Raw genomic sequence first — 72,089 nt, forward strand, 5'->3', positions numbered from 1 at the left:
TTCTTTTGGCTGCCACTGTCGACAATGAATTGTAGCGGCGAACCCTTCACCCACATCTGTGAGTGGAAAAGACGCTCCCCCTCTTCTGGATCTTCGGGCTCATCTTTCTGGATCTTGGCAGTGGCAACAGTGGCGCTGGGATCCGCATCAATGATCTGCTTCCCTTTTCCATTACCCTTGTCGGGTTCTGGCTCAGGGTCAGAACATGCATCTGATTCGGAAGCCTTCAACTCAGCCACCAGCGACTGCTTGGTCCGACACTCACTTGTGTTATGAGTGGGACTCTTGTGGAACTCACACCACTTTCCTGTGTCCTTCTTCGGCTTCATGGTGTTGTTCTTTTCTTGCGGCTTCGACGGGTTGTCTTGGGTCACCCCGCCTTGGCTTTGTCCTTTGGGCTTCGGATTTGCAGATCCAAAGTCTCGCTTCTTCTGTTTGAACTTTTGCTCGATTTTGACAGCGTATCGGTATGCTGTGCCGAGTGAGGAGATGTTCAAGAACACCATCTCTTCCTGGATGTATCTGTGCAGGCAGCCACGGTATTTGAGTACCAGATGCAGCTCAGAATCTTTGATACCCAACTGTGTGCGAAGGGTATGAAAAATGTTTGTGAACTCCGGCACATCTTGGTCTCGTCCCTGCCGCAGTGTGGTCCATTTGATGTATTTGTCCTCATAGCTTCCGACAGGGTAGTACTGCTCCTTGATGGCATCCCGGAAGTCATTCCAAGTGGGTGCGGCTGAAAATAGTGAGCCTGTACTTTCATCCTTCTGCTCGCAGTAGGTTTCCCACCAGTCCTTGACGTGGGGGGCTGCTTTGAGAAGAGAAAAAAATAATCTTTTCCCGACTTGAAAATTCATGAACAGAAAAATACCCATCTAGCAGATTTAACCATTTATCTACGGCATCTGCGTCTATTTGACCCTCGAAGATGGGGATTTCAAAATTAACTTGTACCTTAAACGGCGTGGTGTTTCCAGAGTCGCTGTTGGAAGCCGATGCGTCGCCTCTGGGTAGCCGCTGAAGGATCTGCGCAAAGCTATCCATCATCGCGTTCCTTTGCCGCTCGAGCGCTTCTTCGAGCAAGATTTTGATAGGATCTCCTGCCCCCTCGTCTTTCTTCTCATCCGCCATGGGAGGCCGTCGGGATTTGCGAGGCTGGTCTTGCAAAGGTTCGACCAGTTCAAGCCCTAACTCCTTATATCCCGACCTCGTTGGGGACATGCAAAGAAAAACAGAGAAAAAGCAGACCGCTCTGATACCACTGATCCGGATTTAAACAGGAACGCAATAGATTACAGAGATAACCATAAATACAGAGATGCGATAACCATAAATACAAAGATGCAGCGGAAATAATACTTCATTTCATTACTGTAAAATACTGAAATATGCTTACAAACAGAAATGGAAAGAAACCAGCTAGGGCGATGGTAGCTATCTCTGAGAAGAGATGTGCGGCTACATGCCTCTGAACTGTTCCGAACTGTGTTACAATGAGGCTCGAAGGCCTATTTATTGTTGAGAAACAATGGAAAACCCTTCACATCCCGAAACCTAACCCTAGAAGATGAAACGCCAAATTGTGGGCCCCGTTTGGGTAAATTGGTACATCAATTTCCCGGGGTCGTAACTTTGGCATACAATCTCCGTTTGACGCGTACGATAGCTCGTTAGAAAGATCTATCCGAGAACTACCACTTTGGAAGGGCAACATCGGTCTATAGACCCATGTTGCCCCCAGATTAACAAAAAAAACGTCGTTTAGGGCCTCAAAACGGCTCCGGAAGTTCAGGACCCGAAAAACTGCTAAAAATAGTAAGTTGTGCTACAATTAAGGAAACTGAAAAGACTGAAAGAGACAGTTGTGGGGGTCCAAATGGGTTGGTGGGTGGCCACCAACATCCACCTGGATCATTCCTCCCCCCTTAGGAAGCAATGGTCCCCATTGCGTTGAGTTCCTCCATCTGCTGGACTTGTCCTGCAATCTCTGATGTGTCCAGTGATGGTGGGAAGCATGGTCGACGACGGTCCACATTGAACACTCGGTGCAAGCCAAGGAATGGAGGAATGCTGTGCTTCGAAGCATTGTTGCCCGTAGCCTTGGTATTGGTGTACGGACCATGTCGGAGTTGCCTGAGTTTCTGATGGGTTCTGGTAAGGCGTTCTCTCTGCAGATGTAACCAAACTTTGTCGCCCACATGAAACTTGTGTGGTACCCCTGTGGATGAGGAGAAGTTGTTCCTGTGTTCTGTCATGACCGTATCCCTTTGCTGCTGCTGCTGCGTGGAGGAACCCTTTGCAGGGGTCATGGATGTAGCAACGATCTTCCCCTTACTTTGGGAGTGAACCAGACAGATGAATTTCCTGGTCTGTGATATGAGCTTGCTGCCTTTCTTGGTAGTGATCAAGGATGTGGCAGTAGGTGGGGCTACCTCTGGTATCCTGTATAATGAATTATTCAAAGAAATAATGACAGCACGAGGCCTTGACTCATACACAGCATGTCGCCTCCACAAGTATGGTTGGCCTAATAATACATCACAAACATCCAGAGGTGTAACATCACACAATACCTCGTCTGTGAAGGGCTTGATGCTGTAGGGAAGGCGGCACTGCTGGCGAACTTTCAGATCTCGTCCTTCATGAAGCCACCCGATACTGTACGGCTGCGGGTGCGGTGTAGTCGGTAGGCCCAACCGCTTCACGACCTCTGCTGAAATGAGGTTCTTTTGGCTGCCACTGTCGACAATGAATTGTAGCGGCGAACCCTTCACCCACATCTGTGAGTGGAAAAGACGCTCCCCCTCCTCTGGATCTTTGGGCTCATTTTTCTGGATCTTGGCAGTGGCAACAGTGGCGCTGGGATCCGCATCAATGATCTGCTTCCCTTTTCCATTCCCCTTGTCGGGTTCTGGCTCAGGGTCAGAACATGCATCTGATTCGGAAGCCTTCAACTCAGCCACCAGCGACTGCTTGGTCCGACACTCACTTGTGTTATGAGTGGGACTCTTGTGGAACTCACACCACTTTCCTGTGTCCTTCTTCGGCTTCATGGTGTTGTTCTTTTCTTGCGGCTTCGACGGGTTGTCTTGGGTCACCCCGCCTTGGCTTTGTCCTTTGGGCTTCGGATTTGCAGATCCAAAGTCTCGCTTCTTCTGTTTGAACTTTTGCTCGATTTTGACAGCGTATCGGTATGCTGTGCCGAGTGAGGAGATGTTCAAGAACACCATCTCTTCCTGGATGTATCTGTGCAGGCAGCCACGGTATTTGAGTACCAGATGCAGCTCAGAATCTTTGATACCCAACTGTGTGCGAAGGGTATGAAAAATGTTTGTGAACTCCGGCACATCTTGGTCTCGTCCCTGCCGCAGTGTGGTCCATTTGATGTATTTGTCCTCATAGCTTCCGACAGGGTAGTACTGCTCCTTGATGGCATCCCGGAAGTCATTCCAAGTGGGTGCGGCTGAAAATAGTGAGCCTGTACTTTCATCCTTCTGCTCGCAGTAGGTTTCCCACCAGTCCTTGACGTGGGGGGCTGCTTTGAGAAGAGCAAAAACAATCTTTTCCCGACTTGAAAATTCATGAACAGAAAAATACCCATCTAGCAGATTTAACCATTTATCTACGGCATCTGCGTCTATTTTACCCTCGAAGATGGGGATTTCAAAATTAACTTGTACCTTAAACGGCGTGGTGTTTCCAGAGTCGCTGTTGGAAGCCGATGCGTCGCCTCTGGGTAGCCGCTGAAGGATCTGCGCAAAGCTATCCATCATCGCGTTCCTTTGCCGCTCGAGCGCTTCTTCGAGCAAGATTTTGATAGGATCTCCTGCCCCCTCGTCTTTCTTCTCATCCGCCATGGGAGGCCGTCGGGATTTGCGAGGCTGGTCTTGCAAAGGTTCGACCAGTTCAAGCCCTAACTCCTTATATCCCGACCTCGTTGGGGACATGCAAAGAAAAACAGAGAAAAAGCAGACCGCTCTGATACCACTGATCCGGATTTAAACAGGAACGCAATAGATTACAGAGATAACCATAAATACATAGATGCGATAACCATAAATACAGAGATGCAGCGGAAATAATACTTCATTTCATTACTGTAAAATGCTGAAATATGCTTACAAACAGAAATGGAAAGAAACCAGCTAGGGCGATGGTAGCTATCTCTGAGAAGAGATGTGCGGCTACATGCCTCTGAACTGTTCCGAACTGTGTTACAATGAGGCTCGAAGGCCTATTTATTGTTGAGAAACAATGGAAAACCCTTCACATCCCGAAACCTAACCCTAGAAGATGAAACGCCAAATTGTGGGCCCCGTTTGGGTAAATTGGTACATCAATTTCCCGGGGTCGTAACTTTGGCATACAATCTCCGTTTGACGCGTACGATAGCTCGTTAGAAAGATCTATCCGAGAACTACCACTTTGGGAAGGGCAACATCGGTGTATAGACCCATGTTGCCCCCAGATTCCCAAAAAAAACGTCGTTTAGGGCCTCAAAACGGCTCCGGAAGTTCAGGACCCGAAAAACTGCTAAAAATAGTAAGTTGTGCTACAATTAAGGAAACTGAAAAGACTGAAAGAGACAGTTGTGGGGGTCCAAATGGGTTGGTGGGTGGCCACCAACATCCACCTGGATCATTCCTCCCCCCTTAGGAAGCAATGGTCCCCATTGCGTTGAGTTCCTCCATCTGCTGAACTTGTCCTGCAATCTCTGATGTGTCCAGTGATGGTGGGAAGCATGGTCGACGACGGTCCACATTGAACACTCGGTGCAAGCCAAGGAATGGAGGAATGCTGTGCTTCGAAGCATTGTTGCCCGTAGCCTTGGTATTGGTGTAAGGACCATGTCGGAGTTGCCTGAGTTTCTGATGGGTTCTGGTAAGGCGTTCTCTCTGCAGATGTAACCAAACTTTGTCGCCCACATGAAACTTGTGTGGTACCCCTGTGGATGAGGAGAAGTTGTTCCTGTGTTCTGTCATGACCGTATCCCTTTGTTGCTGCTGCTGCGTGGAGGAACCCTTTGCAGGGGTCATGGATGTAGCAACGATCTTCCCCTTACTTTGGGAGTGAACCAGACAGATGAATTTCCTGGTCTGTGATATGAGCTTGCTGCCTTTCTTGGTAGTGATCAAGGATGTGGCAGTAGGTGGGGCTACCTCTGGTATCCTGTATAATGAATTATTCAAAGAAATAATGACAGCACGAGGCCTTGACTCATACACAGCATGTCGCCTCCACAAGTATGGTTGGCCTAATAATACATCACAAACATCCAGAGGTGTAACATCACACAATACCTCGTCTGTGAAGGGCTTGATGCTGTAGGGAAGGCGGCACTGCTGGCGAACTTTCAGATCTCGTCCTTCATGAAGCCACCCGATACTGTACGGCTGCGGGTGCGGTGTAGTCGGTAGGCCCAACCGCTTCACAACCTCTGCTGAAATGAGGTTCTTTTGGCTGCCACTGTCGACAATGAATTGTAGCGGCGAACCCTTCACCCACATCTGTGAGTGGAAAAGACGCTCCCCCTCTTCTGGATCTGTGGGCTCATCTTTCTGGATCTTGGCAGTGGCAACAGTGGCGCTGGGATCCGCATCAATGATCTGCTTCCCTTTTCCATTACCCTTGTCGGGTTCTGGCTCAGGGTCAGAACATGCATCTGATTCGGAAGCCTTCAACTCAGCCACCAGCGACTGCTTGGTCCGACACTCACTTGTGTTATGAGTGGGACTCTTGTGGAACTCACACCACTTTCCTGTGTCCTTCTTCGGCTTCATGGTGTTGTTCTTTTCTTGCGGCTTCGACGGGTTGTCTTGGGTCACCCCGCCTTGGCTTTGTCCTTTGGGCTTCGGATTTGCAGATCCAAAGTCTCGCTTCTTCTGTTTGAACTTTTGCTCGATTTTGACAGCGTATCGGTATGCTGTGCCGAGTGAGGAGATGTTCAAGAACACCATCTCTTCCTGGATGTATCTGTGCAGGCAGCCACGGTATTTGAGTACCAGATGCAGCTCAGAATCTTTGATACCCAACTGTGTGCGAAGGGTATGAAAAATGTTTGTGAACTCCGGCACATCTTGGTCTCGTCCCTGCCGCAGTGTGGTCCATTTGATGTATTTGTCCTCATAGCTTCCGACAGGGTAGTACTGCTCCTTGATGGCATCCCGGAAGTCATTCCAAGTGGGTGCGGCTGAAAATAGTGAGCCTGTACTTTCATCCTTCTGCTCGCAGTAGGTTTCCCACCAGTCCTTGACGTGGGGGGCTGCTTTGAGAAGAGCAAAAATAATCTTTTCCCGACTTGAAAATTCATGAACAGAAAAATACCCATCTAGCAGATTTAACCATTTATCTACGGCATCTGCGTCTATTTTACCCTCGAAGATGGGGATTTCAAAATTAACTTGTACCTTAAACGGCGTGGTGTTTCCAGAGTCGCTGTTGGAAGCCGATGCGTCGCCTCTGGGTAGCCGCTGAAGGATCTGCGCAAAGCTATCCATCATCGCGTTCCTTTGCCGCTCGAGCGCTTCTTCGAGCAAGATTTTGATAGGATCTCCTGCCCCCTCGTCTTTCTTCTCATCCGCCATGGGAGGCCGTCGGGATTTGCGAGGCTGGTCTTGCAAAGGTTCGACCAGTTCAAGCCCTAACTCCTTATATCCCGACCTCGTTGGGGACATGCAAAGAAAAACAGAGAAAAAGCAGACCGCTCTGATACCACTGATCCGGATTTAAACAGGAACGCAATAGATTACAGAGATAACCATAAATACAGAGATGCGATAACCATAAATACAGAGATGCAGCGGAAATAATACTTCATTTCATTACTGTAAAATGCTAAAATATGCTTACAAACAGAAATGGAAAGAAACCAGCTAGGGCGATGGTAGCTATCTCTGAGAAGAGATGTGCGGCTACATGCCTCTGAACTGTTCCGAACTGTGTTACAATGAGGCTCGAAGGCCTATTTATTGTTGAGAAACAATGGAAAACCCTTCACATCCCGAAACCTAACCCTAGAAGATGAAACGCCAAATTGTGGGCCCCGTTTGGGTAAATTGGTACATCAATTTCCCGGGGTCGTAACTTTGGCATACGATCTCCGTTTGACGCGTACGATAGCTCGTTAGAAAGATCTATCCGAGAACTACCACTTTGGGAAGGGCAACATCGGTCTATAGACCCATGTTGCCCCCAGATTCCCAAAAAAACGTCGTTTAGGGCCTCAAAACGGCTCCGGAAGTTCAGGACCCGAAAAACTGCTAAAAATAGTAAGTTGTGCTACAATTAAGGAAACTGAAAAGACTGAAAGAGACAGTTGTGGGGGTCCAAATGGGTTGGTGGGTGGCCACCAACATCCACCTGGATCATTCCTCCCCCCTTAGGAAGCAATGGTCCCCATTGCGTTGAGTTCCTCCATCTGCTGAACTTGTCCTGCAATCTCTGATGTGTCCAGTGATGGTGGGAAGCATGGTCGACGACGGTCCACATTGAACACTCGGTGCAAGCCAAGGAATGGAGGAATGCTGTGCTTCGAAGCATTGTTGCCCGTAGCCTTGGTATTGGTGTACGGATCATGTCGGAGTTGCCTGAGTTTCTGATGGGTTCTGGTAAGGCGTTCTCTCTGCAGATGTAACCAAACTTTGTCGCCCACATGAAACTTGTGTGGTACCCCTGTGGATGAGGAGAAGTTGTTCCTGTGTTCTGTCATGACCGTATCCCTTTGCTGCTGCTGCTGCGTGGAGGAACCCTTTGCAGGGGTCATGGATGTAGCAACGATCTTCCCCTTACTTTGGGAGTGAACCAGACAGATGAATTTCCTGGTCTGTGATATGAGCTTGCTGCCTTTCTTGGTAGTGATCAAGGATGTGGCAGTAGGTGGGGCTACCTCTGGTATCCTGTATAATGAATTATTCAAAGAAATAATGACAGCACGAGGCCTTGACTCATACACAGCATGTCGCCTCCACAAGTATGGTTGGCCTAATAATACATCACAAACATCCAGAGGTGTAACATCACACAATACCTCGTCTGTGAAGGGCTTGATGCTGTAGGGAAGGCGGCACTGCTGGCGAACTTTCAGATCTCGCCCTTCATGAAGCCACCCGATACTGTACGGCTGCGGGTGCGGTGTAGTCGGTAGGCCCAACCGCTTCACGACCTCTGCTGAAATGAGGTTCTTTTGGCTGCCACTGTCGACAATGAATTGTAGCGGCGAACCCTTCACCCACATCTGTGAGTGGAAAAGACGCTCCCCCTCTTCTGGATCTGTGGGCTCATCTTTCTGGATCTTGGCAGTGGCAACAGTGGCGCTGGGATCCGCATCAATGATCTGCTTCCCTTTTCCATTACCCTTGTCGGGTTCTGGCTCAGGGTCAGAACATGCATCTGATTCGGAAGCCTTCAACTCAGCCACCAGCGACTGCTTGGTCCGACACTCACTTGTGTTATGAGTGGGACTCTTGTGGAACTCACACCACTTTCCTGTGTCCTTCTTCGGCTTCATGGTGTTGTTCTTTTCTTGCGGCTTCGACGGGTTGTCTTGGGTCACCCCGCCTTGGCTTTGTCCTTTGGGCTTCGGATTTGCAGATCCAAAGTCTCGCTTCTTCTGTTTGAACTTTTGCTCGATTTTGACAGCGTATCGGTATGCTGTGCCGAGTGAGGAGATGTTCAAGAACACCATCTCTTCCTGGATGTATCTGTGCAGGCAGCCACGGTATTTGAGCACCAGATGCAGCTCAGAATCTTTGATACCCAACTGTGTGCGAAGGGTATGAAAAATGTTTGTGAACTCCGGCACATCTTGGTCTCGTCCCTGCCGCAGTGTGGTCCATTTGATGTATTTGTCCTCATAGCTTCCGACAGGGTAGTACTGCTCCTTGATGGCATCCCGGAAGTCATTCCAAGTGGGTGCGGCTGAAAACAGTGAGCCTGTACTTTCATCCTTCTGCTCGCAGTAGGTTTCCCACCAGTCCTTGACGTGGGGGGCTGCTTTGAGAAGAGCAAAAATAATCTTTTCCCGACTTGAAAATTCGTGAACAGAAAAATACCCTTCTAGCAGATTTAACCATTTATCTACGGCATCTGCGTCTATTTTACCCTCGAAGATGGGGATTTCAAAATTAACTTGTACCTTAAACGGCGTGGTGTTTCCAGAGTCGCTGTTGGAAGCCGATGCGTCGCCTCTGGGTAGCCGCTGAAGGATCTGCGCAAAGCTATCCATCATCGCGTTCCTTTGCCGCTCGAGCGCTTCTTCGAGCAAGATTTTGATAGGATCTCCTGCCCCCTCGTCTTTCTTCTCATCCGCCATGGGAGGCCGTCGGGATTTGCGAGGCTGGTCTTGCAAAGGTTCGACCAGTTCAAGCCCTAACTCCTTATATCCCGACCTCGTTGGGGACATGCAAAGAAAAACAGAGAAAAAGCAGACCGCTCTGATACCACTGATCCGGATTTAAACAGGAACGCAATAGATTACAGAGATAACCATAAATACATAGATGCGATAACCATAAATACAGAGATGCAGCGGAAATAATACTTCATTTCATTACTCTAAAATGCTAAAATATGCTTACAAACAGAAATGGAAAGAAACCAGCTAGGGCGATGGTAGCTATCTCTGAGAAGAGATGTGCGGCTACATGCCTCTGAACTGTTCCGAACTGTGTTACAATGAGGCTCGAAGGCCTATTTATTGTTGAGAAACAATGGAAAACCCTTCACATCCCGAAACCTAACCCAAGAAGATGAAACGCCAAATTGTGGGCCCCGTTTGGGTAAATTGGTACATCAATTTCCCGGGGTCGTAACTTTGGCATACAATCTCCGTTTGACGCGTACGATAGCTCGTTAGAAAGATCTATCCGAGAATTACCACTTTGGAAAGGGCAACATCGGTCTATAGACCCATGTTGCCCCCAGATTAACAAAAAAAACGTCGTTTAGGGCCTCAAAACGGCTCCGGAAGTTCAGGACCCGAAAAACTGCTAAAAATAGTAAGTTGTGCTACAATTAAGGAAACTGAAAAGACTGAAAGAGACAGTTGTGGGGGTCCAAATGGGTTGGTGGGTGGCCACCAACATCCACCTGGATCATTCCTCCCCCCTTAGGAAGCAATGGTCCCCATTGCGTTGAGTTCCTCCATCTGCTGGACTTGTCCTGCAATCTCTGATGTGTCCAGTGATGGTGGGAAGCATGGTCGACGACGGTCCACATTGAACACTCGGTGCAAGCCAAGGAATGGAGGAATGCTGTGCTTCGAAGCATTGTTGCCCGTAGCCTTGGTATTGGTGTACGGATCATGTCGGAGTTGCCTGAGTTTCTGATGGGTTCTGGTAAGGCGTTCTCTCTGCAGATGTAACCAAACTTTGTCGCCCACATGAAACTTGTGTGGTACCCCTGTGGATGAGGAGAAGTTGTTCCTGTGTTCTGTCATGACCGTATCCCTTTGCTGTTGCTGCTGCGTGGAGGAACCCTTTGCAGGGGTCATGGATGTAGCAACGATCTTCCCCTTACTTTGGGAGTGAACCAGACAGATGAATTTCCTGGTCTGTGATATGAGCTTGCTGCCTTTCTTGGTAGTGATCAAGGATGTGGCAGTAGGTGGGGCTACCTCTGGTATCCTGTATAATGAATTATTCAAAGAAATAATGACAGCACGAGGCCTTGACTCATACACAGCATGTCGCCTCCACAAGTATGGTTGGCCTAATAATACATCACAAACATCCAGAGGTGTAACATCACACAATACCTCGTCTGTGAAGGGCTTGATGCTGTAGGGAAGGCGGCACTGCTGGCGAACTTTCAGATCTCGCCCTTCATGAAGCCACCCGATACTGTACGGCTGCGGGTGCGGTGTAGTCGGTAGGCCCAACCGCTTCACGACCTCTGCTGAAATGAGGTTCTTTTGGCTGCCACTGTCGACAATGAATTGTAGCGGCGAACCCTTCACCCACATCTGTGAGTGGAAAAGACGCTCCCCCTCTTCTGGATCTGTGGGCTCATCTTTCTGGATCTTGGCAGTGGCAACAGTGGCGCTGGGATCCGCATCAATGATCTGCTTCCCTTTTCCATTACCCTTGTCGGGTTCTGGCTCAGGGTCAGAACATGCATCTGATTCGGAAGCCTTCAACTCAGCCACCAGCGACTGCTTGGTCCGACACTCACTTGTGTTATGAGTGGGACTCTTGTGGAACTCACACCACTTTCCTGTGTCCTTCTTCGGCTTCATGGTGTTGTTCTTTTCTTGCGGCTTCGACGGGTTGTCTTGGGTCACCCCGCCTTGGCTTTGTCCTTTGGGCTTCGGATTTGCAGATCCAAAGTCTCGCTTCTTCTGTTTGAACTTTTGCTCGATTCTGACAGCGTATCGGTATGCTGTGCCGAGTGAGGAGATGTTCAAGAACACCATCTCTTCCTGGATGTATCTGTGCAGGCAGCCACGGTATTTGAGCACCAGATGCAGCTCAGAATCTTTGATACCCAACTGTGTGCGAAGGGTATGAAAAATGTTTGTGAACTCCGGCACATCTTGGTCTCGTCCCTGCCGCAGTGTGGTCCATTTGATGTATTTGTCCTCATAGCTTCCGACAGGGTAGTACTGCTCCTTGATGGCATCCCGGAAGTCATTCCAAGTGGGTGCGGCTGAAAACAGTGAGCCTGTACTTTCATCCTTCTGCTCGCAGTAGGTTTCCCACCAGTCCTTGACGTGGGGGGCTGCTTTGAGAAGAGCAAAAATAATCTTTTCCCGACTTGAAAATTCGTGAACAGAAAAATACCCATCTAGCAGATTTAACCATTTATCTACGGCATCTGCGTCTATTTTACCCTCGAAGATGGGGATTTCAAAATTAACTTGTACCTTAAACGGCGTGGTGTTTCCAGAGTCGCTGTTGGAAGCCGATGCGTCGCCTCTGGGTAGCCGCTGAAGGATCTGCGCAAAGCTATCCATCATCGCGTTCCTTTGCCGCTCGAGCGCTTCTTCGAGCAAGATTTTGATAGGATCTCCTGCCCCCTCGTCTTTCTTCTCATCCGCCATGGGAGGCCGTCGGGATTTGCGAGGCTGGTCTTGCAAAGGTTCGACCAGTTCAAGCCCTAACTCCTTATATCCCGACCTCGTTGGGGACATGCAAAGAAAAACAGAGAAAAAGCAGACCGCTCTGATACCACTGATCCGGATTTAAACAGGAACGCAATAGATTACAGAGATAACCATAAATACATAGATGCGATAACCATAAATACAGAGATGCAGCGGAAATAATACTTCATTTCATTACTCTAAAATGCTAAAATATGCTTACAAACAGAAATGGAAAGAAACCAGCTAGGGCGATGGTAGCTATCTCTGAGAAGAGATGTGCGGCTACATGCCTCTGAACTGTTCCGAACTGTGTTACAATGAGGCTCGAAGGCCTATTTATTGTTGAGAAACAATGGAAAACCCTTCACATCCCGAAACCTAACCCAAGAAGATGAAACGCCAAATTGTGGGCCCCGTTTGGGTAAATTGGTACATCAATTTCCCGGGGTCGTAACTTTGGCATACGATCTCCGTTTGACGCGTACGATAGCTCGTTAGAAAGATCTATCCGAGAACTACCACTTTGGGAAGGGCAACATGGGTCTATAGACCCATGTTGCCCCCAGATTCCCAAAAAAAACGTCGTTTAGGGCCTCAAAACGGCTCCGGAAGTTCAGGACCCGAAAAACTGCTAAAAATAGTAAGTTGTGCTACAATTAAGGAAACTGAAAAGACTGAAAGAGACAGTTGTGGGGGTCCAAATGGGTTGGTGGGTGGCCACCAACATCCACCTGGATCAGGGACTCATCATTTCTCTCCTTCAACAGGTCACTTCTTGTTGTCTTTAGCTCATTATCTAGGAAGATGACTTAGAAAATTCGTTTTAATACCTTAGAGATTGCATGCCTTAATGGAAATTTTTTCACATCAGATGATAGGTCTTCATTATTGGCCTTCAATTGGATGATTCCACGAGTGTTCAACTTCAATTTCATTGTCACATTTATGGATTGTACTATCGTACCTTCAAAACCATTTTCATTATTGGTGGTTTCTCTTGTACCTGTTAATGGTCCACATCATTGGCTTGTAATTAGGTGGTTTTCTATCATGTTCGACTTCAGCACATTTGTTTGCATGCTAGAATTCATACTTTGATCGGGTTGGGATGGAGCGCAAGACCTTGAGTCTTGTCTGATATGACTCAGCCTCGATGGAGGTATATGTTATTCATGATTGTACACATGTTTATGTTATAAGGGTGGTTGTGACCATATTGTGGGACTCTACATCTATGATTATCCTTCTATATCAGATGGTTGTGACCATACCTTGGATCTTAGATTCACAGATGATCCTTCTCGTTTAGATGGTTGCATCCATATTGTGGGTTCATGTTTTGATATCATATATGTATATGTATATGCGTCCTTGATTTGTAGGTCTCCTGACAGTGTTTGTCCTTGTCCTTAGAAAAGCTTGTAAAGTATCTTAGGCATCACTCCTCGTTCTGCCTTCATGCTTTAAGGGGCACCTATTACACAATATTTTACGACACCTCCTGCACTTCCCTGTGATATACCCCAAAGTTCCAGAAACATGACCATTATGTAGTGTACTCATTGACATATGTAGTTCAGATCCTTCCTAAGACATTGATTGGAAAATTCCTTGATCTTTCCATGAAAGAATTAGCTCTAAAACCCTAACTTGAGAATCATCACGCTTATGAGACTAAAAACAATGATGATCGCCTGTTGCACTACACTTGACCCGTGATTTCATTGCTTTGTTCACTTGTATACCTGTGATGATCCCAAAAAGGAAATTTTCCCAAAGAGGATTAGAAGCTTTGTGATCTAGAAGCTTCCAAAGCGATGAGCTAGAGGTTGTTTGGCATAGATGAGGTCGAATTGTCCCAACTTGGCCTCTTGGTCTTATCCCTATGAGCTACCTCCTTGATATAAGGGCTTAATCCTATCTTTGGAGAGGTCCTAACTCCCTTTCTGAGCCTATATATTCATCCTCTCCCATTCCCAAATGGTTGGTCTATGCCTATTTGCACCTTATGCTAAGATTGTGCCTATATGCTACTCATTTGGCTTGGAGAAGGAGTGCTTGGAGAGCTTAGCTTGGACTTGGATATTCATTCAAGGAGAGCCTATCAACATAAGGGCTTGGTTGTATGCTTCCCCTTATTTTATATTAATATATAACTGCTGGTTCATTTTCCCTAAATGTGTATGCTCATGTACCATTTAGCTTAACTTTTCTTGGTTAGTTAAGTAGGTTTCTTTTGAATATTTTATTTGTATTTGCATGCCTTGTTGTGTCTTGATCTCTTGTGTAGGTGCATAAATGCTGAGAACGAGTGGAGTCTGCATCATATCACTTTGATGAGAATGTGCCACAAAGTATTTAGGTTGAACATAAAAAGGTAAAGAGAGACAACATTAGTGAGCATGGATTCTTATTGGACACATACATATTAGCTAAGGTGGCCTCACGGATACCTAGCATGAGTCATACACAAGGAAAACATAAATAATACATGCACATAGTTTATGTATTCTAATATGAAGACATTATTAACTCAAATTTTGTTGGACCATAATGAATCTTAGGAGGAGCTATTCTTAATGATAGATGAACTCCAAATTTATATGAATACCATGGTTATGTGAATGAAGCATATGAAGGACCATCTTGCCCTCCCACTCGACCCAGGTAGCTCCCCTTAATATTGAAAGGAACACATTATGGTGGAGCCTTCAGACACTTCCTAGCCTTATGCTCAATTTATGTTATAATTCTCTTTCCTTCTAGTTTATAGTATATAAATTAGATAGTTATGATTGGGTAGGTAACATCTTGCTCTGGATGAGAACATTTCAAATTTTTAGGTAAAATTTTGAATCTCAAACTCATATTGTTAGGGAAATCCAAAGCTCTAATGTATAGGCTTGTATGATAGATAAACATAATAACATGCATCATTTTTTAACAACATAAGGATGATCAATCTAGTGTGTGTGTACTAGATTGATCATGTTTTTAAAAAATGATATATATATATATATATATATATATATATATATATATATATATATATATATATATACATATACATATACATATATATATATAGATAGATATAAGTCCACCTATCCAAAATTTAAAGTGCAACAATATTACATTGCGTTTGTAGATAATTCCAAGAAATATTCTAGGGGAAATTTTTCACCAATTTGTTTTTAGGGAAAAAAGGTTAAATAAAAAATCCCATTTGGTTAAAAATTTGCTTACTTTTTACATAGATGTGATTAAATTAATAACATTTCCCAAAAATTTAACAATTTTTATAGTAAATTATGTGTTTTTTATTGATTATTTTCCTACATTCTATATGTATGATTTTTCAAATCTGAAAAGTTGCCTAGAATTATATACATAGGCATAATATTTGAATCCTTAAAAAATACCCTAGATAACAAATCATTAAATACAATTAGTGCCTTAGTATAAGTAGCTTCCTTGGTCAAAATGGGGTGTTACATGAAAGATAGAATATAAGTATTTATCACATGATATTTTCATGATATAGAATGCATGAAAATATCCTCTTCCATCTAGCAATGATCTTGACCTCATTGGACGTCTTGTTTAGGAACACAATTTTTCTGGAAGTTTGACCACAAAATAACACTCTCTTAATTTGGCTCAGAGTCAATCTCGTCAACACAAACCCATCTCAAGGAATCTAAAACTAGAACCCATATGGCAGATTTTATCCTAGAGATACACTTATATGCTAACCAATGAAACTGATTAATGGATATGTACTAGGGTTATAAAATCTAGAACTTTTATAACTATTTTTATCACAATTAATTCTAATTCTATTAACTTATAAAAAATATAAAAAAAGATCATTAAAAATTAACAACTTAATACTTTGTAAGCTTTTATAATGTTCCCTTTGGAAAATATGAGTAAATATGGTAAAACGAATACTAATAAGGTGAAAGGAGAGAGTAAAAAGTTTAAAATGTGAACTTTTGATAGTGAAAATGAATCAAAATAAAAGCACCATGCTTGAATTTACTTTTAAGGAGTTGACAACAATCTATTATCCCAATCAAAGCACAATACAAGTAAATGCCTATTTATCATAGTAAAATGAAGCATTGAGAGCTTCATATCCATTATAGATACTTAGTAAAGAGAAAGTTAAGCCTCTTTCTTATGGCTAAATAAACAATTTAATAGTTAATATCTTCATGAACCAATTAATAAAAGAAGTATGTGAAACTCTAGGCTATCCTTACAAGGGGATGTAGAGAGATAATTTTAGCTAATGAATCTTTTAAAGACACATTTTAACCCAAGGGGAGAGGTTTTAGAACAACAAGTTAATCACATTTTTAGATCCCTTGGAGATACTATTTTTATCACAATTAGTTCTAATTCTATTAACTTATTAAAAATATAAAAAAAAATCATTAAAAATTAACAACTTAATACTTTATAAGTTTTTATAATATTCCCTTTGGAAAATATGAGTAAATATGGTAAAACGAATACTAATAAGGTGAAAAGAGAGAGTAAAAAGGTTAAAAGGTGAACTTTTGATAGTAAAAATAAATCAAAATAAAAGCACCATGCTTGAATTTACTTTTAAGGAGTTGACAACAATCTATTATCCCAATCAAAGCACAAAACAAGTAAATGCCTATTTACAATTGTAAAATGAAGCATTGGGAGCTTCATATCCATTAAAAATACTTAATAAAGAGAAAGTTAAGTCTCTTTCTTATAGCTAAATAAACAATTTAATAGTTAATATCTTCATGAACCAATTAATAAAAGAAGTATGTGAAACTCTAGCATATCCTTACAAGGGGATGTATAGAGATAATTTTAGCTCATGAATCTTTCAAAGACACGTTTTAACTCGAGGGAGAGGTTTTAGAACAAGAAGTTAATCACATTTTTAGATCCCTTGGAGATAGGGATTGTAATTTTATTAATAGCTAAGAATTTGACTAAGAAGTTAAGTAGACAATTGAGTATGTAGTCGACTCAATTCACTGTGTAGTCAACTAATAGTCGTCCTAATCAAGTTAATTAGTGCAAAGGACGAGGTAGAAAAGCTAAATATCTAGGAATGCCTAAGGTAATCAAAGATGTCCATGTCTTCCTTATTTTATTTTATAAGAGTTAGATGTCCTTTGAATTATATTTAAATGATAATATGATCTTATCTATCAACATAAAGTTTATGTGTTTATTATTCTTTTTATATATTGAATTATACTCACTAATGCTTTAATATTATAATGCATCTCTCCACACCACCTCTCTCCTCTCTTTATAGTTAATTATTATTTACTTTTACCGTTCCTCACATCTCCAACGTCATCTAGATTAAGAATGGTAAAGTGATAAATAAACATAAAAACATGTTTTTTAAAGTGATAAATAAACATAAAACCTGTGAAATGAAATGAGGTTCATTTATAATATTACTTATGAATATGCCATTAACTCGATTATATTGATATATGATACATATATATTATTAGATTCCAACATATACTAATTTTTTCCAATATTAAATTATAAACCTGTGATTGTAAAGTAAGCTACTTATAATATACTAAATTTGCTCATAAAATCTTTGTCTCTTCTTTCTTATACCTCAATATTAATAATAAACATAGCATTAACTTTATTTTCAACATTTATAACATCATGTCGTCTTCCTAACTCATAAATAATATACTTAGTTGTCATAAAGTGGAGGCATATAGTTTTCTATTTAATACATTAATGGATACCTAAATCTTTATTGTCATATTCCAGAATAAATTTCAATATGCATTATTTAAGATGGTTGATAAAGTTTTGCATTTTTTAAAGGCACTAAATTGAACCGAAGTATGCATTGGAATCTATTTAGACATTACCAATATTTTAAGATTATTGTAATAAGAATAAATTTCAATATGCATTATTCAAGGTGATTGATAAAGTTTTGCATTTTTTAAAGGCACTAAATTGAACCGAAGCATGCATCAGAATCTGTTTAGACATGACCTATAATTTAAGATATTGTAATAATATAATATCTTATTAGGAGACTTGACTAATAACTTCTTGAGTATTGACTAGATACATTGATTATACCTTCCTAACCATTGACAATTTTAATAATATTATCGTACTGGAACCCTTATAACGATAGTCGCTACCATGGCCTCTATTAAATATATAATATTCCCAATTTTATTATTTGAACATAGAGCATGAGAATATAACATAAGAAAAGCTAAATCCATCATCTCAAATATATTATTTAACATATCCGCGTTAGCGAGATCCATTGTATTTCCTTAATAATTATACTTTCTCAAGTATCTTTACAATTCAATCTTATTTTTTATATCTAAAAACTATTATATAAGAAATTTAATAAGAGTTGACTTAAGCACACTTTTATAACGTGACAAAGTATATGGGGATATTAAATTAGGGTTGACATAATGTACACTTCTAGTGGGTATCTATTTGAGTTTTTATGTCTTGCAACTTTACCCATATTATTATTCAAGCCTTTAAAATATTTTAAAATTACTATATAAAATAAGAACAAATTTATCCTAGTGGGAATCTACGTGATTTAAATTTTTAATATCATACAAGTGTGTCCATCATAATGGTTTTAAACATTATATTTGGTATATAGCAAAAAATAGCTTAAGATACGAAAATTTGACCACTTTTAATTATTCTTTCACGTAATAAAGTTGTTGTGAATTATTAATATGAACTTAATCCATCCATCTAAATTTGAAATAACATAACATGAAATGTTTTGTTTAAAAAATTGAGATAGTTTAACTTATAAACGAAATAATATTTTTTAATTGAATTTATTAAAATTTGATAATAAAATTTTAAGTTTTTTTGTTATTTAAAATATATTTTTGAATGTATAAATAAATTTAACACTCTTAAAAATCTTTTGAACATTCTAATCATACAAATTAAACCATTTAAACTCAAAATTTTAAAATTTTTAATTAAAATTAACCAAAAAATAACCATAAAAAAATCATTTCTTATATATAAATTAAACTACACTTAAAAAAAATTAATATATCCGTACGTTGCACAATTAATCATTATTACATTGTGAAAAAGAATATGCACACTTTATATCATTGAGATATATATATATATATATATATGGGGACAAACGGAAACCCTCTACTGGATACATCAGCTAAAGCCGCATTGTGAACGTTTAAGAGATGCAATATATTATATTTATATGTGAAACCGGAAGTGAATTTATTATAATTTTTTATCACCGACCACCACTTGGGAAGTCTCTCTAGTTTAATTATCCACCGTTCAATATATACACCATGCGAAGCCGCATTGTGAACGTTTAAGGGATGCAATATATTATATTTTTCTGTGAAACCGAAAGTAAATGTATGATCATTTTTATCACCGACCTACGTTTGGGAAGTCTCTCTACTTTGATCATTTATTTTATAGGGTCGTGCATGCATTGGATTAAATTTGACTTTTTCTCTAACCATGTAGAATTGGAATTGGAATAGGATATTTTTTCATTAATATTATTTAAAAGAACTAATGATTGCAATTGGAATTGGAATAGGATATTTTTTCATTAATATTATTTAAAAGAACTAATGATTGCTTGAAATTATTTGATTGGGATCTTAACTCTATGATTAAATATATTGGAATATTATGAATTTTAAATTAAATTTTAATAATTTGTAAATAGCTTAATTTAATTAATAGATGGATTTATTTTAACTCTATGCTTAAATTATTGGAATATTATGAATTTTAAATTAAATTTTAATGATTTGTAAATAGCTTAATTTAATTAATGGATGGATTTATTTTTTTCTAAATATTTAGTAAATATTTTTAAAAATCATGAGTTTAAGTTTTTCAATCTACAAAGATCAAGTGTTTTATGGATTTTTTAGAGTGTTGAATTCATTAATGCATTCAAAAATATTTTTTAAATAATAAGAAAACGCAATCTTACTAAAAAGTGTATTGCCTATTTTAACAAATTAATCATTTAATCTATTAGTTAGACTAGGATCAAATTAATATTTAATATGAAATTCATGAATTAGTCTAGGCTAAGAGATTATGTAACATCTTGAAAGGGATCTTTATTCTAGGCTTACACATCTTTCCAACTAAGTTATAACTAATAACATATTTTATTGAGAATTTAAATCAAGATGAAGACAATACAAGACTTATTTTCCAAATCATTTAATTTATTACTTTTGATATATAGAGAGAGATGTGTAAGTTAACATTTACAGGAGATTTGAACTAATAGCCTATAACAAAGAATGTCTTAATAGTGCACTTATTCATAGTCAATCCAAAACCCTATGAAGCACCTTTCATCTATATCATTATAAATAATAATTATAATTTAAAAGATACTTTAATCAATTATTATAAATATTGAATGTTGAGACATATTTCGGTAAAAAACATATAAGGAAACTTTAAGTCAACCCGTTTCAAACCTTAGTGTGGTTCATTTTCTGGACAAGATTAAATAGATGAAGGGAGAAACTGAAAATTAGTAATAAGAAAATGAATAAATCAAATATAAATCAAATATAACTCAAAATAATGAATTAACTCAATTTTATTATTTAAATCTAAAAAATAAAATAATATGGTCAAAAAATAAAAGATAAATAAATAAGAAATAAAGGAATACCAACAATTCGATTAAAATAAATAAATAAATAATTAAATATTATAAAAACTTAAGAATACAAGGTAGGGATCCAACACCTGCTAATACTCCAACCATTGTCTCTATTTAGATTAATAAGTCTCTTTTCAATTTCCAAGGCCTCCCTAAACTTACGGTGATGAAAATAGTCAATCCTTGCAATGACTTAAAATTTTTATTAATTTTACATTAACTAATTTTTAATTTAAATTTTCTAAATAAAACATAATAATTTACATTAATTTCTTAAATTTTTTTATTATTTTTTCTTTAAAAAAGATAAAGTTGGATGACGTTACCATCTCAGCTCATTCAGTCATAAGCTTATTGAAAGTTTCCCTCTTACCCCCAGAATCTATGGTCTGCCAAAGATTCATAAGGAAGGGGCTCCTCTAAGACCCATTGTCAACACGATAGGAGGGCCAACTTATCTTCTTGTTAAATATTTAGCCTAGAAGCTTAAGCCCCTTGTTGGCCATATAGAATCCTTTGTCAAGGACTTTGCATCGTTTGTTAATGAGTTAAAGAGTTTCAAGCATGATCCAGATGACAAGCTTGTGAGCTTTGATGTTATCTCCCTCTACACTAATATCCCTATCAACGAGGCCATCAAAGTCATCAAGCGCATCACAGATCCTGATATGGCTTATTTAGTTGGAATTTGTCTTCCACTTTCTTTTCATTCAATGGGGAATTCAATGAGAAAACTTGCGGTGTCACCATGGGTTCCCCCCTCTCCTCTGTCGTAGCTAATCTATTCATGGAAGATTTTGAATCAAAGGCTGTAGCTTCTTCTCGTCTTCTGCCTAAGATGTGGAAGAGGTTTGTGGATGACACCTGTGTCATCTAGTCCCATGGGAAAGAAAAGTTGGAACTGTTTTTCCTCCATCTTAACAATCAATCTAGTTATATAAAGTTCACCATGGAATTTGAATATAATGGTAGTTTGCCCTTCCTTGACGTCCTCCTCTCAAGGAATGATGATGGATCTTTTTCTCATCAGGTATTTCATAAGAAAAATCATACGGAACACTATCTTCATGCTAATTCTCATCATTTCCTAGCACAAAAGCTTGGTGTTCTCAACACCTTAGTGACTAGAGCCTTAAGAGTTTCTGATGAAAACCATCTTAATGAAGAGAAAGCATATCTCCTAAGTGTTTTCTTTAATAATGGGTATAGTAGACACCAATGTACTAAGGCTTTCCTCAAAGCTAAAAAGGTCCTAGTGCTAAGAAAGATACCAAGGATCGATTTTTTGGTGTTCATCTTCCTTTTATCCAAGGGACCACTAACAAGATTGCAAGGATCCTAAGGAAGCATAAGGTGGCTTCAACCTTTAGGCCTTTAAATACCATCCGGATCCCCCTTAGATTTGTAAAAGACCCAGTGGACCCCAAGAATATGAAGGGTTTTTACGTTATCCCATGCTCTTGTGGGACTCCCTACATTGGTGAGATTGGTCGCTCGATTAATCAAAGGATTTGTGAGCATACTTCTAACATCAAGCATGGAAGGACTCGCTTCTCTTCTTTGGCAAAGCATGCAGATGAATCTAAGCATCACATCTGCATTGAGGAGGCCCAAGTCGTTTATAGGGTTAGTCATTTCCATCATCGTAAATTGAGGGAGGCCCTAGAAATTGAAAAAAGACCCAATAATTTGAATAGAGATGATGGTTGGAATATTAGTAGAAGTTGGGTCCCTATCCTGTCCTCCTAGTTTTTTAGGCTTCTTTTTGGGATTTATTTTGTTTGTTTGTTTATCTATGTAGGTATTGGCGTCCTTTTTATAGTATTTGTTGTTGATTTATTCTTTATTAGAGTTTATTTTCTTAATCCTTCATGTTTTTTTATGTATTTTATCATCCTATTCATTCTTAACTCCTTTTAGTATTTTTATTATTTGTTTATGGGCCTCAGCCCCATATTTTATTATTTACCCTATTTTATTTACTGATTACTTTTTTTTTGGATATATATATATATATATATATATATATATATATATATATATATATATATATATATATATATAGATATATATATTATTTATTTCTTTTTCCATTCATTATTTTTAATTTAATTTATTTTATTTCCATTAATTATTTTATTTATCAAATGATCTTGTATCAATTAGGGTCTTGACTCCTTTTTATAATTTTTGACTTTCCTCCTTCCTTAGAGTTTGACTCTTTTTTTTTAATAAATTAATAAACTAATATCATAATTTAAATATTAATTTTAAAAAACTAGCCATTTAATGTAGCCATTACTTATTAATATTTTTTAATAAATTAATAAACTAATATCATTATTTAAATATTATTTTTCAAAAACTAGTAATATTTCTTTTTTTGATCAGGTAAGAGTAGGACCTTCTATTGATCTAGTGAATAATACATAATTTACAAGTAGCCGCACCAGCCCCGTGAGAGTTCCACAGGTAGCTATGCAGACTAAGAACCGAACCACGCAACCAAAACCATGCGAAGCCCTAACAACAAATGCATGCAGTAGACCATCTAGTCATGCTCTCTAGCATCGAAAGAACCCAGGCTCTCAAAAAAATAGTTACAAGTGGGGGTCCACAAGACTACTAAAAAGACCAACTAGAAATTCTAGTATGCTTGAAGAGCCGCAAACCGTACATTCTGACTAGCCAGGATCCAATGAACACACACGGATTATGGGCTCACATTAGACCCACACCTTAACCTTACTTACGGACCTGAAAAAAACTTATGCCAGCCCTCTGCACCTTTTTCGGGTCCGAAACACCAAGCCACTTTGCACGATTAAACCTACACCATTGATCTCCCAACGAGGATCCAACGGTTTATGGTGATATCAGGTGGACAAGTTGCACAAGGGATAACCACCCGATGAGAGCGGTATTCTCTCACCTCTCTCTACTACGTGTCGATCGAAGAGTGGCATCGGAGCCTCCCTCAAAAAAACCAGATACCACTTAGCCCCCGTCTGATAAACCACTTGTGGTTTAAGAAAACAACGCCTTGCGGAATAACTAGTGCACTCTTTCTCCCAACAGTAGCTGTTGATCTCGTGCATCGGACAGTTCTTGTGCCGTCCTCCAAAAATCTCTGTCAAACCCAAAACACCATCAAAATTTCCACATAATTTTTTGTTCCATGGACAATCAAACCTGTGATACTTCCATCGTCGATCCTCTCGCCATGCATTCGAAGGAATATTGAGCTGTGGATTGCGGCCCATACCCAAAGAGGGAAGACAATTTACGATGCCCTGTCTACCCACCTGTCTCCTGAACCTCCTCAGTCTTTCCTCTGAATCCATAGCTCTATATCTTTGTCCGCCTGATAAAGACAGTCCTCCACCAATTTGCCTGGGGGTACCAGATCCCAATCATACCGGGAATCCCTATCCAAACTGGTGACTCCTTCATTTGCCAAGCGATCCGCTAACATGTTAGCTTTCCTCTTCACATGGACAAAGCTGATAGTTTTTAAGGTTTGCAGGTGGAAGTGGATATGATGAAAGACCTGCAAAAGCCTCCAATTCTTCGATACTTTATCTAGAGAAGTACCATTACATATTTTCTTGGTCGCTCTAATTATCAGTTCAGAGTCTGCTTCAATGATGACATTATGCGAATTTGAATCTAACAAAATTTCCAAGCATTGTTCTAGTGCCATGAGCTCCGCCATGTTGTTAGTGGCTTTACCCAAGTGGCCATGGAAGATCTTCTTTATTTGACCCTTTTCATCTCTTATAGCACCTCCAAAGCCGGCTAACCCTGGATTGCCTTTAGAAGCTCCGTCTATATTAACATTTAGAAAGCCATGAGGAGGAGGTTTCCAAATATTAATATTTGCATTTATTTGGCTTACTCCCTTGATTAAGCCCTGTGGGTTTATAGACTGGAGACCCAAATGCAGAATAATGCTCACCTCTTGGGGCAGAGGCGGATCCTTAGGAAGATTTCTCAACAGACTTCTTACTGTGTCTTTGAGCTGCCTCAAAATTTGGGCAATTATGTGTTGGGGCTCGCTTGCTCTGTTTTTGAAGATCCAATTGTTGCACTCTTTCCAGACATTCCAGATAACAAAGCCTGGAACCAGAATCTAGGCTTTATTAATAATTTCATTCCCTGAGAAGTTTACCTGCCAATTCTTCAAAGTATTGGAAATGCTGAGACTATCCCTATCAGTTTGCCTAAAGATTGAGGCCACCCAGTCCCAAACATTTGATGTGAAAGGACAGAGGTTGAGAAGGTGCTCCATCGTCTCCTCTTGAGAACCACAAAGGTAACATTGGGAGGGACCAATAAATCCTTTCTTTTTGAGATTCTCCCAGGTTAATATTTTCCTTTGATGCACTAGCTAGATGAATAACTTTATTTTCATCCAGTGGGGGCTTTGCCATAGTTTCTTCCAGACTTGATCAGGATTCAAATAGTTAAAACTTGTTACTTCCTGTTTAGCTTCTTTGAGGTTAAAGTTGCCTTCAGTTTGTTTTCCCCATCTTAATTGGTCAGATAAGGAGGATACCAGAATCCTTCTATGCTCTAGCTCCTGGGTGAGGGCTCTTGCCAGGACCTTCAAAGGGCTCTCATCACTGTAGCCTAGATCCTTCCAATTCCTCCATTTTCCAATATTCCTATCCTGGTCCCAGAAGTCTTTAACCATAATCAACCCTTTGTTATCTGTGTCTCTCTTGAGAGTTGCTAATTCATCCCTATATAGGTTGGGTTCCTGTTGCCAGTTGTCCTCCCAAAATCTTGCTAGATTCCCTGCTCGAATTTCCCAGAAGCTATGTTGTTGAACAATACTTTTATTCTCCCAGGCCAGATTCCAAATATGGGAGCCCCTGATTTTCCCTGACATTCTAATGTGGTCCTTCTCCTGCCAATACTTGGCATATTTTTGTTTCCAAAGCTTAGCCCAGGGAGCAGCCGACTCCTTAATCCATCTCCACCAAAGTTTGGCTCCCGAAACTCTACTGAGGGTTTCAGGGTCATGAAGCCCCAAGCCACCATGGCTTTTGGGCTTGCAAATATTTTCCTAGGCTACTAAAGCCCACTTATTTTTCTCTTCGCCTCTACCCCACAAAAAAATCCCTTTGTATACTTCTAATCTGTTGCATAATACCTTTAGGAGTAGGAAGAGTTGATAGCATGGAAATGGGAATTGCCTGCAAGACCACTTGTGTGAGCACAAGGTTCCCTGCCAAATTTAGAGATTTGTGTGTCCATTTCCTAACCTTGTCTTGAAGTTTGTTAATTATTGTCTCCCACACCCCCTTGCTCAAAGGTTTGTCAGTAAGAAGTATGCCTAGATACTTGGAAGGTAGCTGATCCCTTTGAAACCCAAGAATTCTGGTAATATTTCTCTGAATAGCAATGTTGGTGTTAAAGAAAAAAACTTTGGATTTGTTGAGGCTTACCTCTGTGCCTGCTGCCATAGCAAAGTCATTCAAGATGTGTTTGATCTCTCTGGCTTCCCTGACTGTGGGTATGCCCTGTAGCATAGTATCATCCACAAATTGTTGATGTGTGTTTGCCTCTCCATCTAAGGTGAGTTTGATACCCTGGATTAGTCCTTCTGCATTTTCCATTTTAAACGCTCTACCTAGCCCTTCCATCATGAGAACAAAGACGAAAGGTGAAAGCGGATCTCCCTGTCTGAGACCTCTGGAAGGTGTGAAGGTTCTTGATGGAACCCCATTGAGCAGTATAGAAAAACTGGTCGTGGTGACGAGTGCCATAACCCATCTTATCCAATTTTGGTCGAAGCCATAGGCCCTTAGAATTTCTCTTATATAAGACCAACTTAGCTTGTCATAGGCTTTCGCTGGGTCTAACTGTATGATCATACCAGATTGTTTGTTGCTTTTGAGAGTGTACCACCTCATGTGCTTGGATGATGTTGTTGAGGATTTGTCTTCCTTCCACATAGCCCGTTTGCTCCTCTGAGATGAGAGAAGGTAGAAGGGGCTTGAGTCTATTGGCTATCACTTTGGAAATGATTTTGTACACCACATTACATAAGGCTATGGGTCTGAAACCATCTGGAGTCATGGAATTTTCCTGTTTTGGGATCAAAGTTATGAAGGAAGTATTAAGAGCCTTCAGAACCTTTTTAGATTTTCTTGAGTCTTCCACAACCTCAAGAATATCATGTTTGATTGTTTCCCAGCAAGCTTTGAAAAAGTCTACATTGAACCCATCCGGGCCTGGGGCTTTTCCATTTTGCATTTCATTGATCACTCCATTGACCTCCTCTTCCTATACTGGCTTGTTAAGATTGTGGTTATCCTGTTTGGTGAACAACTGAGGGATATATTGAGTGAATTGTTCAATGAACCTAGATCTCTCCTCCAGAGGTTCCTCTGTTATATTACGGAAGTGTTGTACAAGGATTGATTCCATATCATTGCGAGAGACAAGCTTTATCCCTTGAGAATCTTTGAGCTTGGTGATTCTGTTGTGTGCCCTGTGAGCCATGGTGGATTTATGAAAAAAAATTGTATTCCTTTCTCCCTCCCTAATCCACTGTATCCTTGATTTCTGCCGCCAGAAAATTTCCTCTTGCAAGCATCGCTCTTCCCATTCTTCCTGCAAAGAGTCAGTAAGCTTTCGCCGCTCCTCGGTAAAGCCCTCTATGATGTTTATCTAGTTGATCTCTTGGAGCTTCTGCTCAACTTCTCTTTTGGCCTTGAAGATATCCCCAAATTCCTTTTTATTCCATTCTTTAAGTTTGGATTTGATGTATTTGAGTCTCTGATTGAGCATGAACATTTTAGTGCCTTGAATGTTCAAATCCTCTCTCCACCATTTTCCAATATTACTGGTGAATTCAGGATGAGATAGCCATGCATTTTCAAACCTGAAAGGTCTGTTTCTTGGTGTGCCCATAAAGGTGGCTTCCAGCTGTACAGGCCAGTGATCCGATCCTCCAAAGGGCAAAATAGAAGCTGTCATGGCTGGGCCTATGAGAAGGAGGTCCTCTGAAATAATAAATCTATCAAGTTTGGAGGCAACTTGAAAAGCCCCTCCCCTCTTGTTGTTCCAGGTGAAGGTTCCATTTATTGTTTTAGTGTCCACTAGCCCCATGTTCATTATAAAATTCTGGAAGGCAAAGGAATCTCTTCCTAACTGTCTAATACCCCCTTTTTTCTCTGAGAGGGATCTTATCATATTGAAGTCTCCTGCAACAATCCAGGGCATATTGGGGTGTCTTGCTCTGAGATTCTCAAGGGAGATGAGAAGCTTGAGTTTGTCTGCTTGCTTTTGTGGTCCATAAACATTTGTGATCATGTATACTTCCTTGTCACCTATAGGTTAACAAACCACAGAAAGATAGTTTCTGGATGCTTCAGCATCCAGGATCCCAAATTTCTGTGGATCCCACATCATGAGAATCCCCCCCGCCGAGTTGTTTGCCTTAACCTCTAGATACTCATATCTGATTAGCCACTTCTTATGAATTTCTCTAATCTTCTCCATTGAACATTTTGTCTCTTGAATAAAAATCATGTCTAGTTTTTCTTCTTTGATTCTATTACTGAGAGTCCTTTGTTTCCTTTTATTTCCTATGCCTCTAATATTCCAGGTTGTGAGCTTCATTAAGAAAGGTTAGTAAAGGAGTAACTGGTAAGATCTTTCATCTTACTTGAATTAATCAATAGTTTCCCACATTCGTTGAGCAACTCATTTTGTTTTTTCCTTCCTCTTTTCCTTCTTGAGTTCTTTGAAGATTGTACCTGTACATTTTCCATCATTACAACCCCACTATGCTCTTGACTTTCATGATTTCTTTTGACCCCAACTCCCTTTGTTTGTGATCTCCATAGAAAGAGTTGTTGTACCCTATCATAATCTTCTTTTGGCAGGGAGTCCACTCCTATGGTCGTCCCTTGTTCCAGAAATTTTTCTAGATCCAGATTTTCCTTATCCAGAATCTCCTGTAGTTCATAGTCCTCCGTTCCCACTTCACTTGGAGTCATCTCCTGGTCCCTACTTATCTCCATATAGCTTGGTGGCTCATCCTTTTGCTGGTTGTCTACCGTGATGCCCTCCATGTCAGCTTCCTTTTCCTTTTCATTGATTAAGTTTTCCTTATCCTGGACTGTTTCCTTGTTCCCCTCTTCTTCCTCTAAGATTTTGAATCGATTGTGTCTTGACTGTCTATCCTCATTCATCTTCTTTTGTGGACGTTTACCACCTTTCCCTTTGCTCCCAACCTTGGTGAAACCCTCATGATTCTTATCCTCAGCAGTTTTCGCCTTCCCTTCCATAGTGTTTTCTGGGCAGTCTCTGAATAAATGCCCATGTTCATGGCATTTTCGGCACCTAAATGGGATGTGCTCATAGTCCATAGTCTGAACCCATTCTTCATCATATACCTCTAAAATTATCGCTTCTGGAAGGGCTCTAGATAAGTCCATTTCCACACAGATTCAGGCAAAGGAGGTATATTTTCCTTTTAGAGTTGCCTCTAATATCTTTAGAAAATTCCCCATCTTGTTTCCTATTATTTTCAGAGATTCTAGTAGCCAATAATCTAGAGGAAGGGAGTAAAGTCTAATCCATACTGGTACCGATGTGAAAGTTTCATGCTCCGGGACAAAGTTCATTTTCCATGGCCACATGTAGAGTCCTACTGCTGCATAGAAATATGGACCTCCTTCGAACACTCTATCCTTATCCTCTAGGCTCGTGAACACCACTGTGAAGAAGCCCTTAGAGCCTAGATGTAGGTGTATTTCTCCCTTTGGCTTCCAATGACTCCTTATCCAGATGTGTAGCACCCTCTCCGTCAGCCATAACCCCATAAATTTGCATATGATCGCATGTTCTGTCATATGATCCCTATGAGCTTGAAGCACAGGATCGCTTAATATGACCCGGGGAATGGTGCTCGACTTGGGTTTGCAGACCCCCGTTGTCCTTGTGGAAGTATGTTTTCCATAGCTGCCCTCATTCTCCTTCTCCTTATTTGTTTCCAGCTGATCCCCTTCTTGTTCCTGAAGTCTGTTTCCTTCCAATGTTCCTTTGCCTCTTGCCTCTGCTACCTTCTCCAGAGGTTTTTTAAAATGTTGCTTTCCTGCTTCCTTATTTTTGCCTGTAACTGCCTGACTATAGGAGGGAGCAACACTCCCCCCTGCGCGTCCCGCCATGGTTCCCAATGTCAAAACCCTAGCGTCAACTTCAACCCTAGCTCCAGTTGCAGACCGAGTGCCCTCTCAATTTTTTCCTAATTCTTCACCTCATAAGTCATTAAAAAAACTAGTAATATTTCATTTTAGTAAATTAATTTAAATATTATTTTTCAAAAACTAGCCATTTAATATAGCCATTACCTATTAATATTTTCAATAAAATAATAAAATAATATCATTATTTAAATATTATTTTTCAAAAACTAGTCGTTTAATATAGCCATTACTTAATAATATTTGTTTTTAATATATTAATAAATTAATTTCATAATTTAAATATTATTGTTCAAATATAACTATTACTTGAAATTATGTCTCTACATTGCTCTCCATTTAAGCCTTTGTCATGGTCTGCCTCTTCATCTGATCCTGATGATGAACCACACTTGTTGGTTCAAAACATGTCGACCAAAATTTCACTTATGTGATTTCTACAGAAAGACTTTGATTAATTCATTATGGATCACAAAAGCTTGAATACAGAAATTACCACCATTCTTTTTTTTTCTTTCTTAGAGAAAGTTAATCTATACTATTGCATTGGAACTATTACAGTCCATAATTATAAAATACATAGAGACTACATAGTTAGTATATCTAAAGGAAACTCGACCTTCCTATAAATATTAAGATATGTGCTTCATATGCCTCTTTGATAATGAGGCTTACAAGAAGACAACAGACATATTGACCTGCCAATTGGGAGGATAGGCTACACTAGTCATTAAAACTATAGAAAATAAGTGAAAGTGTAAGAGAAAAATAAGCCAATCCACCATATAGGAAACAAACCCGCCTTATTCTGAGAAATGATAATGCAATTGTCACTAAAGACTAAGGTAGAATTGAGAAAAATATAGATAATGCCCATAGTTCAGAACTTGGAGTTAGGGGAGATCTTGGTTTTCTTTTGCATCACAAGAGGAAGGTATTACATAGGGTTGTCTTTCAAGCATATTGTGAATTTCAAGATGAAAAATCCACTATGTTTCCTTGGCATCCATGAGTACAGAGTAACCAAAAGTCATCTCTACTTCTCCAAAGTCTCCATCCATTTCCTTAATTCCTGATGATTTGACTCTTTGAGCAAGAAAAGCATGAGAAATAAGTATTTTTATGTGGAAATAGATCTTAATAGTTTGGAAATTTTTCATATCTCTTGTGGAATTAGTACTGAGATATCACAAAAATCCCTTTACCAATAGATCAACATCCCCATCACCTTTCCATGCATGTTCCACTTTAGCATTGTCCTCCAAAGATTTAATCTTCTTCTTGATTTTATATGGGAGAGATTGTTTAAAGATGGTGAAAATATGTACAATGGAAATCTCTATTTTGGTTTGGTGAATAGGGGATATTCCCCTAACATGAGAAGTGAGGACATCTAGTAACCATAGCGAGAAGTGAATTGTAAACAACAAGACACTAAGGTAACTTTAGATTCAAAGTAACAATATTAGTGTTATGTGTGATTACTAATAGAAAATTCAAGGATAATACCATCATGCTAAATGAAAGTGAAATTCATAGGATAGGTTGCATTCTCATCACATTGATACTACTATATTTTCAACATGATTACCACTGATATCAAATGCATCATTTGGATAACTCTATGTTGTCAAAAGCCTCATTCCCTAGTTAACCTTGTGTAAAGAATAAATAAAATCCCCCATGTCTATATTTGTGGTGGTGTAATTTGACCAAAACATAGCTTATGATAAGGCAAAGCATATACCCTTACATGAAACTTATGTATCCTTTTCATTGATCTCCTGATATGAGGACATTATCACCCTACCTTGTTTCCATATATTGATCTAATATTAGGATGTTTTCATCTTACTATGAAGGTATATTTAATCAAAATGAAGGAAATTATTTTTTAAAAAACTCATAATATATATAATCTCCACATGTAAAACTTATCAGATATATAAATTTTTATATTTTATTTTTGAAAAAGAAGAAAAAGATTGGGTCACTCATTACAATCCTTAAGGATGGATGATCCATCGTCTTCAGTATGAAAGTAAATAATATTTGGATCATGTAAAACTTCTCAGATATATAAATTTTTATATTTTATTTTTGAAAAAGAAGAAAAAGATTGGGTCACTCATTACAATCCTTAAGGATGGATGATCCATCGTCTTCAGTATGAAAGTAAATAATATTTTGGATAAAAATTTATGTTATGTATTAGTAATTGGTATGAAAGTTCTAATATTTTGGATTTTAACTTCTGAAATTTAGTATATTATATTTTTTTCTTTGTTTATTTGATGTGATTTATGTGATATCACTAAAGTGATATAATGCGAGTTAAATGATGTTACATCATTTAATGATATTATAAATATTCTTAGTGTGGAGTTCAAGGTCAAGGGATAAGTAGTGAATGCATATGGATTATATTAGACTAGAATTATGATATGGTTTTATGTTTTTTATGGTGTGATTATATTATGTAGAAGCATGATTATAAATGAATGCAATTTTAACCAAAAAGGTTTCTTAAGCAACAACAACAATATCATGATACAACAAGAGGGGAAGAAAAAAGTGAGTGAATGCGTGATTTGAGTTAAGATATGTCCTTTAGGAAATACAACCTTTTTTTCTCATGCTTCCTTACAAAGATTGTAACTAATCTTTGGTTTATGCATGTCCAAGTACAAGAAGTTGCATCATTGGGAAGAGGGGAAGGCATCATATGCAAAAGGTCACTTCTTGCATTTCATTATCATTCTCCATATTCCTAGATGGTAATCATCTACCGTTGATCACTATTACACTCCTAGAATATCTCCTCTCCCATGAGAATTATCCATTCTCCCATTCAAATGTTCCTTCTCTCCTTGTTCATGGAAGAACTATTTTAAAAACATGGCTACTATTCATAGAAATGGGCATAGAACCCAATGGAATTATGGATGGAAAGAACTTGTGAGGAATTTAGCACTTTTTTGTAAGAAATGGGAGGAAATGGTACAATTTTGAGACAAGAAACGTAGTTGCAACATCCACAATATGTGAATAAGACATAATTGAAACCCACAACCTTGTGGTTGTTTCCCATTCACTATTTTGTGTCAATTTTTCTTATTTACTACATTTAAGTAGGAAATCAATAACCTTGGACACTTTCTATTTCCATTAGAACCTAAAAGGATCCCATGAGGATTATGGTGTGAATAAAGGGAATATATTACATGTATTGTTAAGGAGGAGAGAGTTCCATTCCAATTGATGGCTAGGTGAGGGCCTAGAATAATTAATATTGACTTAACTAGTTGTGACATGAGAGAATAAGTTAGGAAGAGTAATATTGTAACCGTGTAAGATCATCATTTTGCCTAGTTGTGTCATGGTATAGCATGGGGTTGAATATATAATTGATTCATATAGTTAGGTGGTAGATTTCCTCTCAACAATTGGTTTGGTGAACATGCATACAACCATATATAATTATTCATAACTATATTTGATGGAATGACTTATGTTTTTAATATGTTGTATAATTCCTTAAATCCAATTAGAAATGAATGAATGAATTTCCACCACTATTTCTATGTGTATATGGATCCAAAATTATATATACCCCAAATGACTAGTCAATTAATGAATAAATTTGCTTAGAGTTCTTGGATGGCCAAGAAAACTATCTTGGTACATTATAGAATTGTTGTATATAATAATTCAACCATGATAGAATTGGACATTAGTCAAATGAACTAGAATTGAATTTAAGATAACTGATAAAATGGCAATAGAGAAGACTCATTTCGATAAAAATACTCTTTAACAAATTTTGAGAAAAAATACTATAAATGGATGTTTCTACGTATTCTATGATTCTGAATCTACAAGAATTGGTATCTTATATAAGAGAGATGAATATGTCTTCTTTTAATTTTGAAGATTTAACACTAATAAATTTATAACTCTTTTATCTAACCTCATGTTGTCAAAACACTTGTTATTTAACAAGTACACATTTATAACTTTCTAAATTGTCATTGGAAGACATATGCTAACCTCATGTTATGACATCTTTCATAAACTAGGAAATGAAACTACCTTAATTATAGGAAAAAAAACTTAATCATTGTCTTCATAGTTACAAACTTTACAATTTAATTACGTAAATTGTGTTGATATTGTATGTCCTAAAACTCTAGGTAGAACCTTTCTTTTTCTTAAAAGAATAAACTTTGTAGATCACTAAAATTGGTGAAAATTTCCCAAAAAGTTTAGAGTAGAAATTTCATGTGAATAGTCCTTTAATCAAAATTAGAGTTTCCTCACACATATTACTTCCTTCTTATATGTAATTTGACTTGGAAACTTTAATTCACAAAGATATTCATACACGATATCAATTATGAACCATAAATTAGGCATTTGGGTGTCAAACACACCTATTGAGAAACACATGATAAAATTGTCGGATTTGACACAAAGCTTAACCTCATGATTTCCATTGACCAAAATCAAGTATAATATGTTTAGATAAATCTAGGAACTAAAATCATATGCATGGATTCATCCATTTCCTTTATTTAAATGTTCAACATGTCATTCCCACCATCACTAATATAGTGTTTCAAACATTGGTGTTGTGAGTCATATGGAACAAATGAGTAGGTCACATGGTTATGGATTTATTATTATTATTATTAGATATAGCTCAACATCATTGCAATATTGTTTAAATCTTTTGTCATCATAGGTTCATGACATTCATGTATGGATGTGCCACTTATCTTTTCTTATTTTATTAATGAGATGCCTAGCTCCTTGTACAATCTTGTGTTGCTCATTGAATAATTATGATCTTGATTTCCTTTCATTGTCATACATGAAAACAAGTTATGAATACCTATGTATAAGACATGAAAACACATTAAATTTTAAAAGCACAAAATCCATTAGCCGATTAAAATCTTTGTTAAGCTAACATAATCTCATGTAGGGGAATACCACATAAGCAACATGCCAAATGAAAATCAAATCGCTCCTAAAAAATGCACAGTAAACTATATAATACACACTAAAAAATGTATCAAATCAAAGCAAACAAAATCAATACATGGCATAAAACGTAAATATATATTCAATCACATTATAAAATAGTTAGTTAATATGCATCAATATTTATATACAATTCAAATTATTATAATATGAAATCAAACAAGTCAAAAAAATATATGCTCAAGAAAAAAATTGAAAACATGAAATTTTGAAATAAAATAAAAATCTTATATCCACTAACTTAAAAATAACTAAAAACCAACCTTGCTTTATCAAAATAATTAAAACAAGTACATAAAAATAACACCATATAAACATACCAATAATTAAATTATTAAAAATACATACTATATGAGAAAACCTTACCCTCTAAACTTGTTTCAAACAACATGATGTTGCATGACTAACTCAAATCTACATACCCATCTAAGAGCTCTATTTATGATTAGAAATTGGTTTTATAATGTTGTAAAGGGATCATTTTTAATAATTGATAAACATATGGTTTGCAATAGTTATATTATTCCTCAACCAACAATAATAAAATCAATAACCAAGTAGAAACCATGATTGCCAAAAGGCGAGATATTATTATAAGATTCTCCTAACAAATAAGTTTTAAAACCAAATCATGACCTAACAAGATCAAGGAAATATTAAGTCATGTGTCCCAGGAAGGTTGATAAGAAAATATGGAAAGTATAATCAACCATATTTAATATAACTAGACTAACATAACCTTTGCTCATGCGAATCCAGTAATGACCCTACATTATCATCAATCAATATGGAATCACGGGGTACATGATTAAGAAATTAGTTATTCGCATTCGAAATCCAAATAGCTCATTTACATTGCCTCATTTTACATAGTAATGTGGTTAACATATTTATGAAGATTATAAGGAAAACCTAACTCAGTAATTTCAGTAATTTCTAATTTTCTTTAAGAAAACTTATGTCAAATATTTTATATTCCAATTATTAAAATTTTCGTTACAACAATATTTTATAAAAAATTAATGTGTGATGTTACTAAAATTTTTTATAACGAATTTACAATCGAGATAGGAAGGTGCCACCACTCAAACAACTTTTTCCAAACTTATCACTGAAGATTTATTTACAAAACTTCAATGTTATTGAAAAATAGAAAGAGATGCCTATCATCATTGCTTTACTCTCTTACAAATAAAACCCATAAAACATAAGAAAGAGTTTAACATTTTATTACCATGAATTGTCCTTCTTCTTCTTCTTTTTTGTTACCATGAATTGTACTTTTTTTTTTTTCTTTTTTTGTTTCTTTTTTTTTTGTCGTGAATTCGTTATTTATGGGAGGTTTAATATGCATTTATAACTCCATATATTGCCACCACCGGGTGGTGGACAAATTCTGAATGCATTTTTTTTTATTTATCTCTTTTTTTTAAATTTCGCTAATATTATTGTTTCTCTCTCAAGTGCTTATATATTTTCTTATAAATTCACGACTTAACAATATTTTATACCTGATGAAATGAAATTTGATAAAGCTATTATTATAAATATTTTATATTTATATTTTTAAAATTTCATTGATAAATTAAAATTTAGTAAATAAGTAATCAGTACAATTATCTAAATTAAATGAGTAATAAAGGTAGATTGACATCAATTCATAATAAATATTAAAACAATTATTTCATAATACATCTCACTTTATTAAAATTTAAAATGTCAAAAAAACTAACTAAATTAGAATTTTTTTGAAATTATTATTATTATTATTATTGAAAAAAATTAATATATAGGTTAAACATATATACACTTAAAAAAGATGGACCAATATTCTTAAATATGGAGATTTATCCCCACTTTATAATGGAGATTCTTGATCTATAAATAGGTTGTGGTATTATACTATGGACCAATGACCACAGTTTATCAATACTATATGCCAAAAAAATTATAACTCACTTCATATTGCACTTGTTCATACGACATTTTTTTAATTACTCAGTTTAATTAAAAAGACAAGAAAGACATAACTACTTTGGAGTTAAATCTCAACTTTTGATTGATGTATGCTTCTAAGAATATTCTAGAACATTGCATGGAGTTTAAATATCTGTCATCCACCTAATAGTTATTGATAATTCAATCAATATTTAGAAGCCCTATTTCAAAATAGACATACCGATCCACATAACTAGCACATAGAGAAAAAGTTATATAATAAATTGCAAAAATACTCAATTAATAAAAATTGTCAAACAAATTCTTCCTTATTAAATATTAAAAAAATATTTAAAATATAAATTGAATTTATAATACTTTAAAATTAATTTTGTTAATAATTTTAATGATTAATAAAATAATCTATGCTTTTTTCTAGCATTTAATTGTTCATTTTTTCTAAAGCCTTTTCTGCTTTTTTCCAATTATAACTACTTAAATGCAAGGTTTACGAAATCAAAGAAAGCATTATGACCTATAAAGGAATTATATTAACTTGGAAAATAAAAATAAGTAAAAAAAGTTGATCAATACTTAAAATGTTAAAGTATTTCATAAAGAAATAATCTTATCCTAAAGTGACATGATGTAGAATGAAGAGAGATTTAAAAATTTATATATTCTAAGAGTTTCTGTCTAAAAGAATTTATACCTTATATAATACAAATATCTAAATTTACTTTTCAAGATTATCTAAATTTACTTTTCAAGATTTAAGTCTAATAAATTTCTAACTCTTCTAAAATTTATTTATTAGGGAAAAAATAAAATAAATCTCCCATGTAATTTCTATCGAAATATTTTGTTTTTGTTTAATTTATTCGTAGTTTATTAAAATACTTATTGTTTAGATAAATACATGTTATAAGGAAAACCTAATTGCTAATTTCTTTGGTAAAAAATATGTCAAACATTTTATATTCCAACTAATAACAACTCTTCTTACTGTGATATTTTAATAAAAAATATTATGTGACGTAAAAATATTTTGTGGTGGAACTAGGAATGTCGATAACGAATTTACAATCAAGGCATGGAAGTCCTACCATTCAACAAATAACTTTTCCAAAACTTGTAAATGAAAATTTACAAAATTTCAATGATGTTTTCGCACTATATTTCAAACACACATTTCGACGGAAAAATAGAGATGGATGCCGATCATCATTTATAAATAGAACCCATAAGGAAGAATTAAACATACTATTAATGTTTCTCGAATTCTATTTTTATCATGAATTTTTTTTTGTAATAATCACGTTAAAGAATATTTTTCAACGTACTTTAAACCAATTAGTATAATTTATTGTCGAGACAAGATAAAAAATAACATCATAATAACAGATTAAATAGATAAACAAATCTTATAAAAAAATACTACTTTTAACTAAATAAAAAAATAAATAAAAATTTAATTTAATCAAAATTTAAATAATTAAATCATATATATATAAATAAATATTAATATTATTTTTTTTTTCTCATCTAAACTAAATCACCTATTTTATAAGAGAAATACCTACACTTGTCATCCTTACAAGATGTAATGTCACAGATCATAATTTTGTAAAACAAGATTGATAGCATTAAACACTTTTTATAAGTTCGTAAAAGGAAACTATAGTTAATTAACTTCAAATGTACTTGGCATAATCCATCTAATAGTCAAGCATAAGAAAATTTCACCTATAAACAATAATGGAAAAGCGAAAAATCGAAATTTTCAATAGAAATAGGAGAGCCATTACCAATGGGAAAATAACCCTTCTTCCCATAAATATGAACCTAAAATAACTTTGTTATTTGAGAAGCCAAGCCTCTTCTCGTGGAAACATTTTCATCTGTAAAATAAAACTACTATTTCCCAAGGTTAATGAGTATGATCACCACGAGTACCATAACAAATTAGCTTTTAAAGTGCTCCATTTGTTAAGATATTTCTAAAGAACTAAAATTATCATTTTAATATCTATAAGTCAGCAATTTACTAAATTAGAAGGATATTTCCATTTCCATTAACTTATTCATTGGTATCAAATTGTTATAAATTTTTTATAAGAATATTTTATAAAATAACAAGAATTAGGATACATGATTTAGATCTAAGAAGAAAAAAAAATAAAATAGAAATTTAAAATAAAAACACAGAGATAGATTAAAACTAAATTTCAATTAATAAAAAGAAATCTTGAAAATATTTACATCTAGAATTAAAGTAAGCTAGTTTGAATGGTGGTAGTTTATGTTTGGGAAGAGATTTAAGGACTACACATCTTTTGAATTGTGTTACAATGAGGCTTAAAGACCATTTTATTGTGAAGAAACAATGAGGAACCCTAGACATCCGAAACCCTAACCCTAGTAGATGAAGTGTCAAAGGCTTATGGGCCCCGATGGGGTAATTATGAATTCCAACTTCCCAGGGTCGTAACTTTGGCATACAATCTCTAATTGGTGTCCACAATAGCCCATTAGAAAGGTCTATCCAAGGAGAAAAACTTTTTACTACCAATGTGATTCAATGTCTCAAGTTGTTTAGTTTCCCCAAAAATTTCCATTTAGGGCCATAAAACAACTCCAAAAGTTTAGGACTTGAAACTACCAAGAATAGAAAACTGCAAAATAGGAAAACTATGTTGTGAGCTAGTGGAATAGGTGGGTGGCCACCAATATCCACCCGGATTAGTCTCATCCCCCTTACAAGGCAATGGTATCCATTGCATTAAGTGTCTACATGAGATGAGGAAACTTCTGTTGAACTTGGTCCGTAGTGTGCCAGTTGCCTTCATGCAGGAGTTGGCGTGCTTTGATAACCTGATATAGTTATATTCTCCATTGGCAGGTGTTCTTAATCTATGTGTCCATAATTTTATCAGTCGTGGCTTTCTCAATGCACTTGTGTTAAGCTTTGTCGTTATCTTTTATTGAATAATTTCTGATGTGTCTAACAATGGTGGAAAGTAGTGTCGAAGGTGATTCACATTGAACACAGGGTGCAGGATAAGGAATGGTGGGATACTTAGCTTGAAAGTGTTATCACAGACAACCTTGCTGATGATGCAAGCTCCACGACAGAGTCTCCGAAGCTTCTGATGGGCCCATGCAAGGCATTCTTTCAGTAGATGCAACCAAACATTGTCGACCACATTAAACTTATGCAACATCTAGTGTTGATCATGGTTATTTGCACTTAGTATTGACCTTGTGCAGGATATCATGAACCTGTTGGAAAATGTGTTGAATTTGTTCAATAAATTTCGTGGATTTGTCAACTTCGGATTGAACATGTGCAAATTATGCCTATGTAGTTACAAGAGTTAGTGTAACATCAATGGGACACAATGGATGAAATCCCAAACCCACTTGAAAGCAGTTGTGACCAGTTTAGTTATGAATATCTTTGCTATAGGTGTGTTGGACATAGTTGATATTCTCATCCCATGATTATGCATGCTTGGAGTTCTACATGTGTAATATGTGCACAATCATTCTTTTGACGACCTCTATCTAGTCATTTGTCTAGGAGTGGAAGGCAACTGACTTGGTGAGCTTGGTGTCCAACAATGACCAGAGGCTTGACCATAATGTGCTTAGGAACCTGCTATCCCAATCTGATATGATGGTCTTCAGGACCCCAAAATGTACCCATATGGATTCAAAGAAGAGATTAGCAATGGCTTTTTCTATGATACTCTTCTTGCAGGAAGCTAATATGGCCATTTTAGAAAATCTATCAATGATCACAAATACATAGTCATTACCATGCTTGGTAGAAGGAAGGCTAGAAATGTAATCCATGGAGTTGGATTCCCAAGGTTGGCTAGGAGTTGGCAAAGGAGTATACAGGCCTTGCTTCTTAATGGTTTATTTGGAAATGGCATGGGTAGTGCAAGACATGATATATTTGCATATATCCTATCGAAGTTTTGACCAATATAAATACTTCTATAATATTGCCACCATGTTCTCCACTCCAAAGTGTTCCTCTACCTGACTATAATCCACCTCTCAGATGAGCTTGGTACACTTGCTTGAAGGAACACTTCTTCGCATGCTCACTTAAAGGAACACAAAGGTATCCTAGGTAGTACAACAGTCCATCCTAAAGGTGGAAGTATGGAACTGACTTGTTGGTCATCAACATCTTGTAGGTGGAAACAAATTCTAAATCAATATCATATAGTTGCATCCATCCAAAGGTATCATGCCCAAAAGAGTTGAAAATTGTTATCAATGCCATAATTGAGGCCTAATTGAGGTAGTATGCAATGTGATTGGTGCTACCCTTCTTATATTTAATATTCAAATGGAATTTTTATAGATATTTGGACCATTTGTAGTGGTGATCATTATATAACCTCCCTCGTGTCTTTATAAATTGAAGAGGACGGTGATCCACGTGGATGAACATCTCCTTTCATAGAATATAATGTTTTCATTTTGGACAAGCATGTATAATGAAATACATCTCCTTATCATAGGTGGGGTATCTTTAGATAATATCATAGAGTTTCTCACTATGATAGGCCACTAGATTCCATTGTTAAGTGAGGATTGCACCAATAACATAGTCGAAGGCATCTGTCTCAATCTCAAATGGTTGTTGTAGGTATGGCATGGTGAGGACCAGTGTAGAGAAAAATCAGTGTTTCAGTTCAACGAATGCCTTTTGTTGTGACTCTGACCAACAAAAACTTTTCTTTTGCTCCTCCCCTAGTCAATTAGATATGAAAGAATCCCAACATGAATCTTCAATAGAAATTAGCAAGGCCCAAGAAGTTGCGATGCTCTATTAGAGTTGTTGGGGCCAGTCAATCATGTATTTGGATCATAGTGTGATCCATAAGAATACCTTGCTCATCAATAACGTATCCCAGATATTGGACCTTGTCGATGCCAAAGGAACATTAAACCATGTTAGCACATAGCTTGTGTTGTAGCAGAGTCTGAAGGACCTACTAAATATGTTGTAAGTGATATGCTCAACTCTTGTTGAAGACGATGATATCATCTAAATATAAAACCACCAAAGAGTTGGTGAAAATCTATAGGATTTCATTCATCATCCTCATGAAATTTATAAGGGAATTCATTAGAAACAATGTAAACTTTGAAACAGGAATTGATACTATTACCCGTTTCGTAGAAATAGTAAAAGAGTGACCTGATTTTGAAAAAGGGAGATGCAAAACACACATATTCTTTTTAGAGCATAGTTTTTGGCACTTTAAATTTTTTTATGTACATTACGTTTTAGAATGTTAGTGATCTGCATGCTGATTTAAAAAAGTGGCGATTCTGTATCAGGCCTTTGTTTAAAAAACCTATTTTTTGACTTTAAATTTTCTAATGTATGAAATGTAAATAATTATTTTCTAAATTTAACAATTTTTTACACTTTAATTTTTTTAATGTATTAAGTGTGGATGTTTCTTTTAAATGTTACATCTTTTTACACTTTTAAATTTTTTATGTCAATTTTTTTTCGACATAAAAAAGAAAATATAAAAATATATATATAAAAGACAAAAAAAAACATAAAACGTTATATATATATATATATATATATTGATTGTAAACCATAAAAAAATTTGGAAAAAATAAAATAAATAAAAAAACTATAAAATTAAGTAACTAAAAATAAGAAAAGTTTAAAAAGCATTAACAAAAAACTAAAAATAAAAATAAAATTAAAAACAAACTAGATTATATATATTTTAATAGTTATATATATATATATATATATATATATATATATATAACTATTAAAATCAAGATTAAAAAAAAAAAAAAAAACCTAAAAAACAAAAATATACTCAAGTTAAAAAAATAAAAACATATATTTTTGATTTTTAAAAAATAAAAACATTTAAAACTTTAAAAAACATATATGCACACAGCTCCGCCGCCCAGGGTCGCACCCCCACCTGTGGCCGAGCGATGGCTATCCTATTCCAAGAATCGGATAGGCATCGCCTGACCGCCCGTAGACGTGGCTATTCGATTCTCGAAATCGGATAGCCACCACCTGACCACCCCCACAGGAGGTCGGGCGGTGGCTATCTGATTCCGAGAATCAGATAGCCACCGCTCGGACACCCGTGGGGGTGGTCGGGCGGTGGCTATCCGATTTTAAGAATCGGATAGCCACTACCCAACCGCCTGTGGGGTTGGCTAGACGGTGGCTATCCGATTCCGAGAATTGAATAGCCACCACTTGGGTGCCCATGGGGGTGGCTGGGCGGTGGCCTATAAAATTGTTTTTTCTTTTAAATACAAAATAAATTTTGTTAAATATGTTAATTGTATTTTAAAAAAAATATATTTAAATTTTAAATGTTTTTATTTTATTTTATATATATTTGTAAAATATCTTTTTTTAATATTTTAAATGTTATTTTAAAAAATATAAAAAATATATTTAGCTTTTTTAAATTTTAAATGTATTTTTATTTTTATTTTTTTTAAATCGAAATTTTAAATCATTGTCAAATCCAAATTTTAAATTTTAAATTTTTTAATATAAACTTTGAAATGGTTTTTTTTAAATACTATATATATATATATATATATATTTTTTAATTTTAAATGTTTTTTATTTTTTTCTTAATTTGAAAATATGTATATTTTTTAAAATTTTAATTGTTTATCGGTTTTGTTTTTGTTTTTGTTTTGTTTTGTTTTTTTGTTTTGTTTTGTTTTTTTTTTCTTCAACGTATTTCTTTTAGAGTTTTTTAAAAATGTTTAAAATTATTTTTTTTGTGACTAGCAGAATCGGCAACGATGGTGGTATCGTACTCGCGTTACATGGGATCGAATTCCATTGGCTGCCACTATAACCTCTAGGAGGAACCGCCCAGCCCGCAAGGACGGCCCTCGATTAAGACGAGACTTGAACTCGTGACCTGCACAGCGGCACGGATGACTTAGCAGATCGTTCGCTGGCCACGAGACCAAACCTCTACGAGCAAAATGTTTTTAATCTTAATTTTAGTAGTTGCTTTTTTGTTAATTTTCAATTTTTTTTTTTTTTAAAATCTAGTTTGTTTTTAATTATTTTTATTGTTAATGCCTTTTAAAAATTTCCTATTTTTACTTATTAAATTTTATAGTAATTTTTTTTTTCTTTTCCAAATTTTTTTATGGTTTACTAGATTAAAAAAAAATTGTTTTTCTTATTATTTATTTCTTTATATTTTTTTTAATTTTTTAATTCCTTTCTTTTGTAGGTTAATTTTGTTCTTTTTTTTTTTAACATTTTTATGATTGTTTTTTTTAATTGTATGCTTTGTTTTTAATATATATTTTTATTTACATTTTGCTATTTTTTTTAACTTTTTTGTGTTTTTTTCATTGTTTTTATTTTTGTTTTTGTTTTTAATTTTATGTTTTCATTAATTTTTTTGAAATTTTAATGTTTTTCGGAGTAATGATAAAATATTTTACACTATTATTTCAAAATGTTGAAAATTTACACTAGAAAAAAAAAGTGTTATTCCAGCATCAACACTTTTCGTTTTAAGGGTGTTTTTTGCACAATTTTTACACATAAAAAATCAGTTTTATTGGCATTTTTTAAAAATGTTGAAAATTGACCCTAAAAAAAGCCATCATTCCAGTATTAAAACTTTTCATTTTCAGGCAGTTTTTTGCACAATATTTGCACAAAAAATTCATTTTCAGGCTGTGTTTTGCACAATATTTGCACAAAAAATTCATTTTCACTGCCATTTTTAAAACATGTTCAAAATTGACCCTAAAAAAAAACCATTGTTCCACTATACACACTTTTCATTTTTAGCACTGTTTTCCATGTTTTTTCGGGGTTTTTTTGCCAGAGTTCTTGTTTTGAGTTTATAGTTTCATTTTCAAAGTTTACATTGTTTAAACCGAAAGGCATGACCAGTCACTCAAAAAGACCCTCCTTGGACTTGAACATAGTATTCCACACATCCATGCATTTTATTGGAACTTGGTGATAGGCATACATTAACTCAATATTAATAAAGTAATTGTCCTCCTTGAGCTAGTCAAGAAGTTCATCAATAATGGAATCAGGTATATATTCCTAAGTGTGATTTTTTTCAGAGCGCAATAATCAATGAGAGTCTCCATGTCACATCCTTCTTCTACATGAGTACACTTTGGCTCCTAGAAGTTGAGGAACTTAGTTGGATGTGCCCCTTTTGTAGTAGGTTTTAGATCTACCACTTGATTTCCCCATTTTTTTTTGAAGAGAACGGTAGTAGATTGGACCATTAGGTATATGTGCACCAGGGGTCAGGTCAATTAAATGCTTGACCTAACTTTGCAAAGGTACTCCCATGGGTGAGGAGAAGATATCCATATACACTTCCACAACCTTATCCACTTGCATATACTGTGTTGAGGAGCCCTTCTTGGAGGCCATGGATGTGGCTATGATCTCCCCCTTACATTGAGAGTGAATCTAGAAGAAGACAAATTTCCTGTTATGGGATATGATCTTACTACATTGCTTAGTAGAGATCAAAGAAGCAAAAGTAGGTGGAGATACCAATGGTATCTTATATATTTTTTTCCCAAAGTAATAATAATAGTATGAGGTTTGGACTCATTCATAGCATGACACTTCCACAAGTATTGTTGGCATAAAAAGCATCACAAACTTCAAGGGGAATAACATCACATAATACCTCATCCATGAAAGGATTCATGTTATAGGGCAATTGACATGGTTGACTAACACAGAGATCTCACCCTTGGTGGAGCCACCCAATGGTGTATGGCTATAGGAGTGGTGTTTTCGATAGAACCAATTTCTTAATTACCTTTATCAATATGAGGTTCTTTTGACTCCCACTATCGAAAACGAAATGTAGTGGCACACCCTTCACCCACATTTGGGAGTGGAAGAGATGCTCACCTTCTTCCAAATTTTCAAGCTCATTTTTATGGACCTTGGAGTTGGAAATAGTGGAAATGGGTTTTTCATCAATGATTTTTCCGCTTGTTAGGTTTTGTTTCAAATTTTCAACCAACATATGACTTTGAAGCTTTTAGCTCAACCACTAGTGACTTCTTTATGTGACATTCATTTGTGTTATGAGTGGGGCTCTTGCAGAACTCACACCACTTTCTCATGTCTTTCTCCATCTTCCCATTACTATTATTTATTTCCATCGTCGATGGGTTTTTCTGAGGTGTCCCTCCTTGAATTTATCCTTTGTTTTGTGGTTTGAGGCTATCTTTGCCCTGTTTCAAATTCGCAGAGCCAAAGTCTTGCTTCTTATTTCTCAATTTTTTTCTCGATTTTGACAACATATCAATATGTTGCACCAAGTAGGGAGATGTCTAGGAACTCCATTTATGCCTAGATGTATTTGTGCACATGTCCATATTTCTTGAGCACTAGATGTTGCTTAGAGTCCTCGATACCAAACTTTGTGTGCATGGTATGAAATATATTCATGAAATTTGGAACTTCTTGTTCCCTTCCCTGTCGTAGTGTGGGTTCATTCATGGCCCTTTTCACACAATAAGTTTTCCACCAGTCCTGGACATGGGGGTTGGAATTTAGGAGTGATTTTTTTCTATAGTATCAAATAAAATATGGACATTTGTTGAGAGCATATTCATCTATCTAACCTTCAAACATAGGAATATCAAAGTTAACTTATAACTTGAAGGGGGTGCAACGTATGAAGTTTCTACTAGATGAAGATGCATCGTTTATTGGTATCTGCTAAAGGATTTGGTAAAAATTATCCATCATCTCATCCCTTTTTCGCTTGAGGGCTTCTTCGAGCAACAATTTGATAGGATCTCTTTCTCCCTTGTATTTATTTTATTCCACCATGGGAGGAAATCAGGGTCAACGAGGATAGTCTTGCAAGGGCTCAAACAGTTCGAGTTCCAACTCCTTATCTTCTAACCTCATTAAGGACATGCATAGAAAATCAGAGAAAGAGTAGGCTGATCTAATACTGCTGATCTAGATTTAAGAAGGGGAAAAAATGAAATACATATTTAAAATCAAAATAGATAGATACGAAGAAATTAAACTTCAATTAACAAATAGAAATGTTCAAACTATTTACATGTAGATTGAAAGCAAACTAGCTTGAATAATGGTAGATTATCATTGAGAAGAGATGTGACAACTATGTAGCTTCTAAACTATGCTACCATGAGGCTCAAAGGCCTTTCTATCATGAATGAATAATGAGAAACGATAAACATCCAGAAACCTAGCCCTAGGAGATGAAGCACTAAAATCTTATGAGCCCCAATGGGGTAAGTTGGAATGTCAACTTCTCAAAGTCATAACTTTGGCATACGATTTCTATTTGGCACACATGATAACACATTAGAAAGGTTTATATCAAGAGAACAAATTTTGACTAAATATGTTAGTAAAATCCAAAAAAAATCCCATCGCCCCAAAAAATGTTGTCATTAGTTTGAATTTCCTAGCTCCCAATTTGTCATTGGTTTGATCATAAAGCAATACCAATTCACCTTCAGTAAAAATGTGAGGAGAAATGGTTCTATCGTTTTAAGCTTTAACGTGTTTCTTCTAGGCTTCAAATACTAATGCTGCAAAGCTGTGAGTTTCATCAAGCCTTTCGTGGTAAATTAAATGTTCCTCTTCAGGTGAGGTATCATGGAGCAGTTCAACGTCTGATTTCAATGAAGGAATTTCACACTCAATTGGAAGAGCTACCTCTAGACCATACATCAACTGACATGGCATAAATCTAGTGGCAGTCTTAGCTGTGGTTTGGTAAGCCCAAAGAGACGAAAATAAAATAAGATGCCAATTCAATTTATGCATCCCAATGGTGCATTGAAGCATGTTAACCAGGACTTTGTTGACTCCCTCAATTTGGCCATTGGCCTGTGGATAATAAGGAGTTGAGTTGTTGTGATGTAGACCCAATAAAATAGTAAGCTCTGCCATCATGTAATTTTGGAAATGAGATCCATGATCCATAATGATGGCTTAAGGGACACCAAATTAAGCTATGACATGTTTAAAAAGAAATTGAGCAGCAATTTTACCGCCAGCATCATGTGTGGGCATCGCCTCAACCCATTTAGTGAAATAATCAACGACGACGATGATATAACCATGCCCCTCAGTCGAGCGAGGGTTACATGTCTTGAAATCAATCCCCTAGTTAGGAAAGGGGTTGATAGTAACAACTAGGTGTAGGGGTACAGGTGGGGCATGCTGTTTACGGTTGTAAATCTGGTAGGCATGACATTTTCCTTTGTGGTGTTCAAGACTCCAAACACATGACACAAATCGCTGAAAAAACCCATTAAATTACTAAATCGACCTTTGTTAGAAATGGGTTCGATGGAATGGACTGTGGAGGATGTTCATGATAATGTGGATATTGGATTTTAAGTCTCACTCACCACCACAATTTTTACATATATCTCTATCTCTTTGTATATTAGGGTTGATTGTGTGGATAACATATGACATAATTAATAATGAGCACATGCTAGTCTCATTTGATTGTATTGGGATGAGGGTGCCCATATTTGTGTTATTTCAATTATTAAATATCAACAATACGATGCTTCTCCATTTCATGTGCCTTTTTCATTATGTTATATCTTACTAGAGACTTCTTTCACCTTTAGGTTGCAATTTTGATTCTAAGATTTTTGGTGAAATCATTATATCTTGTATTTTCCATTCTCAAATTAATATAAAATGAATTTATCTTTTTGGAAATTGGTTAAGGACTTGTAAAATTACAAATTGAAAATATATTATATTCATGGAAAATTGTTTCGAAATTTCTTGAGCACTTTTAAAATTATAAATTGAAAATATATTTTCGTAAAATTATTAGTGTATTTTTACATAATTTTATATTATCAAAAAGTTATTATATTATTATGTTGACGGTTTTTACATTTGAGTATAATAAAAATATATTACAGTGAATTGTTAATCAATAAAATTATGGTGAAATCATTATATCTTGTATTTTCCAATTTAAAATGAATTTACTCTCTTGGAAATTTGTTGAGCACTTGTAAAATTATAAATTGAAAATATATTATATTCTTGGAAATTTGTTGAGCAATTGTAAAATTATAAATTGAAAATATATTTTTTCATAAAAAAATTAATGTTTTTATATAATTTTATATTATTGAAAAGTTATTATATTATTATGTTGAGGGTTTTTACATTTGAGTATAATAAAAATATATTGCAGTGAATTGTTAATCCATAAAACTATGTTTATTTAGGAATGTTTCTTTTTTTTCTTTTCAATCATAGAAATAAAATATTAAAAAAATCTCAACTAATTTATTACTTTCTTAAGGTTTAATACATCACATTGGTCTTAGTGTACATATTATTTCATGTGTCCAAAATTTGTGTTATTAAGCATGTAAAGAAAATCTAAAATGACTGTATGATTGGGCTTTTTTGGATTCCATATTCTCCCTTTTCTTGCCTTCAGTGGTCAACAAGTTGGAAATGAATGAATGAAGTCAAAATTTGATCAAAGTAATTGACTTTATTGACTTCTCATCCAAGGTTATTTGAGGGTTTTTATGATCACTTCTTGTTTTCAAAGCTGATTTCTAGGGTTTCAATTTCTAAGTTTCGACATATATTAAATATTTGAACAACTTTAACAAAGTTTAATACTTCTTTCTTTCTCCAGGTTGCTAATAATCTCACATTGTGTAGAGAACAAAATTATGTTTCTTACATAGCACATATTTAAAAACTACCATGCATAACTTGTCACAATTTGGGATAAACATATGACTAATTGCCCTCTATATTCTGACTTCTTTGCAATTTTTTTGAGCAAAAAGTTGTCATTATTTCTTGGGCATCCGAATTTTAAGAGAGGGAGAAAAATAAATTCCATACTAATAAGAAGAGGCACATTAGGAATATTATCATAAATTTGGGATGGAAAATCACAAATCAATGAATAGAAGTAGTTAAAGAAAATTTTGCTAGAAAAATGTTTGCAAACATAAGAACAAGCATAATTATATGAGTACAAATCCATATTAGAATAATGTTGGGAGTTGAATGAATGTCAAGGTTCCTAGTAGACCTGATATTGCACATATTGTAAGCATTGTGAGCCCATTTTCTAGCCTATCATAGACTAGAACATTTGGTAGCAATAAAAAGTTTTTTCAAAGATCTTTAAAGCACATCTAAGCACCAAATTGCATTAATTGGGAATTTATAAGAATATCCAAATATCGTTATTGTGAGTTAGAGTGAACAGAGGACATTGATAACAAGATACCAACTTCAAGCTATTATTTTATCCTTAGTGGAAGCACAATTTCACGGGGAAGCGAGAAAACAATCGACAATTTCTCTTTCCACTGAAGCATAGTACATAGCAACATGTCAAACTTCAAAGGAATTCAAATGGTGGAGAAGATTATTGCAGGACATTGGGCTCACTCAAGCCCAACCAACAATATTGTAGAGTGCCAACAACATATGTATAAGCATGACAAACCATTCAAAGTATCATGAAAATGTTAAGTATATAGGGATACAATACCACTTGATTTGTGAATAAATTGATAAGAAAAAAGTATAGATGGTGTATTGTACAACAAAATGTTGTGATCCGGATCTTGGGAGGAGGCCCCCAAGATCTGAAAGATTGAAATGGATCTTGGGAGGAGAGGCCCCCAAGATCTGAAAACTTGCATTGCAGAAGAAAAATAGGAGAATGCCCAATAAACAAAACCACAAAGAAACTTTTTTTATTAAAACCGATAATAACTGTAAAGGCTACATTGTGGCGGACAATCTGTCCTTTTACAAAATGTGACTTGTTACTTATAGTATTTTTCAGTTACAATACCACGGGTCAATTCCATGGGTGAATGAATACCATGGGTGGATTTTACAATACCACGGGCAGATGCCATTTACAATACCATGGGTAAATTCCATGGGTGAATGAATACCATGGGTGGATTTTACAATACCACGGGCGGATGCCATTTACAATACCATGGGTAAATTCCATGGGTCGATGAATAATATGGGTGGATGAGTACCATGGGTTGATGCCATTTTTCATTCAGATCATTCCTCCCTCCTTAAGAAGCAATGGTCCCCATTGCGTAAAGTTCCCTCCTGCAAAGCCTTTGTTGAATATGAAGATCCACTGAAGATAAGGGTTTTACGTGGTTAACCGAAAACCCTGATAAATGAAGATCCAAGGATAGAGATACCCTGTAATGCTTGTGACCAACTGTGATTCTGACAGTGTGTGGCCTAGCAAATGGACTTCGATGAACTGTGGGTTTGTGGATGACCCATAACCATGAAGAATGAAGATCCGAGGATAGAGATACCCTAAAATGCTTGTGAGCAACTGTGATACTAACAGTGTATGGCCTAGCAAATGGACTTCGATGAAGTGTGGGTTTGTGGATGACCCACAACCGTGATGTTGGTTGCTGATGAAGTAGCAGGTGCCTACATAGCCTGGGGTGGGAGGGCACATCTCCAAATAACCCAAGCCGATTGCTGCTATGTTGAAACTGATGAATGTGAAGCAGGTGCCTACTAAAGTGGGGTGGGAGGGCACGTCTCCAATGGAAACCCACTCCGAATGCTGCTCCAGAATTAAAATGGAGAATGCCCAATAAACAAAACCACAAAGAAATTTTTTTTATTAAAACCGATAATAACTGTAAAGGCTACATTGTGGCGGACAATCTGTCCTTTTACAAAATGTGACTTGTTACTTATAGTATTTTTCAGTTACAATACCATGGGTCAATTCCATGGGTGAATGAATACCATGGGTGGATTTTACAATACCACGGGCAGATGCCATTTACAATACCATGGGTAAATTCCATGGGTGAATGAATACCATGGGTGGATTTTACAATACCATGGGCGGATGCCATTTACAATACCATGGGTAAATTCCATGGGTCGATGAATAATATGGGTGGATGAGTACCATGGGTTGATGCCATTTTTCATTCGGATCATGTTGGCAGGTGCATTGAAACAATCATTACCAAGAATCAAGTTCAAAACCACCTACATTGAAGGTTGGTATCAATAATCATGAACGAATCCTTTTTCAACATGACCTTGTCATATTGATCAAATATTCTATCCAGAATGGGTATCACCATGCACACTAATGGTTGAAATCCAACCTATTAATGCATAAAAGTTTCAATGCTTGTGCACTCTTATTTAGCTTTATGCTTTGTATGCAAACAAGAAAGAGGATGAAATAAGACTTTTTGTCCTTCCTTCACCTTAAAGGTAAATGCAACATTGTAGACATGAAGACAATAAAATATTGCCCCTTTGCCATGGAATTTGAAGTCATCATCTTATCTTTACTCTTCAACAATATTTTTCCTTTATGTCTAGAGTCATTCCTCTTCTCCAAAATTCTGAGTAACTCTTCAACAATATTTTTCTTTTATGTCGAGAGTCATTCCTCTTGTCCAAAATTCTAAATAATCCACATATGAAAATATTATTTCCTATCCAACATTTGTCTTATTAAGCATGCAAAGACAATATAAAATTATTGTATGGCTGAGCTTTTTCAGATTCCATATTTTCCATTTTCTTGCCTTGAGTGATAAATAAGTTCGAAACGGATGAATGAAGTCAAAATTTGATCAAAGCAACTGACTTTACTGACTTCTCATCCAAATTTATTTGAGCGTTTCTATGATCACTTCTTGTTTTGAATGTTTATTTCTAAGGTTTCAATTTCTAAATTTTTATATATATTAAATCTTTGAACAACTATCCCAAGTTTAATTTTGTTTCAATTTATTAACTAGCTATCTTTTTTAGTTTCAAAAACACCTACACTGAAGGTTGGTATCAAGAACCTTGAATGAATCTTTGTTCAACTTGACCTTGTCATACATATCAAAACTTATGTTTGGAATGGGTATCAGCATGCACATGGCTAGTGGAAATCCAACATGTTAATGGATAACAGTTTCATTGCTTATGGATTGGTCTACCCATTTCTATGTAGTATGCGCAAATTTGACATAACTTAACTGCACTATCAAGTTTAATTAAATAAACAGAGATACAGAGCATGGCATGGAGTAAATATATTTAAGATCACTAGTATTTCCAATAATTTTAACATCACACTTGACATCATCAACAATATTTATATCTATTATATGTAAGCTGACACTTTGTTATGAATGTTCCAAATGTCGTCAGAGCTATTCACTTCTTCATTGATTTCTACTGATGGAAAGGGACATCGACATTCATGTCATTGCAGTATAGACATGGATTTTGTGAGTACCCTTGTTCCACAAGCAATTTTATTCCACCCAAAACCAATTCCCTTTTGCCAATGGGATCCTTCCCATGTTGTTCCACAATTATCTGAATAACGTTACTGAATGCTCCATATGCTTTATTCTCGTCCCCTATAGGGAAAGCATTGACATCTGTCTCATCTGTTTCAAATCCGCTCATAATAATACCCATATCAAGATGAATACTTTGCTTCCCCTGTTGCAACTCTTCATGACCATATTCTAGATGGTGGCCTTTCATATGTGCTTCCATTTCTTCCAATACAACAATCGCAATGTTGACAAGCCTGTGAACACTAGAGTTAACATTTTCATGAAAAATATGAAATAAACCAATCTTAATTTTATCAAGCTTGCTTTTAGCCTCGTAGGTTCTTTCTCCTAAGACTTCAAATAACAAGTCCAATGGTATGAATTTTTTCTTTGAAAAATGCGTACTGTTGAAGGAGAATAATTTTCAATTTTCCAGATACAAATTTCAGACCCAAAGCAAGTGGAAGCTTGGGCTTGACCAAAAGTAGCACAATCTGTTACTATTTAGGGAAGAGGCTAGTTTGGGGCATAGATTTAGCAATAATGTCTTAGGAGGTTCCCCTCATACCTCTATTGCATGATGCATCTAGTGCGTCCTTGTTGGATTTTTTCATGAAAGGTGTTTAAAGAGTGCCTTGGGTTGGTAGGACAGAGATGAGTGAATGTGAGTGCCAAAACATGGTGATGGAAACATTGTAAGAAAATACTATAGAGCTCCCAAGCCACAGTGTACATGAATGTCCATTAAATCTTGAAAATAAAAGTCAACAACCCTTCCCCTACTTGATGCAAGAGCATCTAACCAAGGGTATCATGTTTAATAAAGGATTTGGTTCTCTAAGTTAGGATTTAATTATTTAATGTATTTTCCTAGAGTTTTAGGAGATAATGAGAATATTTGTAAATAGGATAAGATTTGAGAGTATTTTAGAAGAATTGAGAGAATTATGGGTTTGTTAGATCTTATCTAGAGATAAGGGATTAGGTGAGAGATTTTATGGATCATGAGAGATATTTTGGGAGTTTGTTTAGGATCTAAAACCTACTTTGGGTTCAAATCCACTTTTATAAATCTAGGTGAGTCCATGAGGCATGCAAGTAGGAATTGGAGTGAGGAATGAGAGGCCAATGATTAGGCCAATAGTTATACTATAAATATTTTTTAAGATAGTTTTTCAGCGATAATCACATAAGAATTCATTTGTCGACACGTTTCGAACCAACAAGTGTGGTTCATCGTTAGGACACCTATTGTTTCTTAGTTTTTATGTGTATACCTATTGTGTGTATTTCAATTTTATTATGTGTGTGATAATTTTTAATTTACAAGCCCTATGGCCTTTGACATCATTTTTGGTATCAGAGCAGTTAGAGATACTAGATAAACTGTGTGTCAACTTTATGAGGGAAAGGTGTTTTTTTGTGGTAAATCATCTTGGTTTCAATCCTTCACACATTGAAATTGGTTTATTAAGTCAATTAGAAGAATAACATACTCCTTTGAATTGATGGTCTAAGAGATAGCGCCTAGATATTGCAGATAGTGCCCAAACAATGATGAAATTCCTTAGAACATAATATAACCAACGTCATCTGGAAATTGTGGTCTAGCCATACCTTTTGACTATTCAAAACATCAGAAAGAAGTATCGTGCATTAAGGATAGCTTTTGTATTAAGTGCATAGTAGACTGATAATATCTATATATATATATATATAGTGCATTGAATCTCCCAAATATATAGTACATGGTCATTTTCAATTACAGAAAAATGAATACGTGAAATCAAGTGAGTAATTGAAGTGCTCAACTATTGATTTGGGTGTGCATCAGTTGAAATTAGTTCCCAACTCTTAATTGGAATAACTAGTAATTTATTTTAACGCCTATCTATTGAGAATAAAGCCCAACAAGTTGGAAACGAAATTGATGCAAAATGACCAAATGATGGAGTTGTGAAATATTGGAAATGTTGGGGAAAATATCTAGTAGCTTCTGAAAATTCCAACAACTTTTATAGAAGCATTTTTGTTGCATCATTTGGTAAAGTCTCCATGAAAATTGATAACGTGGAGTTGAAGCATTAAATCAAAGCCAATATTGATATTTGTGGTGTATCAAAGCCAATATTGATATTTGTGGTGTTTAAAAGGTGTTTTGTCATTGGATTACTCCTTCCACGCTAGTGTTATTCACAAAGTTGTAACTTATTCCATCTTATGTTCGCCTACAACGAATTTGAGGTAAAAGTAAATTGTAAAGCTAAATTTGTTGTATTAAAGGTGAAAGTAAATAGTAAAGGTAAAGGTGAAAGTAAATGGTGAAAGTAAATTGATGTTATAAAGCATGGTGGCGTAAAAGTAAATAGTAAAGTTAAATTTGTTGTATTAAAGGTGAAAGTAAATAGTAAAAGTAAATGTGAAGTAAATGGTAAAGGTAAATTGATGTTGTAAAGCATAGTGACTTTTATGAAGATAGAGGATAAGTGGTTAAGGAACGAGAAAAGTGGTTAGGGAATGAGAAAATCTCATGGTTAATAAATTTATGTATAAACCCATATAAGCTTTATTTTGTTTGGAAACTATTTAATTGGTAATTAAAAATACGAATTTGAGGTAAAAGTAAATAGTAAAGTTAAATTTGTTGTATTAAAGGTGAAAGTAAATAGTAAAGGTAAAGGTGAAAGTAAATGGTAAAGGTAAATTGATGTTGTAAAGCATGGTGGCTTTTATGAAGATAGAGGATAAGTGGTTAAGGAAAGAAAAAATCACATGGTTAATAAATTTATGTATGAACCTATATAAGTCTTATTTTGTTTGGAAAACATCTAATTGGTAATTAAAAATGCTCAGCAATTATTTTGCATATGGGTAGAGAGAAATCATATGGTTAGAATAAAGGTTGAATGATAAGTGGTGAGTTGTTGCAGACAGTTTTGAGTGGGTGATATATGGTTTCATAAAACCATGTGTGGGTTTGAGAATGCATAGATTTATTTATTCACGGATTGTAATGATGGTAATATATGAAATGGTATATTCACATGGGTTATAAAAAATAATGAATAGTATATATATACCATAAACAAATTTTCAAGGTATTTTAATTTGCATATGGGTTGAAATCTCTCTTTAATTAAATCAAGAGTGTACATGATGGTGAACATGATAAAGGAGATGAAAATGACTATGGATAGTTATGTACAGAATTCAGGGAAAAACCATAGTGATGCTATAGCAGCTGGCACAAATGATGAAGAGCTTGAAGAAGAGATTTTTGAGTTGAAGACACAACTTAATGTGTTGATGGAGTTGCTAGAGAATCAAAAACATGGATGGATAATGAAGAGGAAAATTATATGGCCAATCAAGCAGTTGAATGCAAGGAGACAGAAGCACAAGTTGAAAGTTTTGTTAACGGAGTAGGAAAAACTTCACATAATCGAGATGAATGTATGATGATGGACGAGACACTAATTATGTTTCATGTAGATATGAAGGCCAATATATTGAAATTATTCCTGAAAGAGACCGTAAAATGTTGATGAAATGTGAAAAAGAACTACAATTGCTAGAGAAGATGCTAATGGAACCTGAATCTAGTCAAGTTGTAGAAAATGAATAGAAATGTTCACTCAGTGAAAATGTGGAACCTGAATGTAATTTGCAATTTAATGTTAAAGTTGATAAATTGATTTTCCAAACTAATAACAATAAATTTCAGCCTGAATGGATATTAACATTGAAGAATTAAGAAAACTCATGGAAAAAGCGCATAAACCAAGATATTGCAAGATGAGACAGAACAACATGATACATTTAACCACACAAGTATACATTAGCAAACCAAGAGGAGAAAAAATGACCATAAAACAACAACAACGTGACAGAGCAACTGATTTACTACAAGTGAAAGTTTGGGATTTAGGAGGAGTTTTATCAAGACATGTGGTCATGAGACCATGATTTTATTTTACCTGGGAAGTATGATGCAGGAGCATCTAACCTAGGGTATCATGTTTACTAAAGGAGTTGGTTCTCTAAGTTAGGATTTAATTATTTAATAAATTTTCCTATAGGTGTAGGAGAGAATAATAATATTTGTAAATAGTGGAAGCTCCTAGAGTATTTTGGAAAATTTGAGAGAATTATGGGTTAGTTAGATCTTATCTAAAAATATTTTTAACCTAATTTTTAGCTAAAATTATTAGATAGAAATATTTCTTTCTAGTCAACCTCCATGCAAAACTATTAGCTAAAACTCTATAAAGGATATTGAGTGATTTTAAAATATTTTTGAAGTTAACCAAAAAGACTAGAATAGGGGATTGGTACCCTTTCCTAAATCACATAGTTATAAGAATCTATGGTTCCAAAAGCTAGCCCTATTGTTTTCTTGAACTCATTACTCCCCACCTCTTTTCTACAGAATTAGTTAAACAAATATTATGAGTGGATGAAACTCACTCTCTCTAAATAAAAAAAAGACAATGATTTTTATGCCCTACAAAATCTTATATTTGATGATTAAAAAGAATAATTCTTGAAACATAATTGAAAAAGAATTAACTTCTTATGGTTTGCAAAAACATTTTTCATGGTGATATGACCCTTACCATGTTATATCTGAATTGAGAAAGAAATTAAGCTTATCTTCTTATCAACATCGTCCTAATCCTCGAGTTCAAAAATATGTTAATACTAACATGTGGAGTGAAGACGATGGTAAACATCGAGATACTAAGGGTTCAGAAGGAATCACAATTAATATCTCACAGATAGACACAGACCTTCGAGTAAGACTAATAACAAGTTGAAAATCCAGTGTTTGAGTAGATGGACTCAACCATGGTTAAGATGTCTTCCTTGAGTAGGAGCAACCAACAACAAACCCTTGAGAGAACAATGGTCAAAATAGACCTAGTGGTCAAGACAGGATTACAAAAAGTAAGAAGGGTGATGAGGAAGATATCGTCTTTGAAGAAGCTAGTAAGGAATTGACTGAACAAGTCTAGGAATTAATTAAATAAGATCAACCAAAGGAAACTACTAGCCCTACAAGGTACATCACAACTTGTGTGACTGCTTAAAAACCTTCAAAGATAAAGGGGAAAGAGATTATGGTATTAGAGAAAGGATTTATTAGTTCCCAAATAGTTCAGGCGAAAAAGAAAAAATTAAGAAGACATTCAATGAGATCTAAAGATCCTCCCACTTTAGGATAGAAACAAACCCTCTCTATCTATAGGGTTATTCCCTGTAATAGAATATTCTTTGTATTTGATACTTTTAAAAATAGTTTCTAAGTTAGAAAATAGATATGGTAGACTATATGCAAAAGAATGTTTTATTTTAAAGAGAAGTGAGAAGTTAAGCTTTGTTAAAAGGTGGGGACTTATATAAAATATGTGATTCATGAAATTAATGTAACCTAATGCATGCAATTAAGATAGATAGTATTAACTAACCAAAGGAAATAACATAACGCAATTAAAACAAAATAACAAAAGGAAATAGCATAACACAATTAAAACAAAATAAAAGATAAAGTAAAAACAAAGACGTGAATATAAATGGTGATAAAGTATATTTACCATAACTAATGTGATGAAATAATTCAATATCACCTATTATTATATTTCTATCTACAACAAATTAGGTAAATATATTGGTTCAAATACCTCACATAATATATATGTGAAGGTAAACAATCGAAGTAATAGTTCTAAAGAAATGATGTTAATCAAATCAATTATCAAATCTTTAAGAAGCACGAAGCTATGGACATAAAAGAAAAACACAATCTCTAGTACGTAAATATATTTCACATCAAAGATGGAAATAAATTCATTGACTTCATACATTAATAGATTAACCTTCAACCAATGAGTGAAATATCTAGATTTAAATCTTTCTAAAAAAAATCAAACCAAGTAGAATTAAAATAATTTATCATTTGCTCAAATCAAGCTATTTAAATCATTTTATAACAATAACATAAGACTCCTCTAAATAAAAAGAAAATAGAATGTTTCATAATAACATAAATAAATTTCAAAGTTAAAGAATCTAATTTATACAACAAGTGTGTAAAAACCATTGTAACATAAATCTCCATCTCCTGCAAAACCCACCCTCCATCTCCTAAAAAACCACCACCCCCTTTGAGACGAGAAATCAATATTTTATATAGGAAAATAGCAAATAACTATTTCATATTTGTCTTCATAATTAAAAGAAAATAAAATTATTTTCAAACAATCGGAAGACTTTTGACTTACTCCTGGGTCTTGAAAAACACAACCGTGCATCTCTTATACTGATGGGCTAAGTATAATCATTCCTCTATTCCATGAACGCTTATTTTAATAAGTGGTTTTAAATTTTAGCTTGGTTTAACAGTCGTATGATAAGAATGTCTCATATAAAACAACAATTTTTAGAGTTTTGCCCCACATCCTTTCTTTATGCAAGTTAGGAGACGACCAATCCTACGAGTTTAAAGGGTTAGAGGTCCTATAAATTTAAATAATAAAAAATAGTCGCTCTTCGCTTGCACTCCAAAAGGTTTGCATGCCCCCGGGTATAAAACAGAGTTTCAAGGTTACCCCTTCTTCAGTCCGTTAAAACATTTGTTTTACCGAGAGAGGCCTACCTCTTACAGGTTACCCAAAGATTGTTCTATTCACAGCGCAAACAAAACACTTCTTCGGCGATGTCTACCGAAATAAACAACGGTGAGCGAATGGTATGGCGTGACTGTCCCTGACATAAATTTGACAAGAGGATCTTGTTCCAGTCCAACTCCCCCTTCCAATCATGGACGGGAGTACGGAGGTCATATTCTCTCGCGGAAACCTACCTTATACCCGAAGTTTTCCCACCGAAGCAGACCAGGGTGCATGCCCCCTGGGTTTCAGTCATGTCCCACTGAATCACTCGCGCTCATCAGGTGGACGGACTGGAGATTGAGACATTGCTTGCGTGAAAAGACCATTTAGGGATGGTATATGACTATTTGCTATGCGTGATCCGGGAAATGAAAGCTGGTCCATGAGCTTGACCACTCTTCCTTCGTGCGGAAAGCACATCACTCTAAAGAGTGATGAGACAATGGCTCTCATGCAATAAATATAGTCTCGTCCAAGGAGTAGATTGTAATCCAGGGGTCCTTGAACTACCATAACGTTCATGTGAACAGTTTTCCCTCTCAATGTTATGGGCACATTGGGAAGGATCCCTAATGGTCGACTGGTTCCTTTATCAAAGCCTGTCAGATTTCTCATTTCAGGAAAAAGCGATGGCGAACCAAGCGCTTTCCAAGCAGTCGAGGAAAGGATACTCACAGAAGCCCCCTAATCTATGATGGTACTAGCCATAACCATTCTATATATTTGAACAATAATTCGGAGTGGTACACTAGCTGGTAAATGGGGTCTACCTAGTTGGTTCCAGTCGAAGGAGACAACTAGGTTGCTTGGAGGTGGGACCGAATAGACGGCCGGGTATGACTCTGACAAACTTCCTTCCTGCGGTAAAGGAACAGGTAAATTGCCCCCATGTTCGTTGGAGTCTGTGCTTATGAAAAGAATTTGGCCGGTGTCATCCTTGTTCTCTTCAGTGAGTGTATCATCTGAAGATGGAACCTGTGAAGGCAAGACCGGGTCAACTGCCGCCTCGACCTTTTGACTTTCATCTGGTATGGATTTAGATGGTTTATCTTCAATGATAGATGCTTCAGCCGACCACCTGAGCGGGCCAGCCGGATTTTCAACTGGTGACGGACTTGGCAAGAGTTTTTTATATCCAAGAGGAAGTCGTACCGGTGAAACCGAACGATCATCCAAAACTCTTTTTGCTTCGTCTAAGAAGGGACAACGACGGACGACGTGATCACCTTCGCACAGTTTACAAGGAAATCTATATTTTCCTTTTTGTCCTGGGGCTTCACTTTCACTAGTTGATGGTGTGTTTTCAACATGATCATCAGAGGTTAACGACATAGGGTTGTGCAAACGAGGAGACCAGTCCCTTAAGATCTGAGGGATGCAAGGACAATCTCTGTGATAGTGGTCTCCCTTGCAAATGACACATGGCGATTTAGGCCTGGTCGGTGCAGTGTGTGGATTTTCGTTAGACGACACTCGTTTGCCCCCATTCGCTTTTAGCTCCTTCTTCTTCTTCTCTTTCTTCTTCTTTTCCTTCTTCTCTTTAAGTACTTGACTTTTGGCTTTACCAGCTCCATCAAGTGAAGAGGAAGGAGGAGAGGAAGAATTAGAGGAAGTAGAAGGTTGGTGGGTAACTCTGGACTCGTCTAATTGCTGATTCGATTGTTCAGGAATAGTGGTGTTCTGAACGACAGAGGTTGAGAAGATCCATACAGGCAAACCAATTGTCAGTCCTGGAAGCGACAATGTGGCCATATGGGGTGCACCAACATCTCCCCAAGAGGAGAAGGGACTAGGATTTCCTCCAAGGGGAATTCCTTGGTTGGTGGACTCCATTTTCTCAACCCAAGATCAACGTAGGAAAAGGGGTAATGAATATTCCGTTTAAAATAAATTTTTAGACGCTTTGACACAACTTGTTTTTTCAGTTTTTAAGAGTCGAGAAAAAACAAAAGATGACTCTAGTCTCCTTCGATTTTTAATGAGCCTGAAGTGACAAGTGCTCAGATGGACCTTTTCCGTTAAGGAGTCTGAAAAGGAATGAAAGGGACTGCTCTAGAAGTCTAGGTAGAGGGAGTACCAAACCAATCGCAAAACTGCAGAATACTTTTTACGGTACGGCAGTCAATCTTCCCAAATGCTGTGTTCAGTGCATTGCGATCGATAGGGCGGCAGAAACGGCTTCCTATGGATAAAGGATTTAAGCCTATAGGGGTCTCCCAAAATATACTCGACGGTACGTGGGAGCACAAGTCCGTACTTGCACTTATCGTCTCAAAGTGGAGGAAGCACCCAACCATCAGTGAGAACAACAGTTACCAGGCTTTACGACGCCGGAATACGTCTCTAGCCTAGACCTCTAAATGTTGTGCGTTAAGTTCCAAAGCGTTGTTAGATTCATTGAATTTATTTTAAGTTGATCTTGCTTATGAAGTTTGCCTTTCGGGTTCACCACGAGATGTAGATGTAATTCCTAAAATGCAATCTAAAGATGATAAACAAACTTTTATCTCTTTTATGCAATGAAAATCCTAGCTACTAGGGAAAAGAAAGACAAAATCTTTTCACAAAGAGCAAAGAGCACACTGTAAATGCACTTTCCTAAATCAAGCCAAACAGACTGTCTATATGCAAATGCATGTGCATGTATTTGTTTTCGACTTTCTTAGTATATGGATGCTAAAAAGAAAGTTGATGCACAAATATGAATTTTTTTCAAGCGACAAATATAAACAAGCTTCTTTTCGAAATAAAAAATAGAGATGATTACGACACCTTACGATTTTGAAATGAATACTTGTTTTTGACAGTAGAAAATTATAAACTCAGACCAAAAGCAATAGTAACAGGATAATCAACCATCAACAGCAATCAAACTCTTTCCTATGATTGAAATCGACACTTGCTACAGATTCAAATCAAAGGACGACAGTACGATTATGCTACTTTTGCAAAGGAGAACTGTAAATGACTCAACAAACACACAAAAACATCTACAGTTCTTTTGTACAAAGGAGGCGGAATAACAGCAAGGAAAAGGGGTTTCAAACAGACATATACTGATCACAGGCAGCAAAATTCAGGAATAGAACTGGAAGGAATGAACCACAGAAACCTCAACTGCACAGAGCTAGTCTGATCAACGCACCTGTAACACAGAGAATCTGAAATGCAGCGTAGGTTGTCCACTCGGGAAGTGTGCTGAAATTCAGAATCTCTTAACGGTACCTGCGTTGGGCCAGAAACGAGACTATGTTCGGGTTCCAGGTCACAGTTTGCAGTTCAGTTCTTGGTTTTTGGCCGAGTAAAAAGCAATCAGTAATTCAACAATCAGGGGTAGATCTAAGGAGGATCTAAGAGCTATCACAAGGGCAATCAGATAGTTTGTGAATTAGTTGTTTAAATCATAAACAAATCCAGTGAATGGATTGAAGCAGCAGTTGTCTACTTTGCATTTGTTATGGCAAATGCAGTTCGAATGCTACTTATAAGTTTATGAAACAAACAAACAAGGAATGATAAACAAACAAACTAATTAGCTCCCCAGTGGAGTCGCCATTTTGTTACAGGGAAAAGTGTCTATATAGAACTTCTCTATCCCACTAAGGTGTGACAGCTGCCATAGAAACAAACAGAGAAAAACTACTTTTGTCTTTCCTTTATGAATTATAGATAGAGAGGAACAGAAAGACCAACCTCTGTCTTGCGCTAATCCCTCGATTCGATCCCTCTCTTCTTTGATAGTCCTCAGCTACCTGCTCCCTTGCACGCCCAGCTTCACAAAGTACCTGTAAGATCGCAGAAGCATAGCACTATACAAAGACATGGATCTATATTCATAAACAATCTAGGATCAGATATAAATTGACCATACAAATGTAACAAGCATCAATGATACAAAAGCATGGAGGAAAACTCAAATAGTTTTTATTGATAAACAAGAAAAGATCCAGGAGGAGTTACAACCAGTTGTTCCGACCCAGCATCAACCTCCCAGCAAAGAAGCCCCTCTTCACCTCAAACAAAGCATATATCACCCAACAATCTGATGTTTGTCTCAAAAAACCAACAGCAATTCCTTACAATATGAAAAATTCCAGGCTCTGGATCTCTGGGATGAGGGATCCATATATAGATATCTGTAAGGGGGATGAGTCAGCTTGTGATTTGATTAGTGTCTTCTCTCTGATAGTTCTTGCTTCCACTTGGAGACTGAAGGCCTCTTAGTCATCCTTGATCGAATTCAATGAGGCAAGTGTCACAGGAGAAGATTCTGGAAGCTTCCATTGTCTCTCCACCTCGCGGAATGAAACTGCCATTTGTCATTTCTTGCTCATCGCACCCCACAGAAGGGACTTTTGAAATGCAACGCACCCTCACAGTGTATTTAGGTGCAATGCAACGCACCTAGCCAGTGGAGCAGCTGAAATGATCCTGTTTTGACCAACTCTGAGCATTTTCTCATGGAGAACTTCTGGGAGAAGCTGTAATCTGTTGACCTTGTTCCTTTAGGAGTTAGAACAACACTTTTAGGGACTTAGGAGCCCTTGGTTTATAGACATTTCATGCTTGTGGTTGAAGGGCACAAAAATGTCTATAACACATAGTGATGCTATAGCAGCTGGCACAAATGATGAAGAGCTTGAAGAAGAGATTTTTGATTTGAAGACACAACTTAATGTGTTGATGGAGTTGCTACAGAATAAAAAACATGGATGGATAATGAAGAGGAAAATTATATGTCCAATCAAGCAGTTGAATGCAAGGAGACAGAAGCACAAGTTGAAAGTTTTGTTAACGGAATAGGAAAAACTTCACATAATCGAGATGAATATATGATGATGGACGAGACACTAATTATGTTTCATGTAGAGATGAAGACCAATATATTGAAATTATTACTGAAAGAGACCATAAAATGTTGATGAAATGTGAAAAAGAACTACAATTGCTAGAGAAGATGCTAATGGAACCTGAATCTAGTCAAGTTGTAGAAAATGAATAGAAATGTTCAATCAGTGAAAATGTGGAACCTGAATGTAATTTGCAATTTAATGTTAAAGTTGATAAATTGATTTTCCAAACTAATAACAATAAATTTCAGCCTGAAATTAGAATGGATATTAACATTGAAGAATTAAGAAAACTCATGGAAAAAGCACATAAACCAAGATATTGCAAGATGAGACAGAACAACATGATACATTTAACGACACAAGTATACATTAGCAAACCAAGAGGAGAAAAAATTACCATAAAACAACAACAACGCGACAGAGCAACTGATTTACTATAAGTGAAAGTTTGGGATTTAGGAGGAGTTTTATCAAGACATGTGGTCATGAGACCATGGTTTTATTTTACCTGGGAAGTATGATGCAGGAGCATCTAACCTAGGGTATCATGTTTACTAAAGGAGTTGGTTCTCTAAGTTAGGATTTAATTATTTAATAAATTTTCCTATAGGTGTAGGAGAGAATAATAATATTTGTAAATAGTGGAAGCTCCTAGAGTATTTTGGAAAAATTGAGAGAATTATGGGTTAGTTAGATCTTATCTAAAAATATTTTTAGCTAATAATTTTAGCCTAATTTTTAGCTAAAATTATTAGCTAGAAATATTTCTTTCTAGTCAACCTCCATGCAAAACTATTAGCTAAAACTCTATAAAGGATATTGAGTGATTTTAAAATATTTTTGAAGTTAACCAAAAAGACTAGAATAGGGGATTGGTACCCTTTCCTAAATCACATAGTTATAAGAATCTATGGTTCCAAAAGCTAGCCCTATTGTTTTCTTGAACTCATTACTCCCCACCTCTTTTCTACAGAATTAGTTAAACAAATATTATGAGTGGATGAAACTCACTCTCTCTAAATAAAAAAAAAGACAATGATTTTTATGCCCTACAAAATCTTATATTTGATGATTAAAAAGAATAATTCTTGAAACATAATTGAAAAAGAATTAACTTCTTATGGTTTGCAAAAACATTTTTCATGGTGATATGACCCTTACCATGTAATATCTGAATTGAGAAAGAAATTAAGCTTATCTTCTTATCAACATCGTCCTAATCCTCGAGTTCAAAAATATGCTAATACTAACATGTGGAGTGAAGACGATGTTAAACATCGAGATACTAAGGGTTCAGAAGGAATCACAATTAATATCTCACAGATAGACACAGACCTTCGAGTAAGACTAATAACAAGTTGAAAATCCAGTGTTTGAGTAGATGGACTCAACCATGGTTAAGATGTCTTCCTTGAGTAGGAGCAACCAGCAACAAACCCTTGAGAGAAAAATGGACAAAATTGACCTAGTGGTCAAGACAGGATTACAAAAAGTAAGAAGGGTGATGAGGAAGATATCGTCTTTGAAGAAGCTAGTAAGGAATTGACTGAACAAGTCTAGGAATTAATTAAATAAGATCAACCAAAGGAAACTACTAGCCCTACAAGGTACATCACAACTTGTGTGACTGCTTGAAAACCTTCAAAGATAAAGGGGAAAGAGATGATGGTATTAGAGAAAGGATTTATTAGTTCCCAAATAGTTCAGGCGAAAAAGAAAAAATTAAGAAGACATTCAATGAGATCTAAAGATCCTCCCACTTTAGGATAGAAACAGACCCTCTCTATCTATAGGGGTATTCCCTGTAATAGAATATTCTTTGTATTTGATACTTTTAAAAATAGTTTCTAAGTTAGAAAATAGATATGGTAGACTATATGCAAAAGAATGTTTTATTTTAAAGAGAAGTGAGAAGTTAAGCTTTGTTAAAAGGTGGGGACTTATATAAAATATGTGATTCATGAAATTAATGTAACCTAATGCATGCAATTAAGATAGATAGTATGAACTAACCAAAGGAAATAACATAACGCAATTAAAACAAAATAACAAAAGGAAATAGCATAACACAATTAAAACAAAATAAAAGATAAAGTAAAAACAAAGACGTGAATATAAATGGTGATAAAGTATATTTACCATAACTAATGTGATGAAATAATTCAATATCACCTATTATTATATTTCTATCTACAACAAATTAGGTAAATATATTGGTTCAAATACCTCACATAATATATATGTGAAGGTAAACAATCGAAGTAATAGTTCTAAAGAAATGATGTTAATCAAATCAACTATCAAATCTTTAAGAAGCACGAAGCTATGGACACAAAAGAAAAACACAATCTCTAGTACGTAAATATATTTCACATCAAAGATGGAAATAAATTCATTGACTTCATACATTAATAGATTAACCTTCAACCAATCAGTGAAATATCTAGATTTAAATCTTTCTAAAAAAAAATCAAACCAAGTAGAATTAAAATAATTTATCATTTGCTCAAATCAAGCTATTTAAATCATTTTATAACAATAAAATAAGACTCCTCTAAATAAAAAGAAAATAGAATGTATCATAATAACATAAATAAATTTCCCCCGGATGCGGGTGTCCATCATGCATGAATGGCAGGTGGCCATTAAGGCTTTCCCGCGCCTCTATACCTGTCTCAAGGCCGAGGCAGCGAGCAGGTACGAGACAACGATGGCGATAAAAAACTATTCAATGCTTCAGGCAAACGACATTAAGGAATGGCAGAGCATGGTCGAGGTTGCATTTAAGTCGAGCAAGCCTGCTCCGGTCTCGAGGAGATCTGGTGTAATGGAGTCTGGTACGCGGCATTTGGTGAGGGCGAAGTCCTGGTTATATACCAACACCGCTCAGACCTGCAATGATCAGGGAATGTTGTTTGAAGTGGGAGGCGGGCAAAATATTGCTCTGCAATATTGTCTCAAGGAAACTGAGCAGAGTCTCAAGGTGCTCAGGTTGGAAACAGTTATGCGTCGAAGGGGCGTGCCTCGCCGCGGTGGTCGTTCAGGGGTTCGTTATGGGATTGAAGGGGAGGAACCGCACCCAATAGCACCTATGGCAGCCATTTCCCCCTCATCATCCAGCTCTGAAGAGGAATTTTTGCTATTGCCGGATTCCTATCAGTCTTTCCGCCTCCGCATTCCCAGAGGGATCCTTCAGTCGGATGTTATGGTCAATTTCTCTGTGTATCTTTCAGAAGCGCCTCCAATTAACCCCTCATGGTCCTCCCCTGCTTCCGACAGTCTCCAGAGCAGCGAAATTCTTCTAGGGGATATGCAAGGAAGAGTGCATAGGATGCCCCGTCCGTGGGCACCCATAGAACAAGTCGACCAGCCTCAGCAGGCTCAGAACCAGGCGAACTCAATTTGTGATGAATCAGTGCAAGAAATTCAGCCATTAATAAACTGTGTCCAGAATAGGAATGCGGAACAGGATTCAGCTCATCCGGGTTCGGAGGGGCATCTTCAGGTGGGTGAGGAGTCTGTCATATGGCTTGATCCGCCCAGCCCGATGCAAAGGCAACCGCCAACTTCGCCAAGTCACCCTACCTGAATATGTTCGAAGGCGTTTCTCCAGGTTTTTGCATTTTTGTATTTTTGCTCATGTCTTTGTTGGTCAAATCCTCAATCTCGCTCAGTTCCTGTTCTCAGCCCTATAGTGGCAGCTTGTTAAAAGTTCGAGTCAGCAAGGTAATAGAGTCTGTTTTTTTGGCCATCCAGAACTGTAATGTTGTCCAAGGGGCTCATTTGGACAATCATTGTAATGCTGTCTCAGAGGTCTGCTAGTCTGTCCCAGTTGTCTCTATTAGAGGGTGGCCTCGTCCCCCTTGGTTGCTGTAAATTATGTAAATATTTTTCTTGCTTAATATAGAAGTTACTTTTACCCAGAAAAAAATAACATAAATAAATTTCAAAGTTAAAGAATCTAATTTATACAACAAGTGTGTAAAAACCATTGTAACATAAATCTCCATCTCCTGCGAAACCCACCCTCCATCTCCTAAAAAAACCACCACCCCCTTTGAGACGAGAAATCAATATTTTATATAGGAAAATAGCAAATAACTATTTCATATTTGTCTTCATAATTAAAAGAAAATAAAATTATTTTCAAACAGTCGGAAGACTTTTGACTTACTCCTGGGTCTTGAAAAACACAACCGTGCGTTTCTTATACTGATGGGCTAAGTATAATCATTCCTCTATTCCATGAACGCTTATTTTGATAAGTGGTTTTAAATTTTAGCTTGGTTTATGATTTACAATTCATAAAAAAATTTCATAAAAAAATCTAGTTAATAAAAAAAAAAAGCTCTGTGAGATAAAAATGTGTTTTATTATTTTTTAATATGTGTGTTAAAATAATAAAAATGATGAATTATTGGTGAACTTTGTATTTCACTTATCATTTTTTTTATGGTTCATGTTATTGGTATATAATATTTAATATATATTTTTTAAATTTATCTTTTTGTTTAATGTAAGTGAATTACGTTTTTTGATATATATAATCGATTTTTACTTAAATAAAATTAATAAGGTTTTCGAAGGTGAATTTGAAAATTTAAATTTGTTTCCAATGGAAATGATTATATATATATATATTTAAATTGGTTTCCAATGCAAATGATTATATATATATATATAACTTTTTATTATAAATGGTAAAATGATATAAAAACCTTTTGAAATTTCAATTTTGTTATGCATATTGTTAAATAAATTTAACTATGTAATTCAACTGGAATAATTTTTTTTAACTTAATGTGATGATAATTTAACTTAATGTGATGATATTATTTACATATTTGGAATTTTTTTTAACTTGATGTGATAATATTATTTAAATATGCGGTAAAGAAGGTTTTTACTAACTTAATAATAATTTTTAAGATTTAAACAAAATGTCCTTTAAAATTTTATATAATATTATGTCTGGAGGGTGATGAGGAGAGAGAAATTTTAAGTAGAAAAGTATGTTCCAATAAAATCTGATCGTTAAGGTTAAAATTTATTTATGGCTTGAGTATAAAACTATTTGGTGAATTAAATTTCTTGTTTGACCCAATAACACATGCACAATGTCAAATAAAAATGAGTTTCTTCATACTAATATGATAATATTTATAGGTATTTAATAGAATTCCTTTAGACTTTATAAAATTGTGGTTTATAATATGTATTACAAAATATATAATTTCAAATTTAACTCCCCTAAACATAGGAGCATAAAAAGGTTTATAAAGAAGCAATTTATTTATATATCTTTATCATTTGTTTCCCCTTTTTGTAGACAATGTTTCCCCATTTTTAGGAGTTTTCCCCTTATTATGTGAACAACAGAGTTTGATTATAGTTGTTAATAATTTTTAGTGATATATAATATCTAATTAGTTAATTATTTGATTCATGAAAATATATGTGTACATCTGATTAATAATATTAAAACAATTAACAACAACAATAATAATAATAATAATAATAATAATGACCCTACACATTCCTATGCATATGTGAAGTCGCTTATATTAATATGGGTTCTTTATAATTAAAGATTTGTTTTGATTTATTAATGAATTCTTTAGTGCAATTTAGGGATCAACCATAAGAAGAGGGTGAAAATGTCAAACATGTATTTAAGGTTTTGAATAAGACCATCAACAAAAAGATGACATCAACAAAAAGATGAAGATTTATGTGAGATGGAACCTAGAAAAGTAACCCCTTTGACTTTCAACAATATCAAAAGCTACAACCATGTGAATTGTTATGGTTATGCCCACTATCACACTACTTTTAAACAGAGTACAAATGCTAGGTTTTGGTCATCCACTAAGTTTGACCAGAACCCTTTTAATTTGAAAGTTGTTCAGCAAGGTTTTGCTCATCCACTAAGTTTGACCAGAACACCTTTAATTTGAAAGTTGTTCAGCCATAGCTTACGGCAAGAAATGAGCTCATTGGTTCAAGAACAAATTTTATTATAGTATACTTGAGTCAAGTAAATTCCAGTAATATGGTTGAATGGCATAAACAGATTGGCTAATCGAATCCACCTCAAGTGTTAAGAAGTTACAAAGTCTTTTGACATTAACGTAGAATCACAGTGAAGTTTAAAGAAAACAAGAATAAAGAACCAAAAGAATAATAATGAGTTTGTCACGTCTTCCAAAGGACAAAAATGTTACCATTGAATTGCTAGAGTCCCAGGATAGAGAAATCCAAAACTTTGGAAACCTTCAAAGCTTCTAAATTTGAATTTTCAGATTTAGGTAGATTTAGGTATAGTTTATTGACATAGAGAATTGAAATAATAAAGAGTACAAGAGCTGCAAAGAACCGTCAATGTAAAGGAGTAACAATTTAAATATCTGGAGGAGAAAACAACAAATAAAATTACATAATTCAAGATAAGGAGAAACAATATCAAGACAAGATTAATGAATATACGATAAAGGTTGAACTTACTCTAAAACATGATACAACTAGAGATAATATTTCTGGTAAGATGAAATTATTTGAATTAACTTATCTATTGAATTAGAAGAGAAAATAAAAAATATTCAATCATAAAAATGAGAGCTTATAGAAAATTGAGCTATTTGAATTAATCATAAAAACATTGGTATCGAAAGAATGTAGTTCATCTTCCGATCAAACAAGAAAGAGTTGAAATATTTAAAGAAGTTTATAGAAAATGATACACTACAAAAAGCCACAATAACTGAGGAAACGGGTAATATTTGAGGCATGATTAATGGGAAGATTACATTAATCAGGAATTACATGGACATATTTTATTATTATGAGACTTTCATTATCCTTAATGCACGTATAGACATGAGGAATGTAGCCTCTTTTGTGGATGAGGAGCTAAAGGAGTTCAATCAACTTATACACCATATAAATTTTGTTGATGAGAATATTATAAAGATTTTTGATCTCCTTACTAGAGAAAAATTCATTTCACTACTTTTGTCAATTAAGGAAAAAAGGAAAACTATGCAAGAGTCGGATGCAAAAATTCTTAGAGCCAAAAAGGTCATTAATGAATTCAAGGAA

Source organism: Pinus tabuliformis, chromosome 6 (assembly GCF_031772625.1).
Source record: "Pinus tabuliformis cultivar Carrire ecotype Pingquan chromosome 6, CPIR1, whole genome shotgun sequence".
In the NCBI taxonomy this organism is placed as follows: domain Eukaryota; kingdom Viridiplantae; phylum Streptophyta; class Pinopsida; order Pinales; family Pinaceae; genus Pinus; species Pinus tabuliformis.